General features: G+C 39.2%; 1 long non-coding RNA gene across 1 annotated transcript; it reads left to right on the top strand.

Annotated features, from left to right (window-relative positions):
* The first annotated feature begins 34,218 nt into the window (after positions 1–34,218).
* LOC138991208 (uncharacterized) lies at positions 34,219–66,396 on the top strand. Its single transcript, XR_011467166.1, has 5 exons — positions 34,219–34,351; positions 40,193–40,296; positions 61,135–61,272; positions 63,169–63,203; positions 66,271–66,396. It is a non-coding gene; the product is annotated as an uncharacterized lncRNA (long non-coding RNA).
* Positions 66,397–72,089: the final 5,693 nt, after the last annotated feature.

The raw sequence follows: 72,089 nt of genomic DNA, 5'->3' as shown, positions 1-72,089 counted from the left end.
CATTTTTGAGAAAATCTCTGACAGATATTCTTGTCTGAATAATATTTGCCTGCCAGTCGTTCTTTGCAGTAAACATGCTGTTTCATGAAAAGAGTAGAAGGTTCAGCTCACAACTAAACAATTGCACTAATGTTTTTCCTCATGACAACGATCATACTTTTACATACAGAAGTGCCTTGTGTGTGCTTCCCAACTCGCCACCCAGAATGTTAAAAAGGGTCCAGATTTAGTCGTGTTTCTGCTTCATCAAGGACATCCTTCAGTAGAAGTGGATGTGTTGGCATGAAGACAGTAACCGCTGTCCAGTTTGGTGCCACCACATCCATTCATTCTAAAGTGACAGTTGTTTAACCCATCTCTGTTCTGCACATTCAGTGCAAAGGTCAACACAGTGAAAATGACAATCTTAGTCTTTTATTAAGATGGCTCTGACCTTGCTCACCACGAGAGGGTTTGGGTGGCCCTCTGCAGACCACATTTTGAGAACTGCTAAGTTATTCAGTGATATATTTCAATATAACTCAGCATAAATCCACTAGATTTTAGTGTTCAGTGTTATTTCTGAACACCACAAAGATTAATCATTTTTGTATTCTTAATTTCAATTAAATAAGTAGTTTACTGGACAAAATTATATTTGACAATTTAAAAATGCCCAATAGCGATTAAAATGATTGAATACTTTTCCCTTCCCTGCTAATCCATTTCCTTAGAGAATATAATTGGCGAAGCAGCAGGCAGAAGGTGACATCTTAGTGAAGGTTGATGGAATCAAAAAAACCTGTTAATTTAGCATGCTGTTTTAGATTATGGCTTCATATTTATCACATTTTCTTCAATGATTACTGACCTCTTTATTCTTTTTAAAAACGTCTTTCAATCATTCATTGAAATTGTTAACCTCATTATCTAGTGAGACGTATTGTTTCCATACAATGAGTGTATCTTACAGATGGTAGGGATTTTATTTTTGTCTCCAGAGTCACCTGTGTTTCTCTGGCACTAGCCACAAGGTACGATTTTACTGGGGAGCCCACGGGGATCTCTTTCAGCTCCTGTTGTTCACCTTCTCTCCTGGAAACTCCATGTGCCATTCATTCTCCTTCAAAGTTGCCAGCTTCTTTCTGACCGTGAGTTTTCTCTCCCCTCAAGTATGTTTGCAGAGCACACTCCAAACATGTGTGGTTTTTTTTTTTTTTTACCAATAGAAAATATGCATGCAGACCCTTATTTGTTTTTAGATATTGACTAAAAATCAGTATGGCAGGTACTAAAAATTAAAAAGTCAATTCAATCATCCAATCTTCCATCTGTTTTATTTAAGCTGAGCGGCTCCTGCTGTAATATGCTGTCACTCCATCAGGCCTCCGTGTTCTCCCTTACAATAAACCCTCTGGTCTTCATTTCCCATGCATTGTAAGCTTTCATGGTCCAGCTTTTGAATATTTTTAAAATCATATGTTTAATTATATTTCTTCTTTATCTACTGTGTACTGAATTGTGTCACCTCCGAAAGCCTGTGTTGGTGCCGTAACACCCAGTGTGGTGGTATTTGGAGATGGGGCATCTGGGAGATAATGAGGCCTAGATGAGGTCGCTCTGCAAGGCCACATGGAGGCTTAGTGTCCTTGCTGGGTGAGGAAGAGTGACCCAGTGCTCTCTCTCTTTCTGCCCTGTGAGGATGCGGTGAGAAGGTGGCTATCTGCAGTCCAAAAAGAGAGCCTTCGCTGAGCAGTTGAACTGGCTAGCCCCCTGGATCTTGGATTTCCCAGCCTCCCAGAACTCTGAGAAATATTTGTGGTGGTGGTGGTTCAGTTGTTCCATCATGTCCAACTCTTTGCAGCCCCATGAACTGCGGCATGCCAGGATTCCCTGTCCTTCACCATCTCCTGGAGCATGTTCAAACTCATGTCCATTGAGTCGGTGATGCCATCTAACCATCTCATCCTCTGTTGTCCCCTTCTCCTCTTACCGTCAATCTTTCCCAGCATCAGGGTCTTTTCCAATGAGTCAGCTCTTCGCATCAGGTGGCCAAAAGTATTGGAGCTTCTGTGTCAGCATCAGTCCTTCCAGTGAATATTCAGGGTTGATTTCCTTTAGGATTAACTTGTTTGATCTTGCAGTCCAAGGGACTCTCAAGAGTCTTCTTGAACACCACAGTTCAAAAGCATCAATTCTTCAGTGCTCAGCTTTCTTTATAGTCCAATTCTCACATCCATACATGACTACTGGAAAAACCATAGCTTTGACTAGACGGACCTTTGTCAGCGAAGTAATGCCTCTGCTTTTTAATAAGTTGTCTAGGTTTGTCATAGCTTTTCTTCCAAAGAGCAACCGTCTTTTAATTTCACGGCTGCAGTCACCATCTGCAGTGATTTTGAAGCCCAAGAAAAAGAAGTTTGTCACTGTTTCCATTGTTTCCCCATCTATTTGCCATGAAGTGATGGGACTGGATGCCATGATCTTTGTTTTTGAATGCTGACTTTTAAGCCAGCTTTTTCATTCTGTTATTCAAGCCACTTGGTCTACAAAATTTTATTATGGCAGCCTGAGCTAAGAAACCATCTATCTGGAAGAATTTCTATCCTAGATCAATTCTACCACCTACTTTTTTCATATCCACACTTGATTGAGCTATTGAGCAAATCTTGAGATTTCCAAATGATTGGTGACACAGTCTGTTTCCATTTGCTGCCCTACCTGGGAGCCCTTGCAGTTAGAATGGGAAAAAATAGTGAGAATTTTGATCCTTTTCTACTCTCTTCCAAGTTCTGTCTCAATTACCCTCTCACTCTCACAGCAGAGAATTGTGTCTTCTACTTTGTTGGAGGAAACTGGAAATAAACATGTAGTTTAGCGAATCTGAATTCATATCTTTGACACATTTTGATTGTGTGATCTTGGACAAACTATCTTCTTTGAGTTTTTTTTTTTATCTACACATTGGTAATATATTATTGCAGGAAGCTCTGAGTATTAGATGAATTCCAATACTGTGATTGAGATATAAAATGTAATCAATAAATATTGATTATAATATTTGTACACATAGATATTGGAACCTCTGCATGTGAATTCTTTCAACTTGTTGCCACTGCACCTTTAAATTTGTTTGTATTCTTCTTTATTCTTTCCTCACATTAAAATGTAATGGTCCTGCTTCAAACCCATTCCTCAGCTGCTCTATACCCCCATGAGACCTTCACGAGGTTCTTCTTCCATCAGTTATGAACACTGTCTCTTCTAACTTCATCTTTCTCCACAGGGGATCCTCCCTAATCTTTAGACCAAGACTGGATTCTCTGATATTTTGAAGTAAAGCATTGCTTCTCTCATTATTACCCTATCTTGCTCCTTTTTCTTTTCAAACCATCACCTTCCTGCACCTGGTTAAAGGCTTACCACTCAAGATCCAGCTTGGATGTCACTTCATCTATAAAACTGTTCATAACTCCTACAGTTTTGTCTAGATGCATTTTTGATTTTGTTTTTAATTTTTTAATTAATTTTTATTGGAGCATAGTTGCTTTATAATGTTTTGTTAGTTTCTGCTGAATGGCAAAATGACTCAGCTATATATATACATATTTCCCCTCCTTTTTTGAATTTCCTTCTGATTTAGGTCACCATGGAGCACTGAGTTTCCTGGGCTTACAGAAGGTTGTTATTAGCCATCTAGTTTATACATAGTATGAATAGTGTACATATGTCAATCCCAATCTCCCAATTCCTCTCAGTCCCCTTTCCCCCTTGGTATTAGGTGCCTTTTAAAAATGTCATCCTTTAAGAAACTGCCCCTCCCTATCAAAGCACATATCATACTGGAAATGCCCATTGCTTTTTGGTGCCTCTCTAAATATCGTGAGCTTTTGGGACACAAAACCTTTATTTATATTATTTACTATTATATCTTTCATACTGTGCAAAGTGCTTGGGATTTAGTAGGAATTCAATAACCATTTATTACTTTAATAAAGGGAAACAGATAAAGCTTAAGGTAGAGTAACAAGAGAAGTTGAAAATGTTAGAGATATTTTAAAATCGTTGTCCTGACTACTCACTGACTTATATATTCTCCTGCAGCTCTGTTACAAGTTGTAAGATATATTTAAACAGTTAACAAAGTAGGGACTGTATGCTGTGGAGGCCTAATGTTAATCCTTATGTAGAATATAATTTAAGAGTAATTAAATGGTCAGTGCGCTTTTGAACTTGCTAAATTGCTTTCCCATTCTCTGTCTGCAGTCAAACTTAATTTCTCCCAGGCGTAATAATGGTGAAAGGTCAGAAATTTGTGGAAAGGCTTTCCTTTTCTTTCTCTTTTTAATTCACAAATAGTATTCTTGAACCTCCTCTCCCACACACACATACCCCAAGCAAGCCTTACTTAAAAGGGGCCTAGGGATATTCTGAGCACGAGACACAATATATTGAAGGTGTTACAAATTTTAAACCACTGAAGGAGGCAATAGATTCTTAGATAAGATGTCAAATTCTCTCCTTCCTTTTGTTTTATTATGGAAATGAGAAGGGCTAGCATCAGGGAGCATCCAGGGAAGAGATGATACTATTTTGGCTCATGAGATTTTATGAAATCTGGGCTCTCTGAGTTAAATTGTATTGCCTGACTCCTAGGGCACAGAGATGCCCTATGGTCAATAAAATATTTTAACATCCTTTCAGTCATGGTCTCTGCTTCCTTTTGGAAATTATGCCAGTCACAAAGGGCTGTGATGACTACAATAAAAAAAGTGGTGGGGTTGATCAGTATATGTAGCCACAAAAAAAGAGCTCTCCTTGCTTTTATTCCTGGGACTGGACCTTAATTATGAAGACTTTTCCATCATATAAATCTTCAGCAACCTCAAGGTCAAGGAAAGCCCCTCTTCCCAGGAAGTAGTATTGAAGTACACATTAGAAAAGACAGAAATGCTACATAGCTAGATCAATACCCATAAAATGCCTTCTTACTCAGTGAAAGAAAGAAAGTGAAGTCGCTCAGTCATGTCCGACTCTTTGCTACCCCATGGACTGCAGCCCGCCAGGCTCCTCCATCCATGGAATTCTCCGGGCAAGAGTGCTGGAGTGGGTTGCCATTTCAGTGATCCACATGCCAATGTCATCCCAACCTCCACACCCACCACATACCCCAGTAACACCAGGATCCATCTCCAGGACTACAGGTCCTTTGTCTCTCTCCTCTTGAGAATAACTGAAGGAAGAGAGAGATGTGATTCCCTTCACTGTGCTGTGTGTGAAGGCTGCAGAGGCAAAACATGCAAAACAACCAAACTAAAGAAAAACAGTGGGCAGGCTGTCTAGACCTATTGTCTTAAGGCACTTCCTCTGGCCTGACTTGAAGATAAAAACAGAGGAAGATTAATGTATCTTATTCTGTTTATTACAATAGGGAAAACGATGATATTTCGTACTGATGCTGAAGCTCAAACTCCAGTACTTTGGCCACCTGATGTGAAGAATTGACTCATTGGAAAAGACCCTGATGCTGGGAAAGATTGAAGGTGGAAGGAGAAGGGGACGACAGAGGATGAGATGGCTGGATGGCATCACTGACTCAATGGACATGAGTTTGAGTAGACTCTGGGAGTTGGTGATGGACAGGGAAGTCTGGCGTGTTGCAGTTCATGGGGTCGAAAAGAATCGGACGCAACTGACTGAGTGAACTGAACTGTGAAAGTGAAGTCACTTAGTCATGTCCGACTCTTTGTGACCCTATGGACTGTAGCCTACCAGGCTCCTCAGTCCATGGGATTTTCCAGACAAAAGTGCTGGAATGGGTTACCATTTCCTTCTCCAGGGATCTTCCCAACCCAGGGATTGAACCCAGTCTCCCTCACTGCAGGCAGACGCTTTACCATCTGAGCCACCAGAGAACTGAATTGTAATACTTCCTAATATTTTTCTAAACCGAATGCTTTTGCTGACCAATATAAAGGATAGCCAAGGTTCTTAATTGGTGACGTGGAGGTGAATGTGTACCCTGCTGGTAACATTGTTTTTTTGTGTCTGTATACAGTTGCATTTTCCTTGGGTGATCCCAAGGAATTCAAGACCTGAAAAGAATTCAGTTTTGTTTATCTATGTAAAATAGTTGCAGCTACAGATAAAGATGTGGATATAGACCCCCTCAAATAGGTATTACATACAGTATATACAGCTATATATATGCATGTATACATGTGTGAATGCATAAAAATACACATAAACATGCATGCTAAGTTGCTTCAGTCGTGTCTGACTCTGTGTGACCCTATGGACTGTAGCCTGCCAGGCTCCTCTGTCCATGGGATTTTCCAGGCAATAATACTGGGGTGGGTTGCCGTGCTCTTCTCCAGATCTTCCCAACCCAGGAATCGAACTCACGTCTCCTGCGTTGGCAGGCAGGTTCTTTACCACTAGCGCTGCCTGGGAAGCCCATACATAAACATGCATGTGCTTGTATTATTTACACATGCATACGTGTAATGCCTACCAACACATAGACTTGTTGACATTTTCAAATGACCAAAGGTTTTACAAAAAGACAAACGCTTGAATGCTTTGAACATTTTTCTCATAAGGAGACATAGATCATAATATATTTATGCAGAGGTCACTAGGATGATAAATTACTTGGGGAAAGAAAGAGATACAGAGGTGGTTTGCAGGAAGGTCAAAGCACCTGAAAGACAGAATGAGATCGACTGTCGGTATAATTTCATCTTTCTTATTCTTTTTATTTTCTTGATTTCTCTTCTTGATTTGCTTTTACCAAGATGAATATCAGCAAATGGCCATGCCAATATTAACAATGAATGAACTAAGCCTAAATTATTAATTTCATTAATGTCTTCCTATCTGTCACCAAGAGCATGTGTATCACTTCAGAACTGAGTCAGGGCTAAAACAAGTTAGCTGTAATGTCATTTCTAGATTTAATGCTTATACTGGAGTGGATAGCCATTCCCTTCTCCAGGGCATCTTCCCAACCCAGGGATCAAACCTGGGTATCCTGAATGGTAGGCAGGTTTTTTTACCGTCTGAGCCACCAGGGAAGCCTGATACATAAAACAGTGAGATTATACTCTTTGTTCAAAGGGCCAGAGAAAACTCCTGCATTTTTATCATGAAACCTTTACTGGTAACTTTCACAATTGGAGTGCCTAAAATGTGTCGCTGGAATTCTCCAAGTCTTTCAGATACTATCTCTGACCCTTTATCATTTCTGTGGCTGGCAGCACAGATGTGTCTCAGGCATTCCCTCGTTTTGCTCCGTGTATGGTTGGGCAAAGGTAGTGTTGAACAAGGCAGAGACGATGTACTTTGAAAGGGTCTCTAAGCACCGTTTTGTTCATAGTCAGTCATGCACTTTAACCAGCAAGTGTTTAATTTCTAACTTAATAAAATTACCAAAATGTGGATCTTAAAATAGGTGTCTAAGAAATGTCTCTTTGGGGAGGGATTACCACCAGCCACACAGAAAGCAGGATTGGAGACTGCGATAGTACGTACTGTAAAAAAGCATCTGCTCCTGGGCCTATTAATCCTCTTGCTTATAAAAACGTTCCAGCCCTAAGCACAAACAGCAAAGGAAGTGGGTAGAGAGGGCGGCAGAGTGCCTGGCTGGCGGTCTCTGGTGGGGAGGGCCCAGCCCGTGAGCCCATCCCTGAAAACCACTTCCAGGCACTAATGTCCAGCATCTGCTGGCCCCTGCTGTTTTATCACTCTGCTCGGCCACGTCCAGTTTATTCAATCTAATGTAGGTAATGAACATGAACTCTTTAGGGTCGCTAAGGACATTTCCTAATGAATATCAGAAACTCGAGAAGGGAAATGATGGCAATGGATGCAGCAGTGTTCTCTGAATCACTAGACCAAATAAATTGGACGAGACATAATAGCTTCTTGTTTTTGCCAGAGACAGACTCTGGTTCCTTAGAGAGGAATTCAATCATTTTTGTTTCGGTCAACTCTTTATCAGCTGTTTGAATTCTTTGATGAATAGCTCCAGTGAATATCCTGGGGCCTGGGATTTTTATGAATCACTTAGGGTGCTTGTCTGTATAATAGAAGAATTCAGAATATTTCAGTCGAGCATGTTTTTCTTGCCAAATCTTGTATCTGAAGTTAAGTGTAATGAAGTGATGTGCCCACTTGGCATTTTTGAGAGTTGCTTTCATTTTCACCTTTATATTCCAGTGGAGTGATACCAGTGAGAGCACTCTGAGGGTCACAGAGGCCACCAGCTCCTCTGAGATTAATCATCCTTTTAAACGTAGATGATGCTGTTTTAAAATTGAAATACACTCTTCTAGTGTTCAAATTATTTTCTCATTTAGTAATAATAATAACATTTAACAGTACCTTCTCATACAGTGCTTATTATTAGCAGAAATTCTAGATCCTCTACCTGTTGTTTTGTTTTTCAGTAGCTGTGTTGTGTCCAGTTCTTTGCAACCCCATGGACTGCTGCTGCGACATGGATAGCAGTATGTCAGGCTTCTCTGTCCTTTACGGTCTCCCAGAGTTTGTTCAAACTCATGTCTATTGAGTCCATGATGTCATCCAACCATCTCATCCTCCACTGCCCCCTTCTCCTTTTGCCTTCAATCTTCCCAGCATCAGGGTCTTTTCCAGTGAGTCGGCTCTTCACATCAGGTGGCCAAAGTATTGGAACTTCACCTGTATAATCCAGTTTTAGTTTTCACAAAGCCTACATGAGGTGAATACAATTAATATCTGTTTTACAGAGAAGGAGACCAAAGCCCAGAGGAGTTTAGAGACATACCCAAGGTCACAGAGTTGTTAGGTAGCAGACTTGAGATTGAACCAATGCCACAGAGACTGTGTTCTTCCCCAATGTGCTATACTACCTTTTAAATATTTATAACACAAGTTAGAGTTATTTAGTGCTCCTGGTCAACTATTTGGTATTAATAACATAGAGGAAAATGTGAACTCTACTCATGTCATTGCAAAAAAGAGCAATTAGCCCTGAAATCCATAGATTTTTTTTTTTTTTTTACCTTATTGATCATGCTCAATTAAAGGTGTTTAAAGCACATAGCCTTATGGATTTTTGAGGCTGCAGGGAACAGAGATGTGTTTGGTTACGGGAGATAATAGGGCTTTTGATTAAGGAAGAGCAGGAAATAGCCTGAAAGGGTACACTTCCAGGCCCCACGTTGAGAATAAAACTGTAATTCAGTATGAGTCATGCCTCAGGGAGACACGGAGCTTTGCTTGGCATTCACTCCGCATTGCTCTAGCCCTAACCTGGTTCCCTGTGCCGCCTCCAGAGACGTGGGCCCATCTTCTTTACTGCAGAGTTTGGCTGTTTTATACCCCAGCCCATCTCTGTCTCATCTGCTTTTGCTGCTATTAACTGACTCTGTCTTCACAAGTTTCCCCAAGAGAGAGAAGTTATTTTGTCTGAGTTGTCATCACCCAGCATAAGGGCATTTCTTGTGGGCAGGATGGCTGCCTTGGGCACGACAGCCACGCCTGCTCCAAGCAGCTGTGCCCAAGACCGACATCCTGTGCCCATTAAAGTCTCTTCTCTTCCCTCAGAAGAGAGCTGAGGACATTCAGCACTCCGTGTCCAAATCGCACCTCCATGTGCGTCCCGTAAACTATCTAAATGCCAGTCGCCTAAAAACTTCCCTGAGCTAAGCTAGATAACAGTTATTGTCCATGAATTTCTTATTTAAAGTGAAGAAAGCAGTATTTTCTAAATACATAATTAAGGGAAAAGTATTATCTGTCTAAATATTGGAATGCATGTTAGACAATATGTTTAAATATACATGTGTGTGTATGTGCGTGCTCAATTGCATCCGACTCTTTGCGACCCTGTGAACTGTAGCCCACCAGACTCTTCTGTCCGTGGGAAGTGGGTAGCCACTTCCTTCTCCAGGGGATCTTCCCCACCCAGGAATCCAACCAGAGTCTCTTGCGTCTCCTGCATTGGCAGGAGAAATTTTTTTTTCTCCCACTAGCGCCACCTAGGAAGAGTCCATCTTCCAAATCCTTGCATGTCTTTTCTTACAAAGATTTAAGAACTGAAAGTAGATGTGTCTTTAAATCGAAGAACTCCAAGTTTAATATCGAAGTACATTCTTTTAAATTAAGACTTCAATTATTCAGTTCTATTGCTATTGGTTTCTTTCTATTTGGCTTTTAATAAAAAAAGCAATTACTCTGTAATTTCTAGGGCATGGTGTGCCTTTCAAACTTTAAAGATGGTTGGCACAAGTAATAAGATATATTAACCTGAAAAGCTTCAGTCCCTGCGGATGGATATGTGTCCTCCTGAGTGTATTATTACCCTGAGTGAGTGGCGGCGCCTCCTGATGGATTGTCCACACGAGCTTGCTCACTGTGGGGAATCTTTTATCCCCTGTGTTCTTGTGACAGTTTAATATGGAGACCTCTGTGCTCATCCTCATATAGTAAGGAAAATGATCTCATGGAAAAAAAAAAGTGGGAATAAAAATTAGTTTTGGTGAGCAGAGCTTTCTCAGAAAACTGAGACACCTATGCCAGAATATTTTTAAAGTGTTCTTCCTTTGGTTACAGTTTGATCTGTTTTGAAATAACAGATTTTCCTTATTGATTTATTTCTTCTTTAATCTTTCCTTGATCACTGTGGAATTCAAGCTCAAATGATACTTTTTTTTTTTTGTTGTTCCAAAGAATTTTACTTTGTATTTGTCATTGAGCAAAAAATAGAAGACTGTCTCCAGTACACCTTATGTGAATGCAAATCTGTCTTGTGTCTTTTTCCTCTCTGCTGATCTCTGGAAATGTGTTGGGATTGGTCTATTATACTAAATTCTGGCTGAACCTTGTTTCCAAGTTAGCTTAGAGACAGCTCTGTGCTACTCATTAGTGGAAATGTTTTTAAGCCCATGGTGGCAGGTAAAGGAGAGGCCCATAAAATATTTATAAAAAATAGAATAAACTGGATTAGGAGTGAGGAGTCTGGTGCTAAATTGCACCACAATTCGAGTTGAGTCACTTAACCCCTTGACCCTCAGTTTCTTCATGCAGAGCTTACTTGGTGTTAGTACTCAGAAGTGGTTGTGAGTTTGAAATATTAACACCAGCTGTTTGGTACATGGTCCCTTTTCTAGGTCACTTGAAAATGCTATTTTTTATTGGCTAAATATGATTACCTAGGAAACAGGCATTCTGTTAGTTAAATGACACATTGCTGGGAGAGACGTGGTGTGATAATAGAGCTAATGTACGGATAGTTCGTCTTTAACTTAGCCATGGTACCATGAACTCTCTGACTCTTACAGACAGAACAGGATGATGTGGCACAGTATATTCAGGGTTTGATCTTGGGTGCTTTAGAGGTGCATGTCATTCCCTGGGGGACCCTAGAGTTGTAATGAGGGAAAGCAGCAACTTAGTGGAATCTGACATTCCCTTCCTCAACTTCCATAAAAGAAGTTCAACTTTCTTTTGCACATATTTTTTGGTGTGTCTCCAAATAGTTTCAAAGTATTCTGCCAAGCATTTTTGAATATTACTGATCATACTCAACATCTTCACTTACACTTAAAAATCTACTTCAAAGTCACACTAGTCTGTGATTCTAGTTGCAAAAAGAGCTACAGCGTTAGTCCAAAAAAGTGTTAAGACCTTGGAGCCGTTTTCCAACCTCGGCTCTACACTGGAGCCACCTCGAGAGATCTACAAATTGTGATATTCAGGAACTCCCCAGACCAATTTTATGGAGTCTCCATTGGTGGCTCTGATGAGTAGCCAAGTCGGAAACCACTGGCTTGGTGGGAGGGAGAGGTGATTGTGACTTAAGCTGGTGGGGAGTGGGGTTATGGAGAGAATGGACTGAGCAGAATTTCACAGATGGGCTGAATTCTGATGGAAAATAAATGGAGGCATTTTAGGACATGTATTAACATTCATTTCAGAGACTAGAGAAGGAGGAATAAAGATAGAGAAAAACAGAAAGAGAGAAACAGAGCAGGGGGAGTGAGGGAGGAAGAAGAGAGGTGGAGGAGAGAATTAGAAGTATAGCATGGCATTAAGACTTAGAAATAACTTCATATATCAAATTCTGACTCTATCATTTACTACAAGTGAAAAAATGTGGCCAAGTTATTCAATCTATAAATCTCCATTTCTTTATCTGCAAAATGGGGAATGAAAGGGCCTACTGATGAGGTTTGTTGTTGCTCAGTTGGTAAGTTGTGTTGACTCTTTGCGATCCCAGGGACTGCAGCGCACCAGGCTACCCTGTCCTTTACTATCTCCCAGGGTTTGCCAAATTCATGTCCATTGAGTCAGTGATGCTACTGAACCATTTTACCCTCTGCTGCCCTCTTCTTTTGCCTTCAATCTTTCCCAGCATCAGGGTCTTCTCCAGTGAAAGCTCTTCATATCAGGTGGCCAAAATATTGGAGTTTCAGTTTCAGCATCAGTCCTTCCAGTGAATATTCAGGGTTGATTTCCTTTAGGATTAACTTTTTTGATCTTCTTGGAGTCCAAAGGACTCTCAAGAGTCTTCTCCAGCACCACAATTCAAAAGCATCAGTACTTTGGCACTCAGCCTTCTTTATGATCCAACTCTCACATCCATACATGACTGCTAGAAAAACCATAGTTTTGACTATACAGACTTTGTTGGTGGTGCTATTGGTAAAGAACTTGCCCACCAATGCAGAAGACATAAGAGACGATATCTGCATCAGGAAGATCCCCTGGAGAAGGAAATGGATCCCCTGGAGAAGGAAATGGCAACCCAGACCACTATTCTTGGTTGGAGAATCTCATGGACAGAGGAGCCTGGAGGGCTGCAGTTCATAGGGTCAAAAAGTGTTGGATGTGACTGAAATGACTTAGCACACACATGCTGTGTGTGATTAGTCACTGAATCATGTCTGACTATTTGTGACCCCATGGACCACAGCCCACCAGGCTCCTCTGTCCATGGCGTTTCTCCAGGCAAGAATACTAGAGTGGGTTGCCATGCCTTCCTCCAGGGGATGTTCCGAATCAGGGATCGAACCCAGGTCTCCCACATTGCATGTGGATTCTTTACCATCTGAGCCTCTAGTGAAGCCCAAGAATATTGGAGTGGGTAGCCTATCCCTTCTCCAAGGGAACTACCCGACCCAGGAATTAAACCGGAGTCTCCTGAATTGCAGGCAGATTCTTTACTAGCTGAGCTACCCAGGAAACCCCAGCATGCACGTATGTACACCTTAGTCAGCAAAGTGATGTCTCTGCTTTTTAATGTGCTGTCTAGGTTTGTCATAGCTTTCCTTCAGAGGGGTAAGTGTCTTTTAATTTCATGCCTGCAGTCACCATCTGCAGTGACTTTGGAGCCCAAGAAAATAAATTCCATCACTGTTACCCCATCTATTTGTCTTGAAGTGATTGGATCGGATGCCATGATCTTAGTTTTTTGAATGTTGAGTTTTAAGCCAGCTTTTTAAATAACAAAATAAAAAAGTGATTATCTGTGGGATGTCATATTGAAAACAGACCACAAGGTGGCATCAGAGTATTTGAAGTAAGTGCATTTAGCTCTGCTTACTGCAAAACGATTGGATGGAATGCTTCTAAAAATATTTTTAGATATATATGTAAACGACTTAATAAAAATATGATTGAAATTTTGAATTTCAAGTATTTTTCTTGGTACTGTTTTGCTCTCAAATGTGAGTGCAGGCTAAGTAAGCATTTTTTAAAAATAAAACTGTGGATCTAGTCAGAAATGGAGGGTCAAAGATGGGATGTGTAGAAAAGAGCATTCCACAGGCTGGCCAAAATGACTCCTTTTCTCAAAAGAATGCAGAATACACATATGTATCTATTTACATATGTTTATGTATACACATTCACTTATTACATATTCATGTATTATATATAAATACCTATTTTGCATATATGTTATATAATTATATAACATATAACAGAACATCTCTATCCGTTTCTCTGTATCTATTCCTTTTTATCTGTCTATTAAATCTGAACATATTCTTCAAAGGAAGCAGGCTGGACTGTTTTGTGCCTTCGAGCTTCTGAAGCGGCCCTATCTCACATTCCTTTCCAGACTCCACTCAGAAACCCCTTTCTTTGTGAAGCCCTTCCTGATATCTCTCCCAGGTAAAAACCTTACTGTTTGCTTCGTTGTCCGTGGCCCATTATTTCCTTATATAAGTTTTCCTCTGTCTTGAGGCCTATTCAGTGCACTTACTTACTTTCCTACCTGCCCTCTTTTGCTTAACTCTGAGTTCTTTGAGAAAAGAATTGTATCTTGCTTGGGTTTGACTCCCAGAGTTGGCACATAATAGGAGCCTATGAAATGCTTTGTGAATGAATGTCAGGCCTTCCATGCTGAGAGAACACTATGGGGAAAAAAATGACAAAAAATAGAGAATGTACTTAAATTGTGGTCCATAATCTCAGCATTTTCTGACCAATGTTGATATCAATCATATTTAATCGATAATAATGTTCATGAATTTATGAATTCATTATGATATTTGACTAATATTATTAATTTGAAAATTATCATTAAATGGTTACTATGTTCTTGCCTGGAGAATCCCAGGCAAGTGGTGGGCTGCCATCTATGGCGTTGCACAGAGTTGGACACGACTGAAGCGACTTAGCAGCAGCAGCAGCATCCTTCTTATTTCTTAGAGCATGGGGTGGAAGAAACTAATTTTAATAGATATGAAAAATAAATAGATAACTGTTGCCATTGCCATTTCGCACATTAACTTGTACTGTGTAACTATCCCACCTCCCCATTTACTACATCTACGAAGCAAAGCAGGTCAATTAAAACTAGACTCAGCATTGGTCCTTCCATATGCTGATTGCTACTCCTTCATCAGCTAAGAGTTTAGATCTCTAGTTTTTTAAACCCCATGTTTATAAACCTTCTGCTTATTTTCAAATAATGCACCAATGCTAAAACTCTGAGCCAATAACGCTCAATTTTCAAGAACCAAATGTTCAGCTAGAGATGCAGTCTCTTGGAGATGTGGACTAATGAATACCTTTGTGAGTGGTTTAGTTTCTTTAAAGAAAATAATTAAGTTTGCATTATGTAAAATTGGAACAGTATTTTCAGTGGCAATATTGTAAAAAAAGCCCAGTAATTTCTTGAAAAAAATTTTTTTTTTAATTTTATTTTATTTTTAAACTTTACATAATTGTATTAGTTTTGCCAAATATCAAAATGAATACACTCCATTTACAGTTATTATAAAATACTGGTTGCACTTCCCATGTTGTAAAATACATTCTTGTGGCCTAACTTATACCCAATACAATCATAGGATGGTAATTTTCCTTTTTAAGGGTGGAAAATGGAGTTGACCAGGATCTCATTTCTGCTACAGACCGTTACACTGAAGAAACCACACACTCACACAGGATACACATACCCTCTGTTCTGTCTCCACTAAAGGTCTTTAGTGACTTGAGATTGTAGGCAGGTGATGATCATGCATTCCAACTAAACCCAGACATCTCTCCTGATGTTCACCGGGCAAGCTGAGAGCGAATGTAGAATCTGTCTTAGTGCACCAACCCTGTATTTCCTTAGATTTTTCTTAGGTTTCTCAGAGTAAAAAGAATAAATATCTATGTGACGCAGGAAGTCTAGAAGAGACAGAGACATTTTCTGTCCCTTACACAGCCATCCTTGCTTCTCCTGGCAGTATGGATAAAACTCCTTTTTATTCCTCAGAACACTTTATGTGGAATTTGTAAATGAAATTTGGAAAATATACAGCAGAATCTTAAGATTATGTATGTAAATAATTCCCCTAATTGTGAATAACTCTGAATGCCACATATTTCATGTCAATCTCAATTTATTCTTCCCAGAAATGATCCTATGCAAGCTCCCCATCCCAGTACCTCCCTGCCTCCACTTTCCACCGGGAACATATGTGCCTATTTTAGCCATTTCTTCCATGCTTTATGTAATCTTCTCTGTGTGTGAGTTATGTACCACTTTGATGAACCATTTTCTCAACCTAAAATCCTACTCTTTTCCCCTTTATTAGCAAGATGTTTTAGAAATCTTACTCCTAGAATAGAACACATGTGGTTGATTTATAAAGGCACCCTCTCCTTCATTTTCTCTCTCTGCCTAGTCCATCGGCTGGCCTCCTGATCAATATCATGTTAGCACCCAGTGACCACTTACTGAATGCATGATTAATGAGTGAATGCACTGTTTGCAAGGCTACTGAGTTAAAGAATTTGAGAAGAAAGTGATTGCCACATATGAATATCTTGATTCCTTATTTTGCTTATGTAAGTATCAAAGATGAGTTATTTCATATATTTATTTCCTATTTTCCCAGTACCTAGCATAGTTTCTTGGAGAAGGCAATTGCACCCCACACCAGTACTCTTGCCTGGAAAATCCCATGGATGGAGGAGCCTGATAGGCTGCAATCCATGGGGTCGCTAAGAGTCGGACACGGCTGAGCGACTTTACTTTCACTTTTCACTTTCATGCATTGGAGAAGGAAATGGGAACCCACTCCAGTGTTCTTGCCTGGAGAATCCCAGGGACGGGGGAGCCTGGTGGGCTGCCGTCTATGGGGTCGCACAGAGTCGGACACAACAAGCAACTAACAGCAGCAGCAGCAGCAGCATAGTTTCTTGCCCACACTGTGTATCATAACATTCTTTACCATTTCTGGGTCTGTAACTCTGTTTGTATCTTGGTTCTACCATTTTTTAGCTGTGTTAACCATTCTTAAAGCTCAGTTCCCATTGTAAAATGCAGAGAATAATATCCAGTTAATATATTCCTTTTGAAGATTAAATGAGTTAGATGATGAAAACATAATTGATACCATCATCTGTTGCTGCTTAATAATTCACACCCAAATCTTAGTGGTACAAAATGGAAACTATTGTGTTACGCTCAGAAACTCAGATAGGGATCCTTGGAATCTGGGCCTCAGCTTGGAAGATTCAGATAGCTGTTGTTGCTGTTTTTATTGTTCAGTCACTCAGTTGTGTCTGACTCTTTGCGACCCCATGGACTGAAGCACACCAGGCTTCCCTGTCCTTCACCATCTCCTGGAGTTTGCTCAAACTCATGTCCATTGAGTCAGTGATGCCATCCAATCATCTCATCCTCTGTCACTCCCTTCTCCTCTTGCCTTCAATCTTTCCTATCATCAGGGTCTTTAGCAATGATTCACTTCTGCGCATCAGGTAGCCAAAGTATTGGAGCTTCAGCATCCGTCCTTCCAATGGATATTCAGGGTTGATTCCCTTTAGGATTGACTGGTTTGATCTTCTTGCAGTCCCAGGGACTCTCAAGAGGCTTCTCCAGCATTACAATGAGGGTGTATCAAATGCTGGGGCAGAATCTTAAGAAAGGCTCTTAATGCCTGATGGGTGATGACTTAAGTGTGGCTAGGCACTGCAGCCTCTCTGTCTTGTTTGTGCTTCTGAGAGTGTGGTGACTGGCTTCCAGGAGCACCAGTCCTAAGAGCGGTGTCTGGAAAGCACATGTTTCAAGAGAACCAGGTGGAAATGCTGCAGCGTTTCTGACCTAGCCTCAGCTGTCACAGTCACTTCCTTTATGTTCTCTTGGTTACACATTGGTCACTAAGTCCAACCTGGAACGTAAGAAAAGGGGCACTAGACTCTGCCTAGGAATGGGCAAGGTCACATTGCAGGGAAGCCCACAAATGGAGAATATTGTCGCTGTCATCTTTGTTTAATGCGCTCCATCTACACAGAACTTGGCAATACTGACCAAAAAGAAAAACATTTTCCTGTTATTGTAAATGGTGATGTATCATTAAAATGTATATATATGTATATATATATTCGGTAGGCTCTGAACTTATTGTGCCCACCGGGGACAGTGGCTCACTCAGTTGGCTCTGCTCACTATTAGCTGAATGAATGTAAATGATTTGGTGACTGAGCTAGTCCTGTCTTCTGATCACACTTTGGGTTCCGATACTACCTGATATCTTTTCCTGGAGGGAGCTACAAGTTGACCCTGTAGATTCATGGTTCTGTGTGACCGTGAATGGTACACAGTTCTAGGCTGTGTCTCCCCTTCACATGGCAACATTGTGTGTAATGCTTCGGCCTCTTGGATCTGGGGAGAACAGAATGTCCAGTTTACACAAGTTTTTAATATACATGTGTGATGAAATTGTCCTGGTCTCCTTTGCTTGTCCCTTGTCTTCTTAACTTCTAACTGGAATGCTCCAGGACTCAGTCCTTGCACCTATTTTGTTTTCTACCCAAACTCCATGACTTTGTGATGCCATCCAGTTCCATGGCCTTAAAACCCTATCTACTATTTATCACTGACTCAATGGACGTGAGTTTGAGTAAACGCCAGGAGTTGGTGATGGACAGGGAGGCCTGGCGTGCTGCAGTCCATGGGGTCGCAAAGAGTCGGACACGACTGAGCGACTGAACTGAACTGAAATTTATCTATCCATCCATCTGTGTATCTATCCATTCATCTCTATCAAAAACTTTCACATACACATGATTTCTGGCTCAGATCACCTACTGTTCACCTCCACATGGCTGACTGATAATAATTTCAAACTTAACATGTTCAAAACTGAGTTGCTGAATCATATCACCTTCTGACCTGCAAGCCTGCACCCAGAAAGCTCCTTCTCCTTCTGTCTTCCCCATTTTTTCAGTTTCTTGGGTTAAAAATAATTGGATCACTTTTGTCTCCTCTCTTTCTCCCACCATCTAATCCGACGCGGAAGGTAATTCTCTTGGCTCTGCCCTCATATTGTCACCGCTTCTTACCTCCGTGGCTATGGCCCTGGTTCCATCCTTGCCTCTGTCCTGCATGAGAGTCTCAGAGCCGCCTCCCTGGTCTTGGTGCTTATGCATTTGCCACCTTCTAGTCAATTTTCAACAAAACTATCAGAATAAGTTTTTAAAAATATAAACTAGTTCTTTTTACTTATTTGTTCACAACCTTGTTATCTTAGTCTATTTCCTGTCTTACTTGGATGAAAGTAAAGTTCTTATAGTGGCGTAAGAGGCCCTATAAACACACACACACACACACACACACATTTCCACCTTGCCTCCTCTCCAGTTTCTCCCCAGTTGCTGCTGCTGCTGCTAAGTCGCTTCAGTCGTGTCTGACTCTGTGTGACCGCATAGACGGCAGCCCACCAGGCTCTCCTGTCGCTGGGATTCTCCAGGCAAGAACACTGGAGTGGGTTGCCATTTCCTTCTCCAAGGCATGAAAGTGAAAAGTGAAAGTGAAGTCGCTCAGTCGTGTCTGACTCTTAGCGACCCCATGGACTGCAGCTTACCAAGCTCCTCCGTCCATGGGATTTTCTAGGCAAGAGTACTGAGTGGGGTGCCACTGCCTTCTCCGTCTCCCCAGTTACTTGTCACCATATCTATACTGTTCTCCTACCAAGCATACTGACATCAGGGCCTTTGCAATTGTTCTTTTGTCCTGGATTTCTCGTTCTCTAGAAAGCTACGAGACCGGCTCACCCATCTCCAGGCTGCTGGACTCACGTCACTTTTCCCTGACGTCTTCCATCCTGTTTCCATCATAACCGCTCCATATGTCCCCAGCATCCTGCTCTGCTTTATTCCTCCCCCAGCACTTTCCCCACCTGATGTATGATTTATCCCCTTATTTTGTTTATTGTTTATTGCTTCACTGGAAAGCCAGGGCTATGAAGGCAAGACTTTTTGTCTGATATTTAGCTTATTTTCTCACAACTCCAGTCACCATGTCTCTCCTGGACACTCAGGAAATATTTGTTGAATCAGTCAATAAATTAATGTATAAAATATTATAATATGTTCATATTAAAATGAAATAAAATAATTTACCATCTATCATATATTTATCAAAAATAATACCCATCTCAAAACACTGAATATATGTATGTATTTTATTTATCGGTTGGTCTTTCTGAGTATCCTAAGTTTATTTCAGGTTATTTTGTTTCTCTAAGAGCATCAGTGGGCAGCAAGTTCTGTATTAACTGCTCTGTGCACATTGGTGAAGTTGCTCTAGTGAAATAGCTTATACATTAGGAGTCATTTTAGATGCTAGGAGAACCTGACTCAATTTGTATCTTCAACTTTAAATATATCATTAAAAATAAAAATTCCCTGTGTCATTTTGGGAGATATTACCATGAATTTTTAAAACACTATTTTGTAAATTATTTTTAACAAGTAGGGGTACCTGTAGAGATTTCAATTGTAAGCTAAATGCAGAATAAGTCAGGTCAAAGCTTTAGTCAATATTATCAAATTATACATGTTCTGGTCTTACAAATATGTATAGTGTATGACTACATAGCCAAGTGTAAATTGATTCTTCTTATATACATATAAGATCAAGGATATAATTTAGCAATCTTCAAGACCTAGGATGGTAGCAGTGAATTATGGACATCATAAAATTTAGATGTGTAATCTGGCCATGTGCTCCGTTTTTTCAAAGCTTATATGAAGAACTGTGTAAACACTACTGTTGTTTACTGAGCTCTCCTACAGATGACTTATTTTATCTCTGTAGATTCCTCTTCAAAGCCAGAGAAAATATGAGAAAAAAAAAGAAAATGGAAAACCAAAGCCATATGTTTTATTTTAAAGGTGAACTCTTTTACTATATTTAAAAGACATTTCATACTATCTCTTTTCTTTAAACTTCAGTTCAGTTGTTAATTTGGTGATATGTTATTTGAAAAATATAAATTTAAATTTGAGTTGTTAGACATGATTGGTTAAAAATTTAGGAATATTGAGAACTGAGTAAATGTTTATGAACTGATTTATTTATCATTACAAAGCTTGCATTATAGAATATGTTTGCATGTATATTTATATAGTATAAGTAATGTTCTGTGATGTTAGGAAGGTTTCTTAGCGAGATATATTTAATAAAGTGAATGCAGGTGACCAAACCCTAATTCAGAAGGGATTGTGCTTGTGGGAGTGGTGTCCTCTGGCAGATGAGGGACTCGTAATGGAATCCTTGATGTTATCGGACTCACACAGTCTAAAAAACTGGATTTGGATTGTGCAAACATACTGGGAAGAGAGATGAGGCTGGATGGTTCCCTAGAGATCTCCCTGAGCAGGATTGGGAAGGCCCCTGGGACCTGGCCCGTAACAAGCAGAGGTAAAGCTAGACATGGTGTGCTGCCCTCAGCCACAGAGCCCTGACCACCGTAGGCAAGTGGCGGTCCTGACTTCAGTGTGGGGTTGGCACATGCCTCCATTCAGGGTCAAGGGCTCATGCCTGGGGCTGAAAGAAGGGTAAGCGAAGACTGAACCATTTGCGCTAAAGCATTTTCAAGTGTGGATGGACAGGCATCGTTCCTTAGCATTCCCTACTCAAAAGAAACTGAGAGCTGTTGAGCCCTCCCCAGACAGAACCGCACATTTCTGCGTGGCATCATCTGGAGAGCCCCGGTGAGACAGTGCTGTCCCGTGACAACGTGCAGAGCAGCATCTCAGAGCTGCTCCCAGAGCAACATCCTTGGGACTCTCGGAAGTTGTCTGAATAGGTGGCCTTTGCCAGCATTTGGGATCCTCTGGGGGAAACGTAGCAAGAGCCGTGAGAGTTTGGGTTGATGTCGTTCACATGGCCCTGCATGTCCTCGTAGGTCGGTCAGTCCTATGGAGACTCGCATGACATTAAAATCACAATGACACTTCCGCCTCATGGGCTTACACACGAGGATTAGATGGCTGGCCACGTCTGGCATATGAGTTGCTCAACAAAAGTTCACTAAATGGATGAATATTTAAGTATAATAGGAATGCTCCAGACAGACTCCACTTCTTTAGAATGTGGGTTTCTGTCCTAGGGTCTCGGTCTGAACTGAGCTCTGAGACTGGTTTTATGGTCTTGGAGGAATCACCTCTCCACTCCATGCTGAATTTTCCTCAGGGAATTCTTAAGTGGAGGTTTTGTGATGACCCTGCTGGATGATCATTTTACATGATGCAGAACAGCAGGAAATGCTGGCATCATGCCCCCTTCCTGATTTTTCTTTAGCCCCTTCGTGCTCATTCTCTCAAATACACATGCTTGGTGACTCTATTCCCTTTCCTTCAAGTACATTATCAATCATTTTATATTAATATGTTCATACTATTCATATTTAGCAGTAATATGCACCCCATTCTTTCTTATCCTTTAAAAATAGTTTTATTGAGATATAATTTACATACTATGAAATTCGCATTGTAAATGTGTGATCCAATATTTTAGTAAATTTATAGAATTGCTCAACCTTGATCAAAGTCGAGTTTTAAAGCATTTCCATTTCTCCCAGAAGTCCCCTTCTGCCTGTTTGCAGTTAATTCCTGTTTTCACTCTGCAATGTACACTCAAGCACATATATCCTTCACAGATAATTGCATTTATTTTTCGGTCTTAATAAAGTTTCAGCTATTAAAGAAGAAATATTGGGAGAATAAGTTGTTATTAACCAAAGAAGCTGAAATCAGGTAGCACAGTGACTACTCACACTTTTTAAGTGTTCCCATAGCACTACAGCCATAAGTATCTGAATCTGTTTTATTCTGATGAAATCTGGCAGGTGCCTTTAGCTCTCTGCCTCTCTGCCTAAGATCGTATTCTAAGGCACATGTGGTGCTGGGGAGGAAGCAACCTACCTAGTAAGAATACCACAGCAGGGTGCTGAGACAGCATCATGGCTCTGGGTCTATCCCTGTCTTTGCCATTTAGTGACTTCGTGATAGTGGATAAACTGTTTGATGTCACTGGACTTGTTTTCTCTTTTGTAAAGTGGGGAATAATACTTATTTTTCTTTGATTGCTGCATATGCAAGAGACATGGGTTCAATCCCTGGGTCGGGAAGATCCCCTGGAGTAGGATATGGCAACCCACTCCAGTATTCTTGCCTGAGAAATTCCATGGAGAGAGAAGCCTGGTAGGCTACAGTTCATGGGGTCACAAAAAAGTCAGATACAACTTCGCCACTAAACCACAACAGCAACACATAGGTTAGTTTTCTCCTTGTCATCATTAACAAGGTTAAGACCAACTCTGTCTTCAGAGAACTCCTTTTTACCAAAGGTCTAAAGCTGAGTTAATAAATAAATAAGGTAAAGTATTTTTCATCTGCTTAAACTCTAAGGCTCATTAGATACATGGGTCGAAAATAATTAGTATCCATTTGAGTTACATTTTTGCATCAGTTGAATGACTAAAATCTTAATATTAGTAGTGCGTGTAGAGAATTTATCGAAATTTTAACATCATTCTACTTTTAAGTCCCAGAGATCTAATGTTTGACTCTCCCTGATGAAATGTGCCGAGAACTTTCATCTTTCCACTTGAGAAAGAATGTTAGGTTGCTCGTGGCACTCAGCAGGCAGCCTCCTACACAATGATACTGCAGTTTTCCTCTCTGTCAAGGTTAAAAGCTTAATGCTAGCTTGTCTTATAGGGTAGAAGCAAGCAATTTGAATTGTCTTTAAGTGGAAAGAAGTAGAAAGAGGAATTTATGAAATTCTTCAAATCCCACTTCTCAAACATTTTTGCTGTCAGCTTCCTCTGCTTTTGAAAGGAACCATTGTTGGTAAAGCTATCTGAGCCCTGTATCCCTGAGCGCTCTTCGTCTTGGGCGTGACAGAGAAAAGACTGCTTCTTTGCAGCAATACATTGCACAGCTTGAGAGAACTGAACAGTAAAGATTTCAGGTTCTATGTAAGCATTATTTCCTGTTAGGGTGCCATATTTAGTGGGTCAGCTGTCTTGGTATTGTTTGCAAAGAATATGTCCATTCGAAAGAGCTGAAATTTAAAAGTATGTGGAGACATCAATAAGCATTTCTCAAATACAGGTTTATCACAACCACAGGCTCCATTGTTTCTATTAAAACCAAATCAGAGATGATAACTGATGATAAATAACTTAATTCTACCTCTTGTTTGTCCATTGCATTGGTCAGAGAAACTTGCATCTTTTCCCTTTCCAGGGTTTCATCTGTTATCAAGTGTATCTATTCATCTATTCTCTTATTCTCTATTCTCTTACTATTCTCTATTATTTGCATATTTTATATTGACATTGAATTGGTTTTTATTGATCTAAAAACTTTTCATTTTTAAGTACAATATAAATGTACTTGTATTGTATTGTATTGTGTTGATGGAGATATATATTATATCTCCATCACACTGAAAAATCAAACCTCCATATCCTGGCTTACACAGCCTTGTGTGATCTAGCACTGACCTAATTTTCTGACCTCAAGTTGAGCCATTCTTTTGAACAGTTACACTCTAACCTCAATCACTTTTTTTTGGCCTGCCCTTCCTACTTGAAAAGCCTTAGCACTAGCAGTCTCCTCTTTCTGGAATGTTTATCACTCTAATCATTCTAGCACTACTGCTGCAGGTTCCGTTTCCCAGGAAACAGACTCTGCAGTAGAAAGTAGGATATGAGAACTCCATTAGGGAATGCTCTTGGGGTCAGCATTGTGCAAAGAGGGGAAGCAAGTGTGCAGGCAGAGAAAGGGGGCTGCGTCACATCCTTATTAAACCCATAGCTGACCCCAAGAGGACTTGAAGCTGGGTTGGCCCCTCACAGTTGTCCGGGGTTGAGTCGAGGGGCCAGGTCTTCACTCTTCATCATTACTGGGAGTTATGGAAGGAAACCCCTTCATGGATCACAGCCTTGTCATGGTGAAGGGGCTTGCATACCTCAATGAAGCGATGAGCCGTGCTGTGCAGGGCCACGCAGGACGGATGGGTCATAGTGGAGAGTTCTGACAAAATGTCATTGGAGGAGAGAATGGAAAACCACTTCAGCATTCTTGCCTGGAGAACTCCATGGACAGTATGAAAAGGCAAAAATCAATGGACATGAATTTGAGCAAACTCCAAGAGATAGTGGAGGACAAAGGAGCCTGGCGTGCTGCAGTCCATGAGGGTGCAGAGGGTCAGACATGACTTAGCTACTGAACAACAACAAATTGAAGGAAAACTAATAAATTGAACTTGGCAGTCCCGTACCTAAAGAGGTTAGCCGTGTCCCACCAAAGGGAACTGGGGAGAGACCTTTGTAGATGAAAGGCCAAAGCAAAGTGAGAAAATTATTGATTGGCTACAGCTCAGTCCTAGTTGTCTATCTGTGGTTGGTCGTCCTTAGGTTTCAGTTTTGGAACCTTGAGGTATTTACAGGATTAGATTTTGATTTGCTTTCTTAGACCCCCACCACATTAGAGCCGCCTCTGTCTGATGGTAAACTCCTTTAATTTCACGCAACTGGACACTCCCAGGCACCAGCACTTCCAGCAGCTGGGGAATACCCACCAGTGCTTGAGGAATACCTGCCAGGGCTCCCGAAATACCTGTCAGTGCTGGGAGAATACCATGTCAGTGCTGGAGGGATACTCATCAGTGCTCAGGGAATACCTGGCAGTGCTTGGGAACTCTGGGTAGTCCACCACTGGGTACAGACCAGCTGTCTCCTTCTGATTATTCAGATCTCAGCCTGAATGTCCACCCATCTAGAGGGGCTTTCTTGGTCACTGTGGCAGAAACACCCCAGGGCAACCCCAGTGAGTCACTCTTGATTCATCCCCTCCCGGAATGTGGGTGTCACCTGGGACTTGCGTTTGATGATGGAACATAGCTCAGAGGATGGGATGTCACACCCACAGTTAACATTATGTTGTACATGGTTCTATCCTGGCAGATGGAACCGAGAGAGATTCTCACTGCCTTGCTGTGAGCTGTCTGTGGAGATGGTCTCCACACGTAGATGGTGGACCTGGGGCTGCTTCCAGCTGATAACCAGTAAGAAGCAGGTCTCCCAGTGGGATAACCCTGAGAAAAGGAGTTTTGCCAGCTCACCTAGTAAGCCTGGAGCCGGGCCAGACCTCCAGAAAGAAGACATCCTGGCCACCATGTTGACTGCAGCCTTGTGAGACCTGCGAGAGGACCCCAAAATCTGACTCATGGAGCCTGAGATAATAAGTAGATGTTGTTTAAAGTCGCTAAATTAGAGGCAGTAGAAACCCCAAACAATCATGCTGTCTAAAGTCTACACTGAGTTATTCCCCATCATATCTCTCCGTTGTACTTCGCACTGTGCGATATTTCATGATCTACATGTTATCTATTTTCCATCACTAGAACGGAAGTGACCTGGAGAGAATTTCTTGTTTGTCTCCTAGTTTTGTTTCCAGTATGTAGAGCAGGGTTGAGGGACATGTCTTTCCACATTTGTGGAAAGACACATGGAAGTTGTCCTTCCTTATTCTCTGCCCTCACTCCTTTCCCCAGAGTTTATTTCTGTTACCACCTTCAGTTCCAGTTGTATTCAATCACGCATATACATATTTACATATGTAACATTAAAGCACTCTAATGTGGTTTTACTTTATGTTTCATTCTTTGGCTTGCTGTTTCCAGTTAGCATTTCAGAAATAGCTCCATTATCACTTCCCATTCATTTAATTCTCTTTTCATTACTGCATAGGATCACATAGTATGCTTCCCTGGTGGCTCAGTTGGTAAAGAATCAGCCTGCAATACAGAGGAGACGTGGGTTTGATCCCTGGGTCGGGAAGATCCCCTGGTGAAGGAAATGGCAATTCACTCCAGTATTGTTGCCTGGAAAATCCCATGGCCAGAGGAGCCTGGTGGGCAAAGTCCATGGGGTTGGGAGAGTAAGGCACAAATTAGTGACTAAACCACCACCCATCACATAGTATAGATGTGTTGCTGTTTAGTTAACGTTTCCTTGGTAACATTTAAGTTTTTCCATTTTTAAACAATATCACTGTTATTTAAGTCATACAATTTCTTCTTTACATACACTTTCACGTAGATTTGTTCACGTAAATATATTGGTGTATAATAGATCCTAAAAATGGAATTGCTAGAATATAAGTGGTGCATGTTAGATTTCTACCAGTTTTTCTTACCTGAGCTGTTTCAATAATTTATTAGGAGATCATGTTACCTCCTGGTCTTCCTCACTCCTGCGTCCCGCAAACTTTTAGTGTGTCACTAACATGTCTCTACAGTCCATGGGGTCGCTAAGAGTCAGACATGGCTAAGCAACTTCACTTTCACTTTTCACTTTCATGCATTGGAGAAGGAAATGGCAACCCACTCCAGTGTTCTTGCCTGGAGAATCCCAGGGACGGAGGAGCCTGTTGGGCTGCCATCTATGGGGTCGCACAGAGTCGGACACGATTGATGCAACTTAGCAGCAGCAGCAGCGTATCTCTGATAATGCAACAAAGAACCTTAAACCTTTCAGTGTTTCCTTATAGTCTAAGAAATAAAGTCTCACCTTCTTAATTGGGCATTCACAGCTGCTTTTGTATTTTCTGAAACTTCTAGCCTCACACAGAACTGTCTGTGTCCCATGCTTTATTAATGAGTTTACGGGGAGATCCGTTCTCCAAGCATTTCTGGCAATCTGTCTTCTGCATGTCTCTCTTACTTCTTCCCTCCCCAAAAAGGCTAACCTCTGCCTGCCCCTGACCTTGCATGTAGCTCCAATGCTGTCTTTTCTAATTAAATATTTCTTTAGTTTCCTAGTCATTGACAATGCTTTTATATTGTAGAGTTTTTTAATGGTTCACAAATACTTTACGTAGTTTTACATTCTTTAATTCTTAAAAAAATTCTTTAATTTTTATATTCTTTAATTCTGGTAATAGTATAAGTTTTGCAGATGAGCAGACTGAAGTTAGAGAATTTAAATGATTGACTAAAGCCTGCTGCTTTTTAAGGGGCAGAACTGTGGTGTAGAAACTTCTAATTCTAAGTCCAGTGCACAGACTTCTATGCCTTGGCTGTCTTTCTTCCAAGTCTCTGCTTTGCTGCTTCTGGGCTAGTCTAGTCTTTGCTGCTTATCCAAAAATGTAAAATGATGTACATTTTGCATTTTCCTTTGTTATCATGTATTCCCTTCTAGAGCATAAGTTCCTTAAAGTCAGGAGCTTCACTTAACTTAATTTTTGAAAAAATTCCCACCACTTTTTATTATGTCAGCAATGTTTAGTCAGTGAGCAAAGATGAAGGAATCAATTACATATCCATCACATTCAATAGGGGAAAGCAAGCTGTATTTGGACAGAGAAAAGCCTGGTTGAGGCTGGCCAAGACAACCTCCTCTTTGTGGTCTGTGCTTGGGTTTGCATCTTACAAGCGTCTAAGATGAGCTGCCCTCCCTGTGCAGGGTCTGTGCACACGTGGTTGGTCCCCAGGCACCCAAGCACATGACTCAGCCAGTATTTTCACAAACCAGCTTATAAAAGGTATATATAGCACACTTTCTAATACCACCTGATTGTTAGTCATCAGTCTAAGGAACTGGGCAGAGATTTTAGCCACTTTGAGTCACTTAGACTTTGAGTCACCTCCAGCAGACTGAATGTCAAATTCGCTCTCCCTCCCAGGACCAGAGGCTTTCCTGGGGCCAGGTCAGGGCAAGGCTGCTCCTACTGCATCACACGAGAACAAGCAACTCTCTAGTTTACAGAGAAATCTGTAAAGCCATCACGCATGCTCAGAGACTAACCCTCAGACCCAAGTGGAAATTGAAGATGCTCGCACAAATATGGGTTGGCCAAAAAGTTTGGGTTTTTCTGCATCATCTTATGGAAAAAACCCAAATGAACTTTCTGGCCAACCCAATATTTTAAACATTGATTTTCTTCATTCTTTTAAAAATTCTTGACATATATCATGAGTGATTCTTGACATATATCATTAATTCCTGCTAAGAACCATATTATCAAAGATTATTCACCTTGATAAGAAAACTAATTCTCAGTGAAATCAAGATGAAGTCATGAATTCATTACTGCTTATAATTAGACCAGCGTCTTTTCCATTTTTCCAGCCCCCAATGGTCTGCCTGACAACTGGATAAAAGAAGTTGCTGGAGGTTATAAGCAGGTCTTAAAGGCTGGGGTGTATTAAAAATTTGTGAACAGGGCTCTCATTTTTCCTCAGTAGAAGTATACAATTCTAAGCCTTCCTCATATTTTAGTTTGTTGTTAAATTACATAAGGGCTTCCCTGGGTGGCTTAGGTGGTAAAGAATTTGCCTGCAATGTGGAAGACCCGGGTTCCACCCCTGGGTTGGGAAGATCCCCTAGAGACACAAATGGTAACCCACCCCAGTATTCTTACCTGGAGAATTCCATGGACAGAGGAGCCTGGAGGGCCGCAGTCCGTGGGGTTGCAAAGAGTAGAACACAATTGAGTGACTAACACACAAATTTCACAAGTAGTGTTTGTGAAAAATAGATATATTTCCAACAGCACTGAAGCATATAAACAGTGGAAGCCTCCATTGTCCCCCTGCTTTTATTTCCATGAGTAGGAACTGTTAGCATTTTGGGTTATATATTTCCAGGTGTGGGAGGGCAAGAGTGTATAAGATATATTCTCATTAGTGCACTATTCAGCAAGCTCTTATTTTCTTTCCAGAATATATCACACATCCCTTCCACGTTAATACATAACTTCCATCTTCCAGTTCCCTCTGCCTAGAGGCTGACTTTCACACAACTTCCTCTATAAGATGGGCCTTGTTTATATTCATGTATTTGCTTGTCCAACGATCAGGGAAAGATCGTAGTCAGAAGTGAGGCAGTGCGGATGGCAGGGTCTGCATTACTCTGTGACTCTAGGCAAGGTGGGGGGAGGTAGGAGGTGATGAGGGCTTCTTGGCCTTTGACCCCACCTTGTTTGAGTTCAAAATGATCTTTCCTCGCAACAGAAGCATCACTCTTAATATTTGAGAGGAAGCTGTAAAACAAAGTAGAACATTTTTCTTTTTAATTATTGATTACTGAGTCATACCATCCTCTGGATACTTCTCTGGAGATTTGGAAGAAAAAGTCTTTAGCTTGTCAATTGCATTTTCATTTCATAGCATTGACTTGGGGTTTCTAATGGCCTGTGTATTTTTAAACAGGCTATTTTTAGAACAGTTTTAGATTCATGACAAAAATAAGAAGGTGCAGAGATTTTCCCTATGCACCCTGTGTTCTCATACGCATACCCTTGTCTGTTATCCATGTCTGGCATCAGAGTGGTGTATTTGTTAAATTTCTCGACTTAAATTGATACTTTATTTTCACCCAAAGTCCATTGTTAACATGAGAGTTCACTCCTGGTGATGTGCAGGCTATGGATTTGGAAATATTTAATAATACACATGGACTTCCCAGGTGGCACAAGTGGTAAAGAACTTGCCTGCCAACACAAAGATTTAAAAGATGCAAGTTCAATCCCTGGGTCGGGAAGATCCCCTGGAGGAGGGCATGGCAACCCAGTCTAGTATTCTTGCATGGTGAATCCCATGGACAGAGGAGCCTAACAGGCTACAGTCCATAGGGTTGCCAAGAGTTGACACGACTGAGCAGCTGAGCATGCACGTGCATGCACACACACACACACACATATCATTCTAGTATCATTTAGAGTAGTTTCACTGCCCTAAAAATCTTTTGTACTCCATCTATTCATCTCTCTCTCGCTCCAGTCTCTGGCAACTACCAATTATTTTAAAGTTTTCATAGCTGAATAATATTACTTTTGCCAGATGTAGCATGGTTTATCCATTCCCCTCCTGAAGGACCACTTGTTTGCTTCCAAGTTTTAGTAGTTATGAGTCAAGATGCTATAAACATGCATGTGCAGGTTTTTGGTGTGGACATAAGCTTTGAACTTCTTTGGATAAAGACCAAGGAATGCTGTTGCTGGATCATAGAGTCCCTTGGACTGCAAGGAGATCCAACCAGTCCATTCTAAAGGAGATCAGTCCTGGGATTTCTTTGGAAGGAATGATGCTAAAGCTGAAACTCCAGTACTTTGGCCACCTCATGCGAAGAGTTGACTCATTGGAAAAGACTCTGATGCTGGGAGGGATTGGGGGCAGGAGGAGAAGGGGACGACAGAGGATGAGATGGCTGGATGGCATCAGTGACTTGATGGACATGAGTCTGAGTGAACTCCAGGAGTTGGTGATGGACAGGGAGGACTGGTGTGCTTCGATTCATGGGGTTGCAAAGAGTTGGACATGACTGAGTGACTGGACTGAACTGAACTGATGATAAGAATAGTTTTATAAGAAACTAAGGAACTGCCTTCCCAAGTGTCTGTACCATTCCGCATCCTCACCAGAGACGACTGAGCTTTCCTGCTTCTCCACATGCTCATCAGCACTTGCTGTGGTCAGTGTTCTGAATCTGGGCTATTGTAATGGGCATGTCGCGGGATCTTGTTTTAATATGTTTCCTTGATGATGTATAATGTGGAGTATCTTTCCCTATGTTTATTTGCCATTTATTTATCCTCTTTTGTGACTTGTCTGTTAAAGTATTTGGGCCATTTTGTAAGAGGGTTGTTTGTTTTCTTATTGTTGAGTTTAAATAGGTTTTTGGGTGTATTTTGGACAATAATTCTTTATAAATTACATCTTTTACAAGTATTTACTCCTAGTCTATGACTTGTCTTTTCATTCTTTTGACAAAATTTTGGGCAGAAGAGAAAATTTTAATTTTAACCAAGTCCAGCTTATCAGTTTTATGATTTGTGCTTTTTGTGTTGTATCTAAAATGCTATACACAATATCTATCTAGATTTTCTCCTCTGTTATCTTCTAGGACTTTATAATTTTGCATTTTACACTTAAGTTTGTGATCCATTTTGAGTTCAGTTTTGTGAAGGATGTAAGGTCTGTGTCTAGAGTTTTTATTTATTTGTTTGGGTGTGGATGTCTAGTTGTTCCAGCACCATTTGTTGGAAAGACTATCTTTGCTGCATTGTATTGCCTTTGCCCCTTGTCAAATATCAGTTGAATGTATTTATGGGCCCATTACTGGGCTTTGCATTCCATCCTTTTGATCTGTCTGTCTGTTTTTTGCCAGTACCACACTGTCTTGATTACTGTAGCTTTACTGCTAAGTCGCTTCAGTCGTGTCCGACTCTATGCGACCCCACAGACGGCGGCCCGCCAGGCTCCCCCGTCCCTGGGATTCTCCAGGCAAGAACACTGGAGTGGGTTGCCATTTCCTTCTCCAATGCATGAAAGGGAAAAGTGAAAGTGAAGTCGCTCAGTTGTGTCCAACTCTTCGCGACCCCATGGTCTGCAGCCTACCAGGCTCCTCCGTCCATGGGATTTTCCATGCAAGAGTACTGGAGTGGGGTGCCATTGCCTTCTCCAACTGTAGCTTTACAGTAACTCTTAAACTTGGGTAGTTCTCCTCTATATCAGTCCCTGAAAACTTTGCAATTTGTAATTAGATTATATCTATTTTTTCCAACATAGAGAATATTTTTTCCTGCTACTTATTTTGTTGTTATTGTTGGAAATACAGCTCAAATAAAAGTCAAAAAACAGAAATTGTGTTGAAGATCACTTTCCCTAGCAGTTGTGAGTTACTGCGTCAGCACTGATGAACTATCTCGCCTCATTCCCTTTATTTCCTTGATTCATGAAATATTCATGAATTTTGTCTTTAAGGACAACAAAATTTTTATAGTAGATTCTTCATTAAAGGACAATTTGGGGGTGATCATTTTGAATTTAAAAAGTATTTTATTGATGTGTACTTGATTTACTATATATATATTTTTTTTCATATTCTTTTCCATTATGTTTTATTATAGGATACTGAATTTAGTTCCTTGTGCTATATAGTAGGGCCTTGTTGTTTATCCATCCTATATGTAATAGTTTACATCTGCTAATCCCAAACTCCCAATCCATCCTTCCCACATACCCCTGCCCCCTTGGCAATGACAAATCTGTTCTCTAAGTTTGTGAGTCTGTTTAGCAGATAGATTCATTTGTGCCATATTTTAGATTCCACATGTAAGTGATATCATATGGTATTTGTCTTTGTCTCTCTGACTTACTTTACTTAGTATGATAATCTCTAGATCCACCCTGCAAATGGCATTATTTGATTCTTTTTTATGGCTGAGTATTATTACATTGTTTGTATATTACTTTTAACTTTTTATGTCAAATAGTAGTAATAGGAATGATATTTGGAGAAATCCTATGCACATTTACCAACTGATTTTTTTATTCATATCAAAAGCATAGGGTTAAAATGTTATGATACACTGCTATAGTAAATACTCAAGAAAGTGTTTCCCTTCATTTTTAGGGGAGGGTTGAGGAATAGATATATAATATTTGCATGACTTTGCATTCCAGCACTTACAATTGAAGACTGATACTGTAGATGTATTTGCAGTTTGCCCAATATTCAAACAATACAAGACACACCATTTTAAGTGTGTGCAATTAGGAGATTATGTTCTTTCCTTCTTCATCCTTATCTATACATGGTGGAATTTCCCCTTTCTCAAAATTTGAACTATTGGATGTTTTTCTGTTCTGTATAATCTTTCTCAAATTAAACACTTAAAGCTTTAAAATGGTTATATGCATTGGACATTCAATTTTTAATATTTGTCTCAATTTTTTAACCTACCAAATGACAGTTTAATATTAACTAAATGGCTTACATGTCAAATCTGTCACCATCTTACATTTTTTTGTTTTACCAGTTGTGATTAGCAGAAAATTTGTGGGTGTTGTGACCATTCATTACTGCAAACAAATAATGTTATGACATGTATTGTACTTCTACTCGTATTTTAAAGTAACTTCTCAGTATTCAAAATGCATTGAGTTTCTTCTCTGGGCAATACAGCACCTTCTCCTTCTTCCACAAAACACCCGGAATAGGATGCAAGTCTTGGGCTTCATGTGGATTTTCGAGATGTGAAAGAAACCATCTCAAAAGATAAAGCGTGGATTGGTAGAACCATATATTCATTTCCTCATTAAGCATTTATTGGGCCATTATTCAGTGTTCAGAATTTCTGTTTAAAGCACCTAAAGATAACAATTCAGTTTGATAGGACTTCATAAATATACTTCATAATTTAGATTTAGGTTTCCACGGTTTTTATCAATTTAGTCACATACAAGTGGGGCTGTTTGATCATATTCTATTTCCTGGCTTCAACATTTCAAGCCTCTCCAGGGCAGAAATGAAAGATTATGAGTATGCTACATTTCTATAGCTCTTTCATTTTTTTCCCCAACCCTAGCTTACTTTCATGTCTGCAATAAAAATTTTGATCCAGGTCGGATTTATGTGAACATTATTTTTTTTTTTTTCAGATTGACCTACCCCGTGACTGAATTTTGCAATGAATCCTTATCAGGTTGTTATACACCATTGCAACTGGGCACCTTAAAATTAGATGGAAAGAACAGAGGATGTTGCCAGAGGATGTGCTGACTGGATAAAAAGTAGGTTCTACCTTGTTTCATTTTTTTTTTCTGAGCATAGAAGCCACTTTAAAAGTTTGCAAGTCTTTAAAACATTAGCTCCAGATGTTTTGAATGTGCTAAGGTGAGCAAGTGCAGTGAAAACCATAAAACACTGTGTGAAGGCGATTCTGATGTGCTATTACATTAAAGAAAGTAGATGGAAGTTCAGGAACATACTGGCAAGAAACCCAAAAAGCCAAGTTTTCTACCGACTGGTTCTAAAAGGCTGGATAAGTCATGATCTTCCTTGCGTCTAAAGATGCCTACAGACTTGGATCAAAATTTGTTATCAATTAGTGTTACCACTCTGAATTGACATAATTTTGACCGGTGTCAAAAGAACAGTGTTTTATTTAGTTCATCCAAAATAGATAAATGGGCAATGTCTATAAGACATATGGGGATTGAAAATAGTTCATAGACTTCCCATGACTACCTTGGAAGGTGGCATGTATAGTGATTAAAATATCTAGGTTGCTTGGGTTCAAATCAATCAGCGATTTACTAATGGAATGACCCTGTAAAAGCTTCCTCATATCTCTCTGCATTTATCTCCTCCTCATTTTAGAATGAAGAATCCCAAAGCTCATAGTTTTATTGTAAAGGATTAAAAATTTTGTGCATGTAACATATATGGAATTTCTGAAGACAGTAAGCACATAATAAATGTTTGTTATTATTTTATCCATATTATTATTAGCATCATTATTGTTATTTTAGAGTCCATTTGGCATGAATCCTGGAGTCCAGGATTCTGGATTGAAAACCACTGGTCTAACCTCATAAACTCATTGAGTTGAATTTTAATTTAGAGAGATAAAAATTAATCAAGCAAGCATTTATAAAAATTATTCTGATTGTTTATTTATGAACTATTAAGTATTATGTTGTGTGGTCTCAATAGTTAATTAGGAATAGTTTACCCCTTTGTATTTTGACTATCTATGTTGAGTTGACAGAGATTAGTTAGTATATGACTCTTGCTGCTACTACTGCTGCTCAGTTACTTCAGTCGTATCTGACTCTGTGTGACCCCACAGATGGCAGCCCACCAGGCTCCACCGTCCCTGGGATTCTCCAGGCAAGAACACTGCAGTGGGTTGCCATTTCCTTCTCCAATGCATTAAAGTGAAAAGTGAAAGTGAAGTCGCTTAGACTCTTGTTGACAAATACACAGGAGAGTTTTCCATCCAAGGGCGTCCACAAGCTGAAAAACAGGGCATTCTTTTGGGGTTGACCTTATTTTAATATGGAAATCACTTTTGTTTTTAAATTCAAGCAGGGTTTTATTCCCTTTCTCCCCTCCTTTCTTCCTCTTATACTGAAACAATAAGCTAAGTTTTCTGTGCTACAGCCTGGGTATGCCACATTCAGACCGTATATCCAAATGTATAAAAGAGTAGAAAGTTTTATTAATGATTTGTAGTCATACATACTGTATTCAAGACTCGGGGTAAAAATTTATATATAAAAAAGCTCATAGTCGAATATATACCATATTATGATGAATGAAGACATACCAAATTTCTTTTCCATCTCTTCTAAAATATAGACTGCATTGTGTGATGATATACTCCCACAAAATACCATTCTAGTAACACACACTTTTGGTTTATTATTTCACCTGGGCAGCTTGATTTTGCCTGGGCAGTTCTCTGTTAAAAGTAGAACAGTTTGTATCTAGTGAGGCATCTTATTGAATGTTGCTTGAAAAACTCTTCTTTCTATAGTAATGTGCACAAAAAAAAACATAAATTTAAACAGATCCTGGTCTGGTTTTATTACATTTAGTTCCGGGCTATGTAGACACATTATCTGAATCCTTTTGGCACCACATAATAATATATCATTGATATAAGAAATAGTTTGTATGTGAACAGCATTACTGTACTTTTATTTAAATGTATAGATTTACCCTAGAGCCATGCTGTCACTTCTGTTTGTTATAATATTTTCCCCTAAAGAACACTGGCATAATATGTCTCCTTAAGATCCTGTAGAAATGTTGGATTTTAATATTTTATATTATAATTATATTCTGATATTTCCTTCCAATAATAAAATAACCCTAGTTTCTCATAAGGAATAACACATTTGCAGAACCTCATACGAATTCTAATTTTTAAACTGGGAAATTTGTGGTACTAGGAAATATTACCAGAACTATTTTCATTCCTATTTGTTTTAAAAGAAATGGTCTAAATGAGGTTTTAAACTTTCTTTTTTAAAGTCTGTCTTATTTTCCCTTTCTACAGTTATAAAAAATTTTTAGCTCTTTTATATCATTAACAAGAAAAGATACCAAATGTAAGCATGAAAAATAGACTATTTAAGTTACTAGTTGAAATATACTTAATTTTAATAGGACATAATTAAATTCTCAAGTATGTGTGATACAGTTTGGTGTATAATGGTATAATGGTAGATTCATTTGGAAAACCTAGAATGTTACTTTTTTTCTTTTGTAACTGTAATTTTTATTCATTTGCAATTAGTTTCAATTAAAGTTAAAAATATAATTCATATCATAAGGCAAATGGCTAATTTCTATAGATTAGAGGTTTTGTATTAAATTTGTTTAATATAGATCTGAGACTCATTTATTGGGTTTTGATTATTGAATATGATACTTTGTTCATGAAATGGTCATCTTATGTCATGTTTAGCCATATTTGTATATATGTAACTTTTTAAATAATCAAATAATGTTGGATAAACTTATATAGAAGCATCTTTATAAGAATTCAATAAATCTAATTCTCACAATTTTATTGTTATAATTGAATTTTGCACTCAATCTTTTTATCCATGTCCAAGGCAAGATCACAGAGGTCACTAATCGTCCATGTTTGTTTTTAAACAATACTTGAAATGACATAGGAATTTATCAACTTACTTATAATATTAACAAAATTTATACTAATAACTATTTGCATCTAGCTAAAATAGTTAAGTACTCATCCTGTTAGGAAGATAAGGTAGTCAAAATGTGACTCTAATGTATTTTAAAGATGATGTCGTGATACTGCCACAGTAAACTTCTGAAATAAAACTACTAGTTTATATTTTAATATAGTGAGTTCCTTATGTACAAACCAACTTTCAAGGATGCAAATGTGCCCCTACATGCCAGCTATTGTGCTACTGTACTTTTCAAGGTACTGTACCATAAATTAAAACTATTTTCTTCATTTTTTGTGTTTGTTAGTTTTTTATGTATCATTTTTGTGAAAAGTATTATAAAGCGGTTACGGTACAGGACTATATAGCCAGTTGTGTTAGTTTTATATTTGGGCTAGCTTTGTTGGACTTAAAAACAAGCTGGACTTACATTCTTGGGACAGAACTTACTCATATGTAGGGAACTTAACTGTATTGGATTATGTGTTTTTACTATCGCTGCCATCCTTACTCTTCTCACCATTTAAGCATCAGCAAGTCTTTTATACACACTGAATTAAGTATACAATAGTCAGAAATATCCCTCCTTTTATTGGTAAAGAGCAGTACTTTAAAGAAAAAATCATTTAGTAAATTTTATAATCTTATTTTTTAATATCAACAGCTCAACTTTTGATGACTCAGAACAGGGCTTAAACCCAGTGAGAGAGAACTGGAGATGAGTAGAGACAGCACAAAGGGCTGGATTGTCAAAGCAGACTGATTCACATGAGAAATCTTTCCCAATAACAAGCTTAGCCAATGACTTCAAGAAGACATACAATCACGAGGCACAGGTGAAACAGGGAGAGAATCGGCCCTTCAGTGCAGTTACTCAGATTACTTCTTGCCAGGCAGGATGTGCTCTGGCTCAGGTTATGCAGAGAGCCTCTGTGTGATATTTGTGCCTGCATAAATGACACAAAAGAGGGCCATTTTGCTGTGACACATTATCATTTCATTTCCAGGTGGTTGTATAGCTTATGTGACATTTTCCAGGAAGCCATGCACTATAAATTTGTAGATTCCAGATTTGTTTAGTACAAACAGTTGTAGACAAATGAAGTATATTCTGCTAAAATATTTTCATAGATGAGGACCCTCTTGAGAGGGAGGTGATTAGTGTGTATACCAGCAGACCTGTTGTCTGCTTGACTGCAAGGAGATTTGGTAAATTAGCTTCTTTGTTTCCAAGGGTGTCTCCCCATCTCCCTCCTGCTACAAGAGAGATTATGGACTGTAGACATTCTGCTTAATGATTTTCTTCCCAGGAGCCATTCTTGAAGAAGACAGGGTGAGCGGGGAGTTCATCCACAGGGCAGGAAAGAGATTGGAAGAAAATGTATGTAGTTTACTGGTTGCTGGGTCTTTGGAAAGAATTTCAATCTTTGCTATAATCTTCTCAGCTGAGTCCAGGGAGAAGGCATGACTCTGGAGATACTCTGTAAGTTTGGAGATATTTCAGAGCTGAATATACTCTCTGAGATATCTCCATGACTTAACGTGTCTCAGGGCACAGCTTAACAAGATGGCTAATGTCTTGGAATATAGGAGTTGTGATTGTCAGTGGTTGACTGTAGTACCTTGTGGACCAACCTGAGTCATAGCCATGTTATGGAGTTTTGCACATCCAGGCCAGGCGTGTTGAGGGAAGATTTATAAATTTACTGTTGTTTACAAGAAAGGCATGGAGATAAATGTGACTGCTTCACCACCGGAAGAAGGGATATATAGAGTGTGGACCCATCACTGAATGTCATGGAGGATCACAGAAATGAACAGCAGATGTGATAGAGAAGATGATACCTAGACAAGGCAGGATCAGCTGGGCTCAGGGAAGGCCAGAGATAGTACACGCCATTACATGGACAAGCTGCCCTAGATTCAGTTCCGGGAAAACATGTAAGGCCACTGGAAATCACATAACTTTGGGGAGGGAAGGGAAAAGAAGGGGTGGTAGAGAGAAATAGAAATAGGACTTGATTTGATTTAATTTTACATTGGAAAGGACTGTATTACCGTAAATTGGCAAGATAAATTCTTCTGATGGGAAAACATGTTGTAAGCCAAATTCCACTCAGACATAGAACAGTAAATATTATATATATTTTTCAAAATATTGAATTCATGACAGTGGAATTTCCAACATGCTCTATTACTTTTGTGCTGTGTGCTTAGTCACTCAGTTATGTCCAACTCTTTGTGACCCGTGCACCGTAGCCCACCAGGCTCCTCTGTCCATGGGGATTCTCCAGGCAAGGATACTGGAGTGGGTTCCCATGCCCTACTCCAGGGGATCTTCCCAACCCAGGGATCAAACCCATGTCTCCCACATTGCAGGTGGATTCTTTACCAACATAGCCACAAGGAAGTTCAAGAATATTGCAGTGAGTAGCCTATCCCTTCTCCAGAGAATCCTTCCATCCCGGAAATCAAGTCGCAGTCTCTTGCATTGCAGGTGAATTCTTTACCAGCTGAGCTACCAGGAAAGCTCCTATTACCTCTGCTGAAGAACAAATAATAGAGGAACTAAAAAAAAAAAAAAAAAACACCTCTGTCTTTACCTGTTGTGTTACCTCAATTATGTTATTAGTCTCCTGAACTCTCAGTTTCTTTTCAAAGTAGGTATAGCTATGCCTATTCACACAGTTGCTGTGAAGAGTAAATAAGATGTAAATGAATGCTTTTAGCATGTGGTCTGGTATACCTACTGGTAGGTTTCCAATAAGTGTTTGAAAAAGCCTGATCTGAAGCAATGTAATTGATGTGATACTATTCCTTATCATTTTGCAAATTATTTAGTTTCTGTTTCCATATTAAGACAATTCTTCCCTGACCCTTTGAGATTTGAACTTACCTCTTTTGTTCTTCTGTTTCTAGGACCAAACATTTCTGTGACCCAAAGATTGTTTGTGGGCCACCAAGTGTTCTACTGTTACTGGAAGAAGGAGTTATCGCTGCGAATGGATGAAGAAATGTAGCAGGTACCACAAAGTCCCTTGGTGGTAGTGTGGCCATTGGGTCATAGGTCATTGAAGGTCATAGGTTGATCAAAGAATCTTTACAAATGTGGATCTGAATTATGCCTTACACATTTCTAGATGTAGTCCTCTTATTACCAAACCAAATTTGGGTCTACCTGTCCATGTTCAACTCAATCTACTGACAGTAGGTGGTGGTGAAGAAAAGAGCAGCATTTATTGCAGGGTATAAGCAAGAAGTCCAGTAGTTTTAGTGCTCAAAATATCTGAACTCCCTAAAGACCTTCAGGGAAAGGTTTTTAAAGACAGGGTGAGGGAGAGGGGTTGTGGGGTTCATGATTCACTCATGGACACTTTTTCTCCTGAGTTGGTGGTGAGGTAACCAGGAGTCAACATCATCAACCTCTGGTTCTAAGGAACTGGGGTCCACATGCTTGTGGGCAGCATATAGTTAACTTTTTCCACCTGGTGGGGGTTTTAGTATCTACAAAACAGTTCAAGGGACATGGCTCAGAATGTTATCTATATCCCTTGAAAGTGAAAAGAAAGTGAAGTCGCTCAGTCCTGTCTGACTCTTTGCGACCCCTTGGACTGTAGCCCACCAGGCTCCTCCATCCATGGGATTCTCCAGGCAAGAATACTAGAGTGGGCTGCCATTTCCTTCTCCAGGGGATCTTCCCAACCCAGGGATTGAACCCAGGTCTCCTGCATTGCAGGCAGATGCTTTAACCTCTGAGCCACCAGGGAAGCCCCTGAGGAGGAACTAAATGTCCTTGACTGTGTTTAATGGCTAAACTGTTATTATTTTGTCTTGCTTGACTGTTTTCCTTTTTTTCTGCATTTTCTGACTTCTCTGATTAAATATACTCTTTGAAACTCTGGGAAAGCCTAGGAGGCTAAAGTTTTTCTATGGACAAGGGGCTGAGAGTGGACACTGGACTGAGGGGTTGGGGGTTCTGTTCTGGGAAGGGCCCATAGGTTCCTGCTCAGTTACACTCTAGGAGCCATTTTTTTTGTTTTGTTTTGGTAACACTGATGTTTAATTATTTGAATTCACTGTGGGGTTTTTTGTCGTCCCATCATAATTTATATGAGAGGGCAAGGCAAACACAATTTCTGATATTTCATTTATTTATTCATTTTCATTTTATAGCTATCAGTGGAAGTACTGATATTATGGGCCTGTATACATTTTCAAGAGTTTCTGTTCTCCTTAGAAGTAATAAATAATACCTGTAAGCTGTTGGGAACACTCGTTCTCTTATGAGGTCAGAAATGTACAGGTGTAAAAGATGCAATATTTCCTCAGGATGTGTTTTAAAGCACCAATCAAAACTCAACCAGTATCTTCATTTTCAAAAGAAATCCACTGAGCTTCTTTTGTGCTCAGATGCTGTAACAACAGGCATGAAACTAATTAGAGACCAAAGCCTACAATGCCATGTTGTCCCTTTGAATGCAACCCTGGAGATGGAAGGAAGCTGGAGGGGAACATGGCTGAGTGTATCACCCTTTAACAACAAGTTAGCCCAAAACAAAGCACATTTCTGCCTGCAGATTCTTGAATTTTACAATTGTTTCCAGGGAAACAAACGTATAATTTAAGCTTTTACAATTTCCAAATTTTCTACTATATATCCCAAGATACATAAACTTAGGGTTACTTCTCCAGATCATTACTTTATCAACTACGTTTTCCTTCTTTACAACTACCAGTTCCAAATAGTTTGTGTGTTAATGTGGGATTTTGAACCTGTATTAGCTATTTTGGAAAAAATAATCCAACTAGTGTATTTATTACCTTACTAAAAGTTACTGCAATGATCTTTTTAAAAATTCTGTTTAGAATATTTTAAAACTTCTTCTTGTTCCTCCAGTCTATTTTATTCATTAAAAAAATATTTGGAATTTGTAGTTTAAATTATATATTTGTTTCCCTGGAAATTCACTGATAGAAGATTGAAAATATCAGAATGAAAGTAAGGAGACTTGGTTTTTGTTCTCAGTTCTGTCACTGACTAGCTTTTTGACCCTGGGCTCTTGATTTTTTCCCTGAATCTGTGTTTTCTTTCAGGTAAAATTAAGACATGGTGTTAAAAGATTCTTAATTTCTTTTGTTGTTCTAACATCTTTTGAAATTGCTTTATGCTTTTTTTGATGACTTCTGACTTTCTCAGCACTAATCACAAATGTATGATGGTTTTCCTTTCATAACGCTGCTGTTGAGACTAACTCTTGTGGCAATGTGGATGGTCATGAGATCCATTGGGATAATATACCAAAATGGACATTATTTAAATAGCAAATAAAACATATTTACATCACGTGGAACCTGGAAGTCCCAGGTTCAGCGAGAAGCATGATATTTCCTATATGCCTTTAGAGATGTGTTAGGAATCCAGGGATAAAATGTATTTTTTATTACATGCTCATCACTTTCCTTGAAGTCAGCAGTAACTCAATACACCCAATGTGCTTAGACATGGCCTTTGTAACAGGTGTCATTGCTTGCTGTCTGTAGCTTGTGCGTTCTTATTCTGTATAACTCCCAAAGAATGTTTGTCAAGTTCAATTTCAAGTCTGAGAAGCCAGTGTAATGATTTGCTTCCACATCGTGGACTGAAGTTAGAAATGGAGCAACTGACATGCAGGATGAATTTACTGGCCTGGAGCCACTAATTACAGAGGCTGTGTTGGCAGAACCTGAAATGTTTAGATGAAAAACCCGAAGCTCTGAAGAAGATTGGAAGGAACATTTTCATCTAAAAAAGGTGGAATTTTAAATTAAACATGATTGGAAGATGATTGTGTACTAGTTTAAAGTCATCCCAGGCATTGCATTATTATAGACTTTAAATCAGTCATTTTGTGCAAAAATAATACTTAAGCCTGGTTTTATTACCCTCTTCTTCAGAAATCTTGAGATGAAAGAAGAAATCTTCATTATAATAACTGAGATAAAACTGGAATTATAGATGCGAATAAAGTTAACATCCTGGAAGAAAGAATAGGCCTGTATCTACAATTACCTGGAATATAGCTGTATTTGCTGTGTATATCAGATAGAGTCTCCAAAATTATTTTTTGAATTGGATTGATGTGACCAGTTCATATGAAGTTTTTAAGCCAGTCTAACAATCAAAACAGACAAACTGACATATCTGGATAGTATATGTTTGATAAATTTGAAGGAATCCAAAGAGACAATTGGGATTTTTATAAGACAAAATTTATATATAAAAAGATTTAATGGCATATTTCTAACTTGTTTCTCAATTTAGTTCCATATAAGGAAGTATGTTGAATTAGTCTCACCTCCACAGTGTTTAAACTACAGACATTTACAAACAGGAGAAAAGTAAAAAGACTCTGAATACTTAACAAAATGACAAATAAGAAAAAAAATAGATTATGTGATATTTTTTTCATGCTTCCAGTGGTAAATCATGCTAATTCAAGTTATACTATTACAGAAGGACCCACTTTATATAATCCACTTGAATTTCTAAACAGTATCATTGAGGTTCCACAAAGAACTAGGGTTTACTATATTACATCAGTGTAACATAGTTATTTTTCCAAGAAAATGACTTAGGGCTAGAAAATAAAGGGCAAGGGCATGGTTATTTCTGTGCTAGAGACGCGCCAACATTTGCATCAGTAGAAGATTATCAGATTAGTTTTGTATTTATTAAAAAGTAAAACTACAGAGTATTTTAATCAGTTAAATGTGTAATAGTTATTGACATTGGTAGCAGAAAAGCATCTTAAGTTTCAGAGATGGTATCCTAAGGTATTAATTTATGGTAATGCAGTAACCAACCAAAGCTAGTGTAATTAACAACAAAAATTTACACTGAACTTTTTTTTTTTTTTTTTTTCAAAATCTAAAGCTGCATGATAGAAGTGGGTATAAACTTTTTGGCTTAAAGGTCTAAAAAATAGACTAAATAGGAATTAAATCTAAATATATAATATCATTAATGACATGAATGAAGCAGTTTTTTCTACAAAAATCTTGAAGTGCTAGAATAAATGTACAATTTTCAAAATCTTAGCAATGAATAAAAGTAGAAAAATTTACTTGATATAATGAATAATAGAATTTAAGAAATCTAAATGTTAATGAGAGAAATGTTAATAAAGAACAATCTTTAATGAAAAAGATTAAAGATTTCTTCTTTTATCAAAAAGCCACATATAACATTATATGTGTTCACAATAAGCTAAGTAATTCCAATATCAAAGTATTGTTGTTAGAATTTGTTCACCCCATTAATGCATTTTAATATTATATATAATTGATCAAATGTTGTAGTATTTATTTATTATAGAGGCATATAACTATGTAGAAAGATGTATTTTAGTTTTTAGAAAACTTCAAATATTTTTTGCAGGATTTATTTACATATGCACATCTGACTTTATGAATCATTCTTAGCTAACATTAATAGGTTTCCCACGTAGTACACTGGTAAAGAATCTGCCTGCCAGTGCAGGAGATGTGGGAGACTCAGGTTGGATCCCTGAGTTAGGAAGATCCTCTGGAGTAGGAAATGGCAACCCATTCCAGTATTCTTGTCTGAAAAACCACATGGACAGAGGAACTTGGTGGACTACAGCCCATAGTGTCACAAAGAGATGGACATGACTGAAAGTGACTCAACACGCCTAGAAAAAACCAGGAATTACTCTAGATCCATAACATTGCAACTGAGAATATAATTAAAATTAAATAATAATTCTAAAAATACATTATAATTATCACATAGTTACATATTTTAATAAAATTTAAGGAAAAGTTTAAATCAATGAGCATTTACTCATTGTAGGTGTTGTGGAATGTATGCAGAAAGAATTAGTTTCTACCTCAAGAAGTAATAAACAAAATATCAAGAAATAACAGAAAATTTTGTTAGAAAAATTTAAAAATACCACAGTGATGCATGAGTATTGTGATATGCATGCTATAAACAATGAGACAGGAATATTATTTCATGTTTACTTTATAACTCAAACACATCACAGTTTTGGTATGTGAAGAACAGCTATTAATTTCTAGGTATGGTATTCACATGTGAATTAGTATTGCTATTAATATCACATGAAATGCATTAAATATAAAATATAAAACAGCTGTAAAAAAATTTGACTCCATCAATTGGTTAAATTTCTTTTATTCACGTTTCATTAATGTTTTCTTCACATTTCATTAATGTTTTCTTCTTCCCAGATTAAGGATGAATTTCAGTTCATTCTCTATCTAGGTTTCCATAAATTTTGAATTAAGAGAGCCTATGTTGAAAAGGTTTTATAAGTCTTTCAGGAATCTGAATAAATATGCACATTTTTTCTTTCTCCACATATCTGCAATTAAAATTTGTATCTTTCTGAGAAACCTGCAGACTTATAAAGAAAGAATAGCCAAGCTAGTAAAATTAAAATCAGTATCTCTCTAAGGAAACTACACACTCTTGAAGAATGGCCTGGCTCGTTACCAAGAGGAGTACTTAAGATCCAAGGAGTGATTTACTGTTGTACAGTTGCTCTGTTTTTCCCTCTGGTTTTATGAAATGAACTATTGAGCAACAACTTTGTTTATGTCATTAAGATTAAATCTCTGTCAAAATTGTCCTGGAGGAATTCTAAAAGGTCTGGGAAAATGGTTTTAGTATTAACAAGGATGCTGGTTTTTCACATTAAAAAATATTGTGTTTTCTGACATCCTAATTTGTGTATTTGCATGTGTGTGTTTGGAGGGTAGCATGAAAAATAACTTAAGAGTGGTAGATAGATATTTCATTAATTACATCTTGTTTCTTTTTTGTATATGCAGGTATGAAAAATTTTGGTGTGTCTGAGGGGGAATCGGTATGACTTGTTAGAGTTGAATACATTTATAGATGACTCATTTTTCCATCATATGCTACTCAAACTCTGAAGGCTAAGAGACAGTAATATTCTAAACTGTTTAAAATAAAATAGGTATTAGAATGAAAGATATGATGACTTGGGAAGTTATATGCTACTTTAATTTCCAAAATTAGTTTTAAATGACTGCTTATTAAGTGTTGAATTCTGAATGTGATCATGCTTGAAAGACAAGTACCTTTTTTGATATATCTTTTTATTTTTTAATTGAATAAAAGATTATTTAAATTCTGTAGTGCTTTACAATTTTCAAAAGCATCACACACATGATTCACATAATCTCATAACAACCTCTCTTTCATCTCTACCTCTTCCTTCTCCCTACTGGTAACGACTAATTTGTTCTCTGTATCTGTGAGTCTGCTTCTTTTTTGTTTTATTCACTAATCTGTTGTTTTTTTTTTTAGATTCTATATGTAAGTGATATTATATAGTATTAGTATTTCTCTGTCAACTTATTTCAGTTAGCATAATGCTCTCGAAGTTCATCCAGGTTGCCACAATTGGCAAAATACCATTATTTTTTATGGCTGAGCAGTATTCCATTGTTTATCTGTTGCTGTATACTTAGGTTGCTTCCATATTTTAGCAATTGCAAATAATGCGGCTATTAACATTGTATCTTTTTGAGTTAGTGGGTTGTTTTTTTATGATATATACCCAGAAGTAGAATTGCTGGTCATATGGTAGTTCTTATTTTTAGTCGTTTGAAAAATCCCCATACTCTTTCCCAGAGTGACTGTACTGATTTACATTCCCACCAACAGCAGATGAATGTTTCTTTTTCACCATATCCTCATCAGCATTTGTTTATTTGTATTCTTTTTGATACTAGCCATTCTGACAAGTGTGAGGTGATAACTCATTGTGGTTTTGATTTGCATTTCCCTGATGATTAGCATGTTGAGCATCTTTTCCATGTGTCTTTGGCCATCTGTGAAAGATGACAACTTTTAAAAAAATTTTTTATTTTATATTGGAGTTGATTGCGATGTGTTAGTTGCAGGGCTACAGCAAAGTGATTCAGTTATTACCTATTCATGTATACATTCTTTTTCACATTTTTTTCCCATTTAGATTACTATAGAATACTGAGCAGAGTTCCCTGTGCTGTAAAGTAGGTCCTCGTTGGTTATCTGTTTTAAATAAGCAGGGTATACATGGATCATGGATGATCGTGGATGTTCTGTGCTTACACACTGTGATGAAGCCTTACATTAATAAACTGCTACTGAAAAATTTATTTTCTTTCAAGTTCAGATTTGTTGTTATGGTTCTTTAGCTTAAAGAAAGAGAGAGAGAATTTTAAAAATATAATTCTGAATTTCCCCTTGAAGGATTTTTATATTACAGGAAAAACCTCTTGATCTCAATTTCCTTGCAGCTCATGGTCTTACGGTGTAGCATTTTACTTAGTCAACTTCCTTAGTAGTAACACCTGATCGTGTGAAGAATGTGTGTGTCTGTTAAATTATTTAACAAGTCTCACAACTTTATGTAGTGATCTCACTTTATTCTTAGAATACATTCTAATGAAATGTGAGGTAAAGGAAATTTGTGGGAATTCAGCACACTGATCACAGGAGCAGGATCTATTCCTTGAAGCCTTGGTGGCCTAAACTCCCCGTTGACTGAGTTTTCTATACTTCATTCATTGACCCCTATGCTCAGCAACTCATCCTGGCTGGAAAGAGATGGTCACCCAGATATGAGTGCTCGTTTGTGCTACATCTTCCTCTTGTGTGTCATTTGTGATCATTGTTTATGTTGTTGTCATAATTTAATGTGTTGTCATAATAATATAATGTGTGTAAGAGTTGCTTGAGATGATTACTGAAAACCAAATGGAGGCTGTCACTATGTAGGTACTATAGGAGCTTTCTGTTGTAAAGACTCTGTTCAGAGTGGTATTTGACAGTCTTATACAAACAGACCAGAACTCATCTGATGAGTAAATTATTAGACAATTGATAGAGTTTGTAATAGCAGTACTAGTAGAAGTCAGAGTAATAGTTATTGTTCTTTTATTTGTATTCACAGTTTTATAGAAACATTTATATGTATCACTTCACAGATATGACTAACTTCATGATAATTTATTCCATGTTTACTGATGACTCAGGTGCTCAGCTGGAGATGAAGCTCAGAAGACTAGGGAGTTGTACTGAGAGCTACCATGAGGCTAATTTCCAGTCTTAACTCTGAAAGTACTTGCTTACTTTAATATTCTTATTCATATCTTTTATTTCTCCCCAAATTAAAAATTTCCCCATAAATTTTTTGAGAGATTATATAATACAGGAATAGACTACACACTGTTGAGAATAATATTTATATGAAACGAAGAAAGCAAAAAAATTCAAGCTTTTCCATAAGGTCAAAATAACAGTGACATACAACCCACTCCAGTACTCTTGCCTGGAAAATCTCATGGACAGAGGAGCCTGGTGGGCTACAGTCCATGGGGTCGCTAGGAGTCGGACACGACGGAGCGACTTCACTTTCACTTTTCATGCATTGGAGAAGGAAATGGCAACCCACTCCAGTACTCTTGCCTGGAGAATCCCAGGGACGGAGGAGCCTGGTAGGCTGCCGTCTACGGGGTCGCACAGAGTCAGACACGACTGAAGCGACTTAGCAGCAGCAGCAGCATTAAAGTTTTAACACTGTATTCTAATTATTTCTTTGAAAGGCACAGTAATAGTCAATAAAAAAGGCATTGTGAAAAATAAGAGCCCACATCAGGATTTTCAGATTTTAAAATGGAACGATAAGACAAAGCATCTTAGCAGCTTCACTACGGAGGAGATAATTCCTCATGATGTCAACATTCCAATTTAGATTTTTAATTGCCTTGTACTTCCAGTTATTTAAGCAAGTCTGATAAAGGAAAGAGGGAGATTTCATGTAGTTTTTCCTTGATGCGACTTCATATTTTAAACTAATTTTTTTTAAACTGTGCTGTTTTCTTCTTGCTTGGACTAGAAAAAAAAAAAAAAAAAAGAACAAAATGAATGGAGTTTGAAGTGATATAAGAGCCTGTCTTGAGTCAAATAAGAAATTCTGAGTTCATAATCTGAAACTTTTTCTTAGTTTCAGGTCACATAGTAAAAAACTGAAACCCAAAGCATGCTCTGTCTCTAGGCTGGTTTTTTTTAATATTCATTTGTTTACTTATTTTTGGCTGGGCAGGATACTTGTTGCTGTGTGCCTTTTCTCTAGTTGCGGCAAATGGGGGCTACTCCCTAGTTTCGGCTGTACAGGCTTCTCGTTGCAGTGTCTTCTCCTGTTGCGGAGCATAGGCTCCAGGCACGCAGGCTTCAGTAGTGGTTGTACATGACGTGTGGGATCTTCCCCAGCCAGGGATCAACCTGTGTCCCCTGCATTGGCAGGCTGATTCTTAACCACTGGCCCACCAGGGAAGTCCTGTCTCTAGATTCTTTGAGACTATTTTGGAATTGATATAATTGGGGAGTTACTTTTTATTCTGAATATGGAAGGAAAAAAAAAAACACAAAATTCACCCTTATCTTGTGAAACCAAGCAGGTAAACATAATTTTTTTTTACTGGATTCCTGTTTTTGCAATTATTGTATGTTAAAATAGTTATGGTTTGGGGTATAAGTCTTTTCAGTATTCAAACCTCTTTAGAACACCATAATGCTGAGAGTTTGTTTTGAAGTTAAGAAAGCTCTGGATACAGGCAAGATGCCTGAAAAATACTGAAAGTGTTAAATCAGAATAGCAGTGGCAGAAAAAGGTGAAGTAGTATTAGGGAATATTCATTTTGTTTTGAAAGGTGCCTAGACAGTTGTGGCAGGATAGGTAATATGCGGTTGGGTTTTTATCCAGGCTGTTGAATTACATGAGGGATCAGGGGCAAGTCCCAGTGGCTCTGCCACACTTCTCTGTCCTATTATTTCTTATTTTAGACTTTGATTTTGCTTTAACAAAATGCATGAAATGCTTACCTCAGGCCAAACTATTCACCTATATGTCTTCTCTTGAAATAGCTGCAATTTGCAGCTTCTAGAGATAAAGAGGTCAATTTGTTTTATATAATGTGAAATTACTCAGGAAATAGTCTTGATGTTTAGACTTGGAGACTGAGGTTTCAAATATTTGCTCTGTCCCCAAGAGTGTCCATGGATGGAATGGCCACCTGTTCCTGGAGCAGCGATGCCCCTGGGTCCCCTGCTCACCCTTACCCATCTCTGGTTCCCATCTTCTTCCTGAAATCTCAGTCCCGCTGCTCCTGCACACCACTTTGCACTTGGAGTGCAAGGGGCATCGGGCCTTCTCAGAAATGTAGAGATTTACACCCTTCATAGGGCAAAGCTAAATGTAGATTGTGTGCATGCTGGGTCGCTTCTGAAGTGTCTGACTCTTTGCCATCCCAGGGATTGTAGCCTGCAGTCTCCTCTGTCCATGGGATTCTCCAGGCAAAAATACTGGAGTGGGTTGCCATGCCCTTCTCCAGGGATCTTCCTGACCCTGGGATCAAACTTGCGGAAGCCCTAAAGGTAGATTAGCACCTAGATTAGAGCAAGATGTTTGCATCTGGAATAAATGTTTGCAATTTTGTGCTCTTGCCTCAGGAATCTCTTGTCACTGGGGTGAATATTCATATGAATGTTTTGTTTGAATAAGCCAGTACATTTATTTATTTACTTAGTATTATTTTACAAAAACTTTAACAGGCTTACAGGAAATTACAACAAATGTGAAGATGTAGGTAGAGTTTATGACACACTATCTGTTCTCAGTTGAGCTTCTAGACCTTTCTATGTGTGTCCTTTTTGTTTAATGGTACTCTTTAGGTAACTATTTGATCCCTGGGTCTGGAGGATCCCCTGGAGAGGGGAATGGCACCCCACTTTAGTATTCTTGCTTGGAGAATTCCACCAATCAGGGGAGCCTGGCAGGCTACAACCCGTGGGGTCGCAAAGATTCAGACATGACTAATACTTTCACATTTCACAAAGTCTCACTAGTAACTACTAAACAGTTAATGATGGGATCATTCATGTACAGTGGTCCAGTTGTTTCTCTGAAGGTTGTAAATTCCTCGAGCTCACTGGAAGCTCCATGTCGTTGCTGTACTGTTGCCCTGAGGAGGGTGGGATTCACCACCCCACCCAAAGTCTGGTCTGAATGTCAAGACTGATGAGACCGCACATACACTGCAAGGTGTGAAGAGGTGTGCCACTCATATAAAGAGGATCTCTGAGGGATGCAGGGCAGGCTGCCAAGGGGATCTGCAAGTGGCTTGGGTGCTGGGGGAGGCACATGGCTTTGATTTTTCTTGAGGTTAGCGGGTAGGTGAGGTGAGAGTTCCCAGGCAGGGTGGGGGCTCGCAAGTTTGGACTCTAAACTGATGGAGACCTAAACGATGGAGAGCACAGGCTTTCTTACTGGTTGCCCAGATGTGGGGTAGGGTGAAGATGGGGAGAACCAGGGCCTAACCGCCATCCGTGATGAGTCATCAAAGGTGGAGTCAAACTTTTTACTTAATAGCAGTGAGCCTCACCTTTGTAAACCAGGCCCTCTTCTCCACCTGCACTGTCACCTGTCGGTCACTATCACCTTTTACTTTGCTTGCTTCCTTCTTTATTTTCATGGAACTGTTCACCAGCTAACAGATGAGTGTCTTCACTCATTGTTTGCATCATCTAGCTGCAGTTGTGAGTTCCCGAGAGTAAGATTACATCTGTCTACTGCTATATCCTCAGCACCTAAACAGTGCAGGAAGCATAATAGGTACACAGGTTTTTAAAAAATAAGTGTATGTCCATCAGCTTTAAAAGACTTTATGTGCCAGACTGTGGCTGCTTCTAACAAAGTTGAATCCAGGGATTTACAGGACTGCTTTGTGCTTCAGTAAATATTAGTGGAAAGAATTCATCCTTTTAGTTACTTTAATAGAGCACTTTTATTTTTGGATTTTTTTGGTTTTTATTTATTTATATTTTTATTGAAGTGTAGTTCATTTACAGTGTTGTATTAGTTTCAGGTGTGCAGCAAAGTGACTTAGTTAGATATATATGTATATATATTCTTTTTCACATTCTTTCCATTATAAGTTATTATAGAATACTGAATAGGGTTAGTTCCCTGTGCTCTACAGCAGGTCTTTGTTATTTTTCAGTTTTATATATGGTAGTGCTGCTGCTGCTGCTGCTGCTAAGTCACTTCACTCATGTCCAACTGTGAGACCCCATAGACGGCAGCCCACCAGGCTCCTCCATCCCAGGGATTCTCCAGGCAAGAAAACTGGAGTGAGTTGCCATTTCCTTCTCCAGTGCATGAAAGTGAAAAGTGAAAGTGAAGTCGCTCAGTCGTGCCCAACTCTTAGCGACCCCATGGACTGCAGCCTACCAGGCTCCTCCGTCCATGGGATTTTCCGGGCAAGAGTACTGGAGTGGGTTGCCATTGCCTTCTCCATATATAGTAGTATGTATCTGTAAATCCCAAACTCCTAATATATCCCTCCACCCCTTTGTTAACCATAATTTGTTTTGTATGTCTGTGAGTCTGTTTCTATTTTTGTAAATAAGTTAATTTGGATCATTTTTTTAGGACTCCACATATAAGCGATATGTCATATGATAGTTACCTGTCTTCTGTTCATTTCACTTAGCATGATGATTTCTAGGTCCGTCCATGTGGCTGCAAAGGGCATTATTTGGGGGAAATGTATAGCACTTTTGCAAGGTTCTCATAACTTTTTAAAACATTATTGATGTTTAGCTGATTTAAGGTTTTCCTCAGAGTTTTTACTTTCAATAAAGAGACTAAACATATCTTTTATGAAATTGTGCCTCATTTTAGTCCTGAAATAGAGCACAAATACAGTTTATTGAGTCTTATTGATTTGCTTAAAAGTTTGGACAGAGCAGCAAATTTACTGAAGATTTGGGAACTCACGTCTGATGACAAAAATATGCTGAAATTTTAAACGATTTAGAGATTATGCAGACTTGGCCACTCTTGTTCACAGAAAGCACCAAGAAATATCTTAATTTCTGGAACACTAAGTGAATTTTCAATTTAAAATCAACTATGTAAATACAGGACAGTACAGTTGAAGTCAGGGAAAAATCTAATGAATATCCTTTAGGTGAAATTAATTACATGTATTTATTAATATGTCAAATATCCTATCCAACATAAATAAGTTAGACAGACTCATAGATAGATTAATAAGTAAATAAATTGCATAAATAAGATATTGCTCTGCTTTCTAATCTAACCCACATGAGAAAACAGAAGTTATTGTCTTGAAACTAAACAGTACTTTTTGATTTATTACATGTTCTGAGACTTAGGCTGGTTATTTTTAGTACTTAAACATTTAATTCACTCTAATTTAGTAACTTCTTACAAAGGAATTTGATATTTTGCAGCTGTGCAATTCTATGGCTGCTCGACTCCACAACTGACTACAATGCTGTCATTGCTGGGGAAAGGAGACCCGACCCAATCCCCTTCCTGGTGTCCACGCCTTGGTTAGGTTAGCTTTGCACTGCCTGCCTTTTACCAAGTGAAGGAGGTGGAATGCTGTGTGCTCTTTAGAGTAGTCTGTTGCTCGGCAACCACGTCTTCCCTCTTAGGAAACAGGTCAGGAGAAAGGAACAGAGGTGAGGGGGTGGTGAAATGTTTGTCTGCCATCTCTGATAAAGCAGAAATCCTCCGAAAAGATATCATTCTGGATAGATTTGAAACCCAAGAGAAACAAATTAATCTCATTAGGTAAAGGGTTAATATCTGTTGACTAGAAATGCTGTTTCTCCTATCACCTGGAGGAAAGTTTTCGTGATTTTAAATGGTGTCTAAGACCAATAGCATTCTACTTGATAAAGTTCGAAAATTTGATATGACTGTCACCTCAAGGTCAAACCAAAAAAAATTCGGTTTGAAAGAACGGATGTTTTACTTCATATAGGTCATTTATTTAGTTATTCAGAGGCACTTAAATATCATAACAAACTCTAGCTTTTTTTATAAAATAAAAATTCCATTTTTTTTTCTTCTTACTTCGGAATTGGGATTAATGGTGTTTGTCAAAAAAAAAAAAAAAAAAAAAGAAAAGAAAAACCGCGTTGTAGAATCTTGACTCTTTCTAATTGGAAAATTTGAAACAGAAAGTACTCTTTTTTAATGAAAATTTTCTTTCATGTATTAAATGCTGTGAACTTGTGATAATTGTATACCATTTGGTGAATTTACAGTCTAAAAAAATTAAAATTAAGATCTGCAAACATATGGTAAAACAGACATTTGGGCTAGGAATAGTAGTCAGAAAAAAAGAGTCCATGATTATTTAAAAGTCCTCTTTTACTTCCCCTGTTAAGTCAGATTTTCTTTTAAAAAATATTTTGTCTCAGCTGATATAATTATACATGCTAAACTATCACACATTTTTTTCTATATGACATATGCTATTTAAAAGGGATGCTGTGCCACTTCAGTTCTTCATGGTTAAGACTTATTCTCAGGAGTAGCACTTCTCAGTTTTAAGATGTGAGTCACTTAGGAGAATGTGGTGTCACTCTCCCCACAGCCCCCAAAGGGAATAGCTAAGGGTTGACCCAGGACACTGTGGGTGCTTCTGTGTGTGTGTTGACTCCACCAGAACCTCAAACTGGATCCAAGTAATAATTTATGCATCTATTTGTTTACAGTTCATTCTTTCATTCATTCATTGATGACTCAGTTTTTACAAGGCCAAGGATAAATACAAATAAATTAATTTGGCAACGATTTACTGCTTCCCAGCTGGTTTTCTCAGTAGAGAATATATTGGCTTTGAGAATTGTAGACAACTTAAATATATTTAGAATCCACAGGAAAATATGGAAGAAGAGTTAGCCCTTTTTTTATTCATGATTAGCTCACTAAATTACAAATTCAAAGATCTATCTCTACTTTGTCTTCTGTAAAAGGGTGTTTAAATTTCCTTGTATATCTGTGAAGAGGTATCATTTTGGAGATCTTATTTTTAAATGTATTTTAGATCTTAGTTATAGTTAATAATGTTATAAGTAAGAATAATGCTGCTATATAACCAATAATAAACAATTCTAGCCTATATAAAATACACACATTTATATTCTCATTTATATATATATATATTGAGTTTAATTCATGTAAATGGTTTTAATTTTCAATAAGATGTATTATTATGATTTGTTTAATATTGCTATATGATGAATAATGGAAAATTATCACATGCACACATATTTGTATTTTATGGTGACCCTGGAGACTTAGTTCAGCAGATCATAGCTGTAATTTATATCTTTATATCTGCCCTTAGAGCTGGAACATTTTCCATCCATAACTTTCTCACTCCCACTTTAAAGTTCTCATGCTGGCAGTTAAACCTCAGAAGCATCCAACCACTTTAAAAATCATGTCCTAACCCCTGTGTTATGATTCAGCCCCCTTTGCTCAAACATGAGGAGGTCACATTCTGAGGTACTGTTGTTGTTGTTAAGTCCTAAGTCGTGTCTGACTCTCTGCGACCCTAAGGACTGTAGCCCAAGAGGTTCCTCAGACCATGGGATTTCTCAGGCAAGAATTTTGGAATGGGTTGCCATTTCCTTCTCCAGGGAATTTTCCTGACCCAGAGATCGAACTCCTGTCTTCTGTTTGGCAGCAAATCCTTTACCACTGAGCCACCTGGGAAGCCCCATGCATGGGATAACTTTCCTCAAAATCCATGATATGTAAGGTGAATTCCCCAAAAGCATCTACTTCTGCTTCATTGACTATGCTGAAGCCTTTGACTGTCTGGATTACAACAAACTGTGGGAAATTCCTAAAGAAATGGGAATACCAGACAACCTTACCAGCCTCCTAAGAAACCTGTGTGCAGATCAAGAAGCAACAGAACTAGACCTGGAGGAACGTACTGATTCAAAATTGGAAAAGGAGTATGTCAAGGCTGTATGTTGTCACCCTGCTTATTTAACTTATATGAAATGTGAAATGCCAGGCTGGATGAATCACAAGCTGGAATCAAGACTAAAAGTGAAAGTCGCTCAGTCATGTCCAATTCTTTGTGACCCCATGGACTGTATAGTCCATGGAATTCTCCAGGCCAGAATAATGGAGTGGGTAACCTTTCCCTTCTCCAGGGGATCTTCCCAACCCAAGGATCGAACCCAGGTCTCCCACATTCCAGGCGGATTCTTTACCAGCTGAACCACAAGGGAAGCCTGGAATCAAGATTGCCAGGAGAAACATCAATAACCTCAGGTATGCAGATGTTACCACTCTAATGACAGACAGTGAAGAGGAATTAAAAAGACTCTTGATGAGGATGAAAGAAGAGAGTGAAAATGCTGGGTTAAAACTCAACATTCAAAAAAATAAGAACATGGCATCTGGTCCCATCACTTCATGATAAATAGAAGGAGAAAAAGTGGAATCAGTGGCAGATTTTATTTTCTTGGGCTCCAAAATCAGTGCAAATGGTGGCTGCAGCCATTAAATTAAAAGATGCTTGCTCCTTGGAAGGAAAGCTGTGACAAATCTAGACAACGTATTTAAAAGCAGAGACAGAACATTGCCAGCAGATGTCAATATAGTCAAAACTATAGTTTTCCCAGTAGTCATGTATGGATGTGAGAATCGAACCATAAAGAAGGCTGAGCACCAAACAACTGATGTTTTGGAACTGTGGTGTTGGAGAAGACTCTGGAGAGTCCCTTGGACAGCAAGGAGATCAGACCAGTCAATCCTAAAGGAAATCAACCCTGGGACTGATGCTGAAGCTGAAGCTCCAATACTTTGGCCACCTGATGTGAAGAGCCGACTTATTGGAAAAGCCCCTGATGCTGGGAAAGGTTGAGGCAGGAGGAGAAGGGGATGACAGAAGATCAAATGATTGGATGGCATCACTGACTCAATGGACATGAATTTGAGCAGACTCTGGGAGATTGTGAATAACAGGGAAGCCAGGCGTGCTGCAGTCCATGGGGGTCCTAAAGAGCAGGACACAGCAACAGAATAACAACAGCAACATTTCTATTTTAACGTGGCCTGGTTGGGTTTTGCTTTGGGGGAAAATTTGCCAAAATATGCTTCTGATATTTTGTCACAATGTGCCTTTTTAATAAGAAAATAACACAGCCTCATATAACTTTGGCAGGTATAGCTAACCTCTGGACTCTCTTGCTTTATAAGATTGCTTCACAACTGTGCAGACTCGTAGTGTGTCAAACAATTTGCATTTAAACGTGATAATCAGGAAAAAGAGGTTTTTTAAAACATAAAGCTCAGATTAAGAATATATTGTATATGCAAATATGCTGATTTAGATGCAGAGGATGAATTCTAACAGTGGGCAAATCTAGAAATTAAGGCTAACACTTTTCCTGAGTGCCCAGTAATGTCGAATTACAATTGAACACCTATAGAAATAAATGTGACATCCAAATGGTTACCAAATGAATATATTACGCTCTGTGATGTTTCACTGAATCCTAAATGAGTACAGAATGATGACATACCAAGAGGTGCTGAAGTACTTCAGACACACTCAGTCAAATGCGTGTGGTTAAATAAAAATCCATGGAATGTTCCTTATATAAAATGAGTTTTTCCTGTTCAGAGGCAAAGTAGAGCAATTTATTTTTTCTTTTACAGACTCATCACAAGTATGAGTTCACTTTAATGAACTTGCTTCGGCTTTTAAAGAAACTCTTGCAGTTTGAAAGTTACATTGCCCTGTTTTTGAACTCTAATGTGATGTTACAATCTTGCCTTTATTGTGTCCTGTGGCACTTCAGTTCAGTTGCTCAGTTGGACTCCTGTCCACCCCACGGACTGCAGCACCCTGTGATGCTTACCCTGTGACCCTGTGACACTTACATTTTCTGTGTTTATTCAGTGAAGCAGTTGTGAGTTGGTTAAGTGGACTAATTGAAAAGCAGAGACATTACTTTGCCAACAAAGGTCCATCTAGTCAAGGCTATGGTTTTTCCTGTGGTCTTGTATGGATGTGAGAGTTGGACTATGAAGAAGGCTGAGCGCCAAAGAATTGATGCTTTTGAACTGTGGTGTTGGAGAAGACTCTTGAGAGTCCCTTGGACTGCAAGGAGATCCAACCTGTCCATTTTGAAGGAGATCAGCCCTGGGATTTCTTTGGAAGGAATGATGCTAAAGCTGAAACTCCAGTACTTTGGCCACCTCATGCAAAGAGTTGACTCATTGGAAAAGACTCTGATGCTGGGAGGGATTGGGGGCAGGAGGAGAAGGGGATGAGATGGCTGGATGACATTACTGACTCGATGGACGTGAGTCTGAGTGAACTCCGGGAGTTGGTGATGGACAGGGAGGCCTGGTGTACTGCGATTCATGGGGTCGCAAAGAGTCGGACATGACTGAGCGACTGAACTGAAATGAACTGAACTGAACTAAGTGGACTAATGGGCAGAATATGTTAATGCAACTGAAAGGCTTTCCAATAAACTAGGGAGTTGGGATGTTTTAATTGTCCTAGTTAATATGCACTTTTTACTATATATATAAGAAATCTTAAATGTGCTACCTTTAGGTGATGCTAAAAATGCACCTATATTCCAAGTGCCTACTCCCTTTGATAGCTGTAGATTAATGATTGTTGTTGTTCAGTTGCTAAGTCATGTCTGACTCTTTGAAACCCTTTGGACTGCAGCACGCCAGGCTCCTCTGTCCTCCATGATCCCCCGGCGTTGGCTCAAATTTATGTCCATGGAGTCAGTGATGCTATCTCACTACCTCATCTCAGTCACATATTGGACACCTTCTGACCTGGGGGGTTCATCTTCCAGTGTCATAGTTTTTTGCCTTTTCATATTGTTCATGGGGTTCTTGCAGCAAGAGTACTGGAGTGGGTTCCCAGTTTCCTCCTCCAGTGTGCCACAATTTGTCAGAACTTCACTATGACCCATCCGTCTTGGGTGGCCCTGCCCAGCATGGTTCACAGCTTCTTTGAGTTAACGCAAATTCCTCTGTCAGGACAAGGCTGTGATCCATGAGGGATTAATGGTTAGGGAGTGAATTTCAAAGTAAGCTGGTCAACAATGGCCCCTCTGAGGATGGCTCTCTGGGGTGGGATCTACTCCAACAACTGGAGGCGCAGACAACACCCATTGAGTTTCAGGTCCACGTGTGATGAGGACATCCTGGGACAGAGTTGGGTCAGAGAGGAGGGCAGAGGGGAGCCCGGGTGGGAGCTCCTCTCCAGGGGCTGTGGACAGAGGGAGCAGAGAGAACTAAAGAAGCAGGAAACACCACCGCAGCCCAGCTCACGTCTCCTCTGCCGCTCACCATGGAATCCAGCCTAGGAAAGTCATAAAATATTGCAAACCCCAAGTCTGCCAGTGACTTGCTATGAGGCGTTGGTGAGCCCTCTCTGTTTCTGTTTTCACACTAAAATGGGAGTAGGTGTAGATTGCTGGGTCACTGCAGGTTTGGCAGACTCACTTGTATTATACAGCACGAAGTTCACCTGACCAATTAATAGCCGTGGTTACCATTATTTCTCTGGATCTCCCAAGGACCCAGCACCCCAGGAGCTGGCTGTCCAGACCTGCTCCACAGTAACCCTTGCGCCAAGACCCCTTCCATCCCTGAGGCCCTTCCATGCCCCTGCCCCCCTCACCCCGATCTTCTTCTACTCCCTGCTTCATCCCTGGCACATTAGCCCACAGGTATGTTCATTCCTCCTACAGTCAAATCCTTTGCCTTAGGGGTTTTCATCCTTGATGCTCTCTTGATCTTCAAATAAATGGGTGCCCGTTTCTTGTGGTCTTAGCTTAAATATCTCCACCTCTGTTAGGTCTTCTCTGAGCATCAAATCTGCTAATAAAATTATTTTTAAAAATCTGAAAATAAAAATAAAAAAATTTAGTATATAAAAATTATATAAATTTTTTCAAACCATCCTACTTAACTTTCCCCTAGCCAGTATTACTGTCCCATATTTTCTTGTTGTATTTATCGATGGACTGTTTTTGCCCCACTAGAATGCAAACTGCTTGTGAGCAGAGTTTGGTTAATCTGTTCTGTATCTCCTCTACCTACTCTGGTGCTTAAATAAATAAAGGTGCTCAGTAAATATTCATTGGATGAATAAGCGTGTAGCGCAAGGAAATGGCAACCCACTCCAGCGTTCTTGCCTGGAGAATCCCAGGGACGGGAAGCCTGGTGGGCTGCCGTCTATGGGTCGCACAGAGTCGGACACGACTGAAGAGACTTAGCAGCAGCAGCAGCAAGGTGGCTTGGGGGTTGCGCTTGCAATTTCTAAGTGTGGGGAAGCCCCTCCTGGGTGCAGGCTGTAATCTCTCAGTGTGCAGTTGGGGGCGGGCGGTTCTTATTTCCTCAGGGTATTCTGAGGTCTTTTCCCTCAGATGCGGGCTGACGACTGCTCACTGCTTCTCCTTTTCTTCCTCTTCCTGTCCCTCCTCCTCCTCCTCCACTTCGTTCTCCTTCTTTGTCTTCTGTTCCTTCTTTTGCTCCTCCTCGTCCTTCTAGCTCAGTTTGCCTTAGCCTGTCCAGAGACCCAATTTAAGTTTTGCCCACTCAGGAGCAGTCAGTGTGGAATGAAAGCAGCTTGAGGTTACAGTCAATAAGGAGCAAATTAAGAACATATACTTGTGAATTCAGGTTTCCCTATAGGGCTCTTAACCAAAGTGTGGAGCTATAAATTGCCTCGTGTCCACTGAGAAGACAGTAAGTGAAAGTGAAGTGAAGTCGCTCAATTGTGTCCGACTCTTTGAGACCTGTGGACTGTAGCCCACCAAGCTCCTCCATCCATGGGATTCTCCAGGCAAGAATACTGGAGTGGGTTGCCATTTCCTTCTCCAGTACAGCTGGATAAAAAGAGAATAATAGTGTGATGACCTCTTTTTCCAAAAGACACATGGAAGCTGCCCAGAGAAGCTATAGGTCCCTCACGGGGCCCAAAACACACTCGCTGACAGTTGCTGGAAGTCCAGTGGAAATCTGCTGCGGTCCTGAAATGGAGCAAGGCTTGAGGAGAGCTGTTTACCTGGAGTGAGTGTCTTTCTTTATTCTCTCAAGTTTCAACTCTTTGACTTCCAAGAACATCTGATTCAAATAATCATATCTTATTAATTCTGTATATTGCTGCTGTTCAGTTGCTTAGTCATGTCCAACTCTTTGCGACCCCATGGACTACAGCACGTCAGGCTTCCCTGTCCTTTACTATCTCCCAGAGCTTGCTCAAACTCACGTCCATCGAGTCGGTGATGCCATCCAACCATCTCATGCTCTGTTGTCCCCTTCTCCTCCTGCCTTCAATCTTTCCCAACATCAGGGTCTTTTCCGGTGAGTTGGCTGTTCGCATCAGGTGGCCAAAGTATCACATAATCATATCTTATTAATTCTGAATATAGAAGATAAGAAACATCCAGTATTCACTACCTCCTGGTAGTTTAAATCCCTCTCATGGGGCATTTCTTCTGGGTTTCCTTTGGCCAGTCATCTTGCTTTGCCTGGTTCTGAGTCTGTATTTGGTTTATCTGGGGGTACTCCTGTGTGTGCATGCCTATCTCTTAGGCAAGTGAAGAGGTCTGTGTGTAGCTTGACACCACCTTTCTTCTGACCTCCAATGCACTTTATAGTCAGGAAGGTCTCCTCAATCTCGAGAATGAGAAATATGTCGCTTATCTTTAATCATGGTAGGGCTCAGCTTCTATCGTGCTTCTGCTTTCTTCACATTGGAGTATCGGTCCACAGGGATCCTGTGTGCTAACCCTGAGCCCTTCTAGTCCCTGCCTCAGGGGGACTGTATATTTATTTTTAAAAGTCCCCATATAAGTGGACCAGGGCAGTTCAAACCAATGTTGTTCAAGGGTCAACTGTAATTTTGCCAGCTTTGCAATTTTGTCATTACTAATTGAACCTTAAAATTATTCAAAGTTCTATTATTTTAAACTTTCTCATGAAATGGGTTACCAGTATTAAACTATAGGCATGCATAGACCTGTACTTTAATCTTCAAATGGCACACTTGTACTTTAGTCACAGATGGCCTCAATCCTAGCCAGTTACACTTTCAAAGAGCAGAACATGTTTCTAAATGCTTAGGGTCAAGTACGTGAATGCTTAACAGTATATACTCTCAATGGTTTATGGCAATTATCTGAGCCATCTTTGCAAATATCCAAGTGGTAATAATGCTCATATTTGAGCATTAGCTGGGAATGTTATTGTCTTCACTTACCTGCCAAATGTGCAATAAAAAAGCTTATCCTTTAGATGGCTATTAAATCTTTAATGTTCAATTATTTCCAAGTCTGTGACCACTATTTTATTTCATATGGTTATTTTAATTAAATTATTGAATTACAGTTATGAGGTATTTGTCGCATGGCTAATATTTAGTGAATATCTGACTAGAATGATTTCTGCATTGTTGAATTGATCAATCAGATCTCCTCAGCACAGGAATAATTTTGATATTATACTCTTCAATAATAGCAGTTACAGTAAAGAACTGGGCCTTGGACTTGATAAGATGTACATACAGGAAGTGCAAAGTTTGGTGGTGGAATGATAGTGCTATGGCAACTGTATGGAATGGATGTGGTTTTTTTTTTGTTTTGTTTTGTTTTGTTTTTGATAAAGAGAAGATTGTTTCACACTTTTAATTTCAATTAACATGAAATTGTAGAATATAAAATTCCATAATTATGGAAATTAGGAAGCAAGTGTATTGACATTTAGTATAGTTCAAAATAATGAGCGGAAACTAAAGAAAATGAGACTCAGAAACTATTACCAGCTTAATGTTTAGAAAGTTTTAGATCTTGGTGGAGATTTAATCTGAGAGCAATCCAATTTCTTGTTATCAAAAATGGTTTTGTTCTTTGTAGTTCCCATTTACAACAACGTTCATTAAAATGTAAATTTCTTACTATTTTTCAGAAACATGTAAGAATTCACCAAAGGTTACAGTCAGGGTAAGTGTTGACTGCGGGCGCTAGCACCCCGTATTTCTCTTCTTCCTGGTAATCTGGCATTTGAAGGGACAGCTAAATGGTGTCGAAAGCTGTACTCTTTCATGTGTGTGTGTGTGTGTTCGTCACTAGGTCATGTCTGACTCTTTGCAACCCCATGGACTGTAGCCTACCAGGCTACTCTGTCTATGCGATTCTCCAGGCAAGTATACTGCAGTGGGTAGCCATTCCCTTCACCAGGCGATCTCCCCAACCCAGGGATTGAACCTGTGTCTCCTGCATTGTGGGCAGATTCTTTACTGTCTGAACCACCAGGGAAGCCCACTCTTTCATGCATGAGGTCTGAATTAATCACATACGCTGGGTTTCTCAAATTATGGTATGAAAATGCCCCCTTCTATGTCCTCCACACTCCCCTGTCCCAACTCTCCCATTCTGGACATATCCTAGGAAAGACTCTGTCTTCTCATAAGGAGAGTTTACTTTTAAAAATTTCATTTACAAAGACACCTAAAAAATAGTGTGAACACGTTCTGGATCACCTGAATTTTTGTTGTTTAGTCACTAAGTTGTGTCTGAATCATCTGAATAACTGTGCTATAACTGAGTACAGTTAGGCTATTTCAGGGCTCCTCTCTGCTTTATTATTATCAGAAACACATAAAATTTGCCATCTGAACCATTTTTAAGTGTGCAGATTAATCAAATGTGCATTGTTGTGTTACATACCTCTAGGACTTCTTTATCTTATACAACTGAAACTGTCCATTGACCACTCCCCTCCTCCACCTCCCCCAGCTCCTGAAGCCATCATCTACTTTCTGTCTCTGAGCATTTGACCATTTTGGACTTCTCATATCCTCAAGCTTCATCCATGTTGTAGCATGTCGACTTGCCTTCAAGTTCATGAATTCATCTGCTTGATTGACTCTCCTGTTAAATCTTTTTAGTGAATTTTTCAATCCATTTACTGAATTCTTAAGCTCTGGTATGTCTGTTTAGTTCTTTTTCAGAGTGTCTTATCTCCTAATGTTCTCATTTTTTACATGGATTATTTTCCTGATTTCATTCAGTTGTCTGTGTTGTCGTGAAGTACTTGACTTCCATAAGATGATTACTTTGAATTCTTTGTCAGGTAATTCATAGATCTCCATCTCTTTAGGGTCATTTTCTGGAGAAGTTGTTCCTTCAGTTTGGCCCGAGTTTCCCTGTTTCTTCATATAGCTTATTATTATTATTATTTGTCATGATAGAAAACAACCCAGACACTTTCACCAGTCATTATATAGCCTGGCCTCATACAGGGGAAGGCCTTCACCAATCAATTTGGGTAGAGACTCTGGGGACCTCTCAAGCCTTCGCAGCAGCAGCGTCTCTGGAATTGTGTGTGCCATTTCCCCAATGAGAGATATTTGATGGTTTCCTTTTCAGGAGTTTGTGATTTCTTGCTCGCTCTGGTGTTTCTCTATGGTACTACAGGTGCTGCTCTCCCCGGCCCCCAAACATCCAAGATGAGCTGGGTTTCCTTGTTGCTGTTGTCGTTGCTGTGGTTTTTTCTTTTTTATTGGAGTATAGTGGCTTTACAATGTGCTATTTCCTGCTGCACAGCAAAGTGAAACAGCCATACGTATATATACGTCCTCTTTTTTGGATTTCCTTCCCATTTAGGTTACCACAGAGCCTTGAATAGAGAAAACTAGGGGGTGATGGAATCACTCATGACCCATATTGAAATTCAAAAAATACTGTAGCTGCCAAAAGCACTTTCACATTCTAAATATGATTTGACTGCAACAAAATGACATTTCTGTCATGATAATTTAAAAAGTGAATAAATAACAAAAAATGTTAATTTAAATTTTTATTATTTGTATATAATTTTAAATTGCTTGCTTAATGTTATATGAATTATAAGAAATATGTGCCTTTTGTTACTCAACCAGGTAACATCAAAATAAAAATAGTCAATGTGGGCTATCTGCTAGTGTATTTTTCTCTTTAAAAGAGGTTCCTACCCCTTATAAGTTGTTATGTGCTGACCAAATTTCCTGGGTTGAAGTCCTAACCCCAAGTACCTCAGAATGTGATAGGATCATTGCAGATATGATTAGTTAAGATAAAATCATAATGGAGTACGGTGGGTTCCTGATCCAATAGACTTGTGTCTTTATAAAAAAGGGGAAATTTAGATACAGGGCACATATACAGGAGGGCTTCCCAGGTGGCCCTAGTGGTAAAGAACCCACCTGCCAATTCAGGAGATATAAGAGACTTGGGTTCAATCCTTGTGTTGGGAAGATTCTCTGGAGGAAAAAAATGGCAACCCACTCCAGTATTCTTGCCTGGAGAATCCCATGGACAGAGAAGCCTGGTGGGCTACAGTCCTTAGGGTTGCAAAGAGTCGTACACAATTAAAGTGACTTAGCACGCACACTTTCCTGCATTGGAGAAGGAAATGGCAACTCACTCCAGTGTTCTTGCCTGGAGAATCCCAGGGACAGGGGAGCCTGGTGGGCTGCCGTCTATGGGATCGCACAGAGTCGGACACGACTGAAGTGACTTAGCAGTAGCAGCAGCAGCATGCACATATCCAGGAAGAATGCCACAAGAACGTGAAGATGGCCATCTTCGAGCCAGTGATAGACACCTGGAACAGGGTTCCTCTTGGATCTAAAAAGAACTAACACTCTCATGTCTTAATTTCAAAATTCTAGGCTCCAGACCCATAAGACAATCAATTTGTATGATTTAAGCCATCCAATTTGTGATACTTTGTTATAGCAACCCTAGCAAATTAACACATCTGACTGAGGTTCTGAAAAATACTTAGCTTTCTTCTCCTCTGTAAATTTGCTCAATATTCTTGAAGCTTTCTCACATGACTCATTTTGGCAAAATTATATTTATATATATATATATATATATCTGTTTTTAAATCTCTTTTCCCAATTGTCCCATGAATTTACTTGTAATATTATTTATTCAATTAAACTGGAGCTTACAAGATCTGTTTTAAAATAGTTTCAATGATGTCACTTCCTTTTTTGCTGACCTTTCTTTTTTTACACAGTTTTGGAGAGTCAGAAACCCTAGGACCAATTGACCATCATCGAGAAAACTGCCAAGGTACAGCGTATGTGAGTGTGACATGTAACTAGACTGTGATGGCGCTGTATCAAAAGAACGCACAGTAAACTCCACTGCATTCTTTATAGTCATCATTGGTATAGTATTTAATACTTACATAATTGCCCTGCACTTTTCTGGCCTCTTCCTTTTTTCATTCTTCCTACCTGTCTGGGCATTACTGCTTGTCCTTTTTCTTTATTTCCCTTGATTACATATATCTTAGTTACATATTACATATTCTTGTCCCAATTCACATGCAATATTTTTCTTGAAAGATGATAATTATTTAATTATGTTTTAGAGAATTTCTTGCCTACTATTTATGTTCCTAGAGCTAAAGAAAAAGGATTTCAAAAAATCACCTGAGAGAAAAAGAAAATAGTCTCCAGATTCCATCATTTCCCATAAACCCTCTTTGCTTTTTCTCTGACTAATGAATGCAGAGTGGAAATTACTCACACTCCAGCAGCAACTTGGGTGCAGAGATGCTTGCAGAAGGCCTGGAATGTCATTCAGGATTCATTCATTTTCTATGCAGATCATGGCATCTGAGTTAGGACAGGAGTGTCAGAGGGAAAGGGTGTGTTCTAGGCACTGCAGAAACTGCCAAGGTGACTAGGTGGCATAGCAACTCAATTATAAAAATAAATCTGAAAAGAGAGTGTATCAGGCACGAATTTTCTATTTCACTCCTGTCAATGTCAGATGGAGAGTATACATTGAAAATCTTAGTTACCGGGATCCCAGAAAAAGCATTAGAGAAGGAATAGTAGCAGAAAATCCAACCCTACAAAGACGGGAATATAAAATACACTCATCTTCAGGTTATTTGAGATTGCTATAATTGACAACTTTTGAGATATTTTCTGAATTTAGAGGTAGGGAGTAACTTTTCTATAAAATTAAAATATGTGTATATATATATATGTAGTACATTCTGAATTTATGGAATTGTGTGTTTTGAGTTTTTTAATGAAAATTTTGCACTTACTTTTACCCGTAGGTGTGTTTTTCTCCAGCATTAATCTTATCATAAACCAAATAAGTAGCAAAGACCAGGGAATACTTAACATTCAGGAAAGAAATTTAATTGAAAATCAATCCTAAATAATACAGCCACATTCTAAAGATGGGTCTGCCCTTTTTCGGCTTGAGTGTGTAGGGGTAAAGTGTCATGGAGGTCAGTTTGGGGCTGAAACACTGCTCTGGGAGACATCCCTTCAGCTACAGCTGTGAACTCTGGAGGAGCCAGACTCCACGCCTGGTGCTCAGCAATTAAACTTAATTGGCCACCCCCCTTCCCTGGGGGGGGATTGTGGAGACGCTAATTAGCAGAAAGCCTTGATTTTTCCACCAGGTGCTCTTTCACTTCTTCCCATATTTAGATATTTAAAGTGAAATTTTAGAGGTAAAAATTCCCCCCTAATCATATGAATTTGGATGTGGAGAGCCAGGGAGGAAGTTGCTCTCATTCTAAAATACATATGTGGGTCCCACAGGAGTTCCACCTGAAGATGAGAGGTTATTGTAAATTTAATCTATGAGAAAAGCGTTAGTTGATTTCCTATCCACGAACCCACCCTCCTCTGGTGCAAACCAAGGAAATAGGCAGAGAGGGAAGTTGGGTGATATTTTTAAAGAACTGATTACAGAATTTTAGTCAAATTTTGACATAATTTTTTTTATTTCATGGCATATGAAACATGAAAGTCTTACAAAATCAATGTGCTTATAATCATGTCAATCATATTTGTAGCCACTTTTAAGGTTTATGATGAAATTATTTATTGCTCACAGAAGGCACACAGACACAGTTTCAGTGTGTTTATTTTCTGGGTTTGGATTAGACATTACAAGCATTGAAAATATGTTTACTGTGTATGTCCCACTACTCTGTGAAAGGGAACCTTCTTGCCCTATGCTTATAATTTATATGTGGAAAGGAGATAGATGATATAGAATATTTGGGTGAACATTGCTACATTTATCAGAGCATACATAAACACTTAACCTTTAAAAGTGGAAGTTTTGTTCATTTCCAAGGTATTTCAACACTTCAGACATCTTTCTAGAGGAAAATTTTAATTTTGTTACTTTGTTGCTTAAACTTTCCAGTAGCCTGCTGCCCACTTGAGTTCTCCATCATATCCTTCTATGAACCCCATCATTTCCCTTTAATAGAGTGTCATTGGCCTTGTTTGGTTGTCTCTCCACTGCTAAGCTGTATTTTCCAAAGAGGCAGGTGTTCTGTCCTCCCTGTTTATTTTTGTCTCCCTAGAAACTAGTGCCTTGAATACTTCATAGCAAGTATTCAGTACTCCAGAAATGACTGGAACGGGTGACTATTAATATCTCTGACTTGAGGTACATCAGCAGGCAACAAAGCAAAGCTGAAAGGAGAAGTTCTCTGCTGTGTGGGCCTCTGCAGCCTTGGCTTAATAGGTATTGGCTGGGGAGAGGAGTGGTAGAATTTCTAGGGTGCTGTGTGTCTCCACTGTCAGATTCAGACTCAGAGATGAGGAGACCAGTGAATGTGAACAGAGATAGGATGAGACTGTAAACCACTCACTCAAGGTTGGAGCTGGCCGGGCACTGAGGTTTCCTAACCTCATAGTGCTTTCACTCTCTTTCCTTCCCCAACACCTTTAATATCTTATCACCCTATCTGCTAGGGTTTTAGGATTGGTTTGCTGCTGCTGTGGCTGCTAAGTCGCATCAGTTATGTCCGACTCTGTGCGACCCCATAGATGGCAGCCCACAAGGCTTCCCCGTCCCTGGGATTCTCCAGGCAAGAACATTGGAGTGGGTTGCCATTTCCTTCTCCCATCCAAGTACTAACCAGGCCCGACCCTGCTTAGCTTCCGAGATCAGACGAGATCGGGCGTGTTCAGGGTGGTATGGCCGTAGACTGCCATTTCCTTCTCCAATGCATGAAAGTGAAAAGTGAAAGTGAAGACGCTCAGTCGTATCTGACTCTTAGCGACCCCATGGACTGCAGCCTACCAGGCTCCTCCGTCCATGGGATTTTCTAGGCAAGAGTACTGGAGTGGGTTGCCATTGCCTTCTCCATTAGGATTGGTTTAAGCCTAACTTATTCCTTCAATTTTTTTCTTTTGAATCTACTCATGTTCCAAACACACACACACACACGCGCACGCACACACACACATCTTTCTCATTTTCTTAAACTTTCTGCTCCATCCCAGCTGACTTATACAAGGCCTTCTATCATGCATTCCTGTAACAATTTCTCTATTGTGTGATCAGTGAAAGTAACATGTTATTTAACCCATCAAGAGAGGTCCCTACTCACTTTTCTATGAACCACAGTTATGAAGCAACCCAACAGGTAATTATTTGCTGGATTAATTAATCATTGAAAGGATTATATAGATAACTGGGAAAATGGGTGGGTGGATGAATGAATGAATGGATGGATGGTGAATGGATGGAAGGATGGTGAAGGAATGGACGGATGGTGGATGAAATGCAGCAGTAACTTCTTTTTTACATGATCTTATCAACTGGGATAATTCTTATACTCCAACAATGGATTAGGTGTTAATAGATGAGACTAAAACCTCTGTAGGAAGGAATTAATAGCAAAATAATAAGTAAAATAAAACAGTCTTATTGCAAGTAGTCTCATGCACAGTCTTAAACATTTATATTATACAACATATATCAAGTTACTTAAAATATTTTCCTATTTTGTGGAGATTTTTGTTAGGTTTAGAGTGGAGGTAGTACACATTTTTTTAAATGAGACCAAAAAAAAAAAAAATCATTGATTTTAGTTCATTGTTTTGATCGTGGTTTTCCTTAAAACTTCTTCCTATGCCGTTTATTTAGTGTGTGCATAAATTATATCTGTGTACTTGATGAATTAGTAGATTCATAAGGATGTGTCCTATGCCTCTTATAGTGGAAAACATATTTATTTTAAAAATTTGTATAGCACCACTATTTAGTATTATTCCCAATAGACACACATTGATTAAGTAGAAATGGAGCAATTGCTTTGATGTCTACTCAGAGGGTTCTCAGAACTATAGCAACACAGTAAATGAAGCTGTTGTTCAAGTAGGCAAAATTGTTCCACTGCAATATTGCATAACTGAAATGTGGAGCCACAAGGAATGCGACACAACTGAAACCAGATTTGGTACACTTAAGATCTGAAATGATGACTTCTTTTTAGATGACAGCAAACAGCAGATCCAGGAGCAGCGAAGTTTCAGTTGAGTCATCTCACTTGAGACACTTATTTTGAATGCAATCTGTTTAACTCCAAGTTTTACCATGTTTGGAAAATAAAGGCCTCTTTTCCAGGGCACTTCTCATATCCATTTGTAGGCAGCTTGTTGAAGAGCATCCAAAGAGAAAAATCCCATCTCATGCAAAGTAGTATACTTTGACATTTTTGTGGAGAGTATCTTCTCTAATGAAAAATGACTATTAAACCTTTTCACTGTTGATTACTACCTCCTGCTCTCAGGGCATGACTTCCTGCAAGTTCAGTGCAGGTCTGCCTTCATGGTCCACAGAGCAAAGATGTCTGAGCATTTTCCCTGTGTTCCCTGTAATAAGACTACTTATTTTATAGGCTTTGGGTAGTTGTTTGGAGACCATTCTGATGAACCTCTCACATTTCTGCCCATCTTGTAAGCAGAGACGCTATTTTTGCAAACAGCCTTGAAAAATAGTGTGTCTCTCTCCAGAGCCAAGGATGGAGCCAAGTCACTGGCCCCAGATAGAGTTCCTCTCCTCTGGAGGCCAAGAATCCCAGTGTCGTTTGCGGCTCAGCAGCAACCTTTCATAACCCAATCCATTGGGTATGCAGGTGTCACCCAGCTCTCTGCTCATTACATTGTGGGAGCGGGAACTCAAAGATCCTGAAACTTTGGCTGCTGCTTTTACTCTGAGTGATAGCATCATTAGTTTCAGATTCAGGAGTCTTGTGTCTTCTGCTAGCATCTGTGGGATTACAGTAGGCCAACTTGTTAGCCTGAAAATAGGATAACATCTCATATCCTTCCAGTAAGGCAGAACAGGGAGGTAAGATGTGATTTTCATCATTCTGATGTAGAATTAATTAATGAAAGCTTTGGTTTTAACAATTACTTGTACTTTTAGTATATTAAATAATGTTTTACTGATCGCTGAGCTGTATGATAAGTCTAAAATAGTGCTAAGAAGAAATGCTTCATTATGACACAGTATGTGCATTTATTCAGTGTTACAGCAAGGGTACAATTAAATTTGCATATGTATAGCATAGCTCTTCACAGCCAGCACTTTGCATGTTTTGTTGAAATGTTGCTACTTTCCTAAGCTTAACATTTTAAACTTGGGAGAAAAGTAAACTTAAATTAAAAGAGTTGTACAGTTAAAAATTTTCAGGTACTTTCTACCATAAAGTTCCTCAATTATTTTCTTATATTTCATGTCCCCCCTAATTTCTATTTTTTCTAAGGCATGTTTCTGAAATGTGCCTGGTTAATAAAACTTGCTATGTTTGTTCACACTCAAATATGGTTATACTTTAAAACTCGTAGAGTTTAATTACTGCTGAATATTATTTCGGAGAAGGCAATGGCACCCCACTCCGGTACTTTTGCCTGGAAAATCCCATGGATGGAGGAGCCTGGTAGGCTGCAGTCCATGGGGTCGCTAAGAGTCGGACACAACTGAGCGACTTCACTTTCACTTTTCCCTTTCTTGCATTGGAGAAGGAAATGGCAACCCACTCCAGTGTTC

This window comes from Bos mutus, chromosome 16 (assembly GCF_027580195.1).
Source record: "Bos mutus isolate GX-2022 chromosome 16, NWIPB_WYAK_1.1, whole genome shotgun sequence".
In the NCBI taxonomy this organism is placed as follows: domain Eukaryota; kingdom Metazoa; phylum Chordata; class Mammalia; order Artiodactyla; family Bovidae; genus Bos; species Bos mutus.
This window is presented reverse-complemented; position numbering and strand designations above follow the sequence as displayed.